Source organism: Salvelinus alpinus, chromosome 16 (assembly GCF_045679555.1).
Source record: "Salvelinus alpinus chromosome 16, SLU_Salpinus.1, whole genome shotgun sequence".
Classification (NCBI taxonomy): Eukaryota; Metazoa; Chordata; class Actinopteri; order Salmoniformes; family Salmonidae; genus Salvelinus; species Salvelinus alpinus.
In genome coordinates, this window is record NC_092101.1 from 49326904 (window position 1) to 49398992 (window position 72089).

Consider the following 72089-nt stretch of genomic DNA (forward strand, 5'->3'; position numbering starts at 1 on the left):
AGGGAGATATGTAGATGGAATACAGGGTATGGAGGGAGAGATGTAGATGGAATACAGGGTATGGAGGGAGAAATGTAGATGGAATACAGGGTATGGAGGGAGAAATGTAGATGGAATACAGGGTATGGAGGGAGAAATGTAGATGGAATACAGGGTATGGAGGGAGATATGTAGATGGAATACAGGGTATGGAGGGAGATATGTAGATGGAATACAGGGTATGGAGGGAGATATGTAGATGGAATACAGGGTATGGAGGGAGATACAGTATGTAGATGGAATACAGGGTATGGAGGGAGAGATGTAGATGGAATACAGGGTATGGAGGGAGAGAGGTAGATGGAATACAGGGTATGGAGGGAGATATGTAGATGGAATACAGGGTATGGAGGGAGAGATGTAGATGGAATACAGGGTATGGAGGGAGATATGTAGATGGAATACAGGGTATGGAGGGAGAGAGGTAGATGGAATACAGGGTATGGAGGGAGATACAGTATGTAGATGGAATACAGGGTATGGAGGGAGATATGTAGATGGAATACAGGGTATGGAGGGAGATATGTAGATGGAATACAGGGTATGGAGGGAGATACAGTATGTAGATGGAATACAGGGTATGGAGGGAGAGATGTAGATGGAATACAGGGTATGGAGGGAGATATGTAGATGGAATACAGGGTATGGAGGGAGATACAGTATATAGATGGAATACAGGGTATGGAGGGAGATATGTAGATGGAATACAGGGTATGGAGGGAGATACAGTATGTAGATGGAATACAGGGTATGGAGGGAGAGCAATGATGTCAGAAGTATTTACAAACTGAAGGCATGATGCAACACTCTCATTTAATCCCACTGCCGCCATTTTATTTTTTCTGAAATCTCCATCGTTTTCTACTCAGGATGTCTTTCCTGAACACAAAAAAATCATCTCCTTGTCACACAATGTTCTTCTTTGGCGAGAAGAAATTCTACCCAACACGAGTACAGGCCTGACATGGACAGATGTAGATGTTGTATGAATGTTTTAATAAGAGAGCTGGCGTCCTGTTTGACAAGCTGATAGCAGCCAGCAGATCAAACCTCTCCAGGAATGTATTAACAAAACAATTCATTCTATCATTTCATTTAAAATAGGAATCACAATTCAGTGACCACTTCAAATTAATCTATTGAGATTTACTCACACACTTTTCTCACATTCTCCTCCTCTCTGTGTCGTCAAGGGAAAAAAAGGCAGACAGAGGTGGCGGCCCAAATGGCACCCTATTCCCTACATAGTGCACTACTTTAGACCCAAATGGCACCCTATTCCCTACATAGTGCACTACTTTAGACCCAAATGGTACCCTATTCCCTATATAGTGCACTACTTTAGACCCAAATGGCACCCTATTCCCTACATAGTGCACTACTTTAGACTCAAATGGCACCCTATTCCCTACATAGTGCACTACTTTAGACTCAAATGGCACCCTATGCCCTACATAGTACACTACTTAGGGAATAGTGTGCCAATTCAGACACACACAGTCTCATTTTTCACCTCGCTCTGTTTCAGGGGAGATCCTTGTCTGAGGTCGGCCTTGGATAGAACCCATAATGGGTTGGCTGTTCACACAGCTGTACTCAGACAGACTGTGGCCTATAATACCACTTTAATTGTAACTCATGGCCTTGTAAATTAGAGATAGTGAGATAGTGTATACACTGCCCAGGCAAAACTAGTACAAAACAGTGTAAGCCCTACCTACCGTTAGTAAACTCCACAGACAATACAACATTTGTGAGTCTAAGTTACAATGTTATTATTTACATTTCGAAGAAAATTGCAGCGAATGATTTATCCCCGTGAATCTTAAGGTTTTATGTGAATTTTAATGGTCAGAATTACAGGGCAGATTATGAAAGGGTGGTGGGTCAAGGAATGGTTAGTCCCTCGACTAACAGTGACTCTCTTTAAAAGAGCTTTTAGCTACCATGTAGAATAAACTACAGGCCTACTGAACAGACAGAAACATAATGCTGCATACCACCGAAAACAAACTAGTTCTTAATTTTATGATAATCTCTTAAATTGTTACATAGTGTCAATCTGAAGGAATGTATCTACCACTGCTCAGGGGAGAGCAGGTCTGGTCATCTCTTAAATTGTTACATAGTGTCAATCTGAAGGAATGTATCTACCACTGCTCAGGGGAGAGCAGGTCTGGTCATCTCTTAAATTGTTACATAGTGTCAATCTGAAGGAATGTATCTACCACTGCTCAGGGGAGAGCAGGTCTGGTCATCTCTTAAATTGTTACATAGTGTCAATCTGAGAGATTGTATCTACCACTGCTCAGGGGAGAGCAGGTCTGTTTCTCATATGTGTTACTCTTTCCTATATGGCCTCTCTGTGTCTGCCTGGGACTACCAGCTGTTCCATCTGTTGGATAGGACCCTATCTACTCGTGCACTTACTCACAGAATGAAGACATTTAGGTACCCATTAGGGAACCACTTCAAGTAAAAGATAACCTAATGTCCACGACTGAGCGATAATGTTATATTTTTTTTCACTTTTTTTTTTTTTTAGACAGTAGTGTCAAATATTTGCACAATGAGGTTGTGGATTTTCCCCTCATTATACCCCACAGTGTGACTCTACTCGTAGCATTTCTCTGGACTCCTTCCGACAGTGTTTACTCATTCAGCCAGAGACGTGGGATTATAAATACATGTGAGCGGTTGCCAGATCCACAGTCTGAAACTATTCTGAAGGTGATAACTTGTTAATGAGGAGCTCTTAGCAGGAACACCACACCACCGCATCTGCGTCACAAATGGCACTCTATTCCCTATCTACCTTTGACCAGGGCCCTGTAGTGCATTACCTTACACCAGGGCCCCGTGGTGCATTACCTTTCACCAGGGCCCTGTAGTACATTACCTTTCACCAGGGCCCCGTAGTGCATTACCTTTCACCAGGGCCCTGTAGTACATTACCTTACACCAGGGCCCCGTGGTGCATTACCTTTCACCAGGGCCCCGTAGTGCATTACCTTTCACCAGGGCCCCGTAGTGCATTACCTTTCACCAGGGCCCTGTAGTGCATTACCTTTGACCAGGGCCCTGTAGTGCATTACCTTTGACCAGGGCCATGTAGGGCATTACCTTTGACCAGGGCCCTGTAGGGCATTACCTTTGACAAGGGCCCAGTAGGGCATTACCCTTGACCAGGGCCATGTGGGGCATTACCTTTGACCAGGGTCATGTAGTGCATTACCTTTGACTAGGGCCCTGTAGTGCATTACCTTTGACCAGGGCCCTGTAGTGCATTACCTTTGACCAGGGCCCTGTAGTGCATTACCATTGACTAGGGCCCTGTAGGGCATTACCTTTGACCAGGGCCCAGTAGTGCATTACCTTTGACCAGGGCCCTGTAGTGCATTACCTTTGACCAGGGCCCTGTAGGGCATTACCTTTGATCAGGGCCATGTAGTGCATTACCTTTGATCAGGGCCATGTAGTGCATTACCTTTGACCAGGGCCCTGTAGGGCATTACCTTTGACCAGGGCCCAGTAGTGCATTACCTTTGACCAGGGCCCTGTAGGGCATTACCTTTGACCAGGGCCCAGTAGGTCATTACCTTTGACCAGGGCCCAGTAGGGCATTACCTTTGACCAGGGCCCAGTAGGTCATTACCTTTGACCAGGGCCCTGTAGGGCACTATATAGGGAATACAGTGCCACTTGGGAGCATAGACCTCATCCACAGAAGGAAACCAATGTTGGTGTGGTGTTGTCACTGAATGTTCCCAGAACGATTCCTTCCCTCTCCACTCTGCTCTGCTCTGCACAGAAGGAAACCAATGTTGGTGTGGTGTTGTCACTGAATGTTCCCAGAACGATTCCTTCCCTCTCCACTCTGCTCTGCTCTGCACAGAAGGAAACCAATGTTGGTGTGGTGTTGTCACTGAATGTTCCCAGAACGATTCCTTCCCTCTCCACTCTGCTCTGCTCTGCACAGAAGGAAACCAATGTTGGTGTGGTGTTGTCACTGAATGTTCCCAGAACGATTCCTTCCCTCTCCACTCTGCTCTGCTCTGCACAGAAGGAAACCAATGTTGGTGTGGTGTTGTCACAATGTTCCCAGAACGATTCCTTCCCTCTCCACTCTGCTCTGCTCTGCTAGCCACACCCCTCCAACACTTGAAAGATGTCCCTATTAACACAGGGAAACCAGACACCTGTTTTTCTTTCTCAGGGCAAGAGGCCTCTATTCTGACCAATTAAGTCTGTGAAGTCATTAGATTAAGATAAGAACTTATCTTCTACTTTGAGATAGACCGTTATGTGTTGTATTTTTCTTCTCTCATTCCCTCTCCTCTCATTCCCTCTCCTGTCCTATCTCTCCTTTCGTCTCACAACTCTTAGCTAGCAGTAATTGGTAGGTGCTCTAACCAGAAAGGCAAGATAGGATTTTAACCCTGTCAATGTTTAACCTTTTGTGCCTTGGATAGGTCAGCAAAGGTGCAAATGGAGACATGTTAAAGGCCCAGTGCAGTAAAAAACATGATTTGCCTGTGATTTATATACACTACAAAAGTATGTGGGCACCTGCTTGTTGATCATCTCATTCCAAAATCATGGGCATTAATATGGAGTTGGTCCCCCCCTATACTGCTATAACAGCCTCCGCTCTTCTGGGAAGGCTTTCCACTAGATGTTGGAACATTGCTGCGGGGACTTACTTCCATTCAGCCACAAGATCATTAGTGAGGTTGAGCACTGATGTTGGATGATAAGGCCTGGCTCACAGTCTGCATTCCAATTCATCCCAAAGGTGTCCAATGGAGTTGAGGTCAGGGCTCTGTGCAGGCCAGTCAAGTTCTTCCACACCGATCTCGACAAACCATTTCTGTACGGACCTCGCTTTGTGCACGGGGGGCATTATCATGCTGAAACAGGAAAGGGCCTTCCCCAAACTGTTGCCACAAAGTTGGCAGCACAGAATTGTCTACAATGGCATTGAACTGTATGCTGAAGCGCTAAGAAGGGGTCGAGCCCGAACCACGAAAAACAGCCCCAGAACCATTATTCCTCCCCCAACAAATTTTACAGTTGTTACTATGCATTGGGGGCAGGTAGCGTTTTCCTGGCCCAACTCAGATCTGTCCGTCGGATTGCCAGATGGTGAAGTGTGATTCATCACTCCAAAGAACGCATTTCAAGCTCAAGAGTCCAATGGCGGCCAGCTTTACACCACTCCAGCCGACGCTTGGCATTGCGCATGGTTATTTACTAAAATAAACTGAAGTAAAAAAATATATATAAATATAAAAAAATAAGAAAAATTTAAAAATAACTTATAATTAAGCAGCAACAGTAAAATAACAGCAGCGAGGCTATATACAGGGGCTACCGGTACAGAGTCAATCTGCGGGGGTACCGGTTAGTCGAGGTAATTAAGGTAATATGTATATGTAGGTAGAGGTGAAGTGACTATGCATAGATAATAAACAGAGAGTAGCAGCAGCGCAGAAATGGGGGTGGGGCGACAATGCAAATAGTCTGGGTTGCCATTTGACTAGCTGTTCAGGAGTCTTATGGCTTGGTGGTAGAAGCTTTTAAGAAGTCTTTTGGACTTAGACTTGGAGCACCGGTACCGCTTACCATGTGGTAGCAGAGAGAACAGTCTATGACTAGGGTGGCTGGAGTCTATGGCAATTTGTAGGGCTTTCCTCTGACACCGCCTGGTATAGAGGTTGTGGATGGCAGGAAGCTTGGCCCCAGTAATGTACTAGGCCGTACGCACTACCCTCTGTAGTGCCTTGCAGTCAGAGGTCAAGCAATTGCCATACCAGGCAGTGATGCAACCAGTCAGGATGCTCTCGATGGTGCAGTTGTAGAACTTTTTGAGGATCTGAGGACCCATGCCAAATCTTTTCAGTCTCCTGAGGGGGAATAGGCATTGTAGTGCCCTCTTCACGACTGTCTTGGTGTGTTTGGACCGTGATAGCTTGTTGGTGATGTGGACACCAAGGAACTTGAAGCTCTCAACCTGCTCCACTACAGCCCCGTCGATGACAATGGGGGCGTGCTCGGTCCTCCTTTTCCTGTAGTCCACAATCATTTCCTTTGTCTTGATCACATTGAGGGAGAGGATGTTATCCTGGCACCACTCTGTCAGATCTCTGACCTCCTCTCTATAGGTTGCCTCATCGTTGTCGGTGATCAGGCCTACCACTATGGTGTCGTCGGCAAACTTAATGATCTTGGAGTCGTGCTTGGCCATGCAGTCATGGGTGGACAGGGAGTACGGGAGGGGACTAAGTACACACCCCTGAGGGGCCCCCCGTGTTGAGGATCAGCGTGGTGGATGTGGTGTTACCTACCCTTACCACCTGGGGGTGGCCCGTCAGGAAGTCCAGGATCCAGTTGCAGAGAGAGGTGTTTAGTCCCAGGATCCATAGCTTAGTGATGTGCTTTGAGGGCACTATGGTGTTTAACGCTGAGCTGTAGTCAATGAACCGCATTCACAGATAGGTGTTCCTTTTGTCCAGGTGGGTGAGGGCAGTGTGGAGTGCAATAGAGATTGCATCATCTGTGGATCTGTTGGGGCGGTATGCAAATTGGAATGTATCTAGGGTTTCTGGGATGATGGTGTTGATGTGAGCCATGACCAGCCTTTCAAAGCACTTCATGGCTACAGACGTGAGTGCTACAGGTCGGCAAGTTACCTTAGTGTTCTTGGGCACAGGGACTATGGTGGTCTGCTTGAAACACGTTGGTATTACAGACTTGGTCAGGGACAGGTTGAAAATGTCAGTGAAGACACTTGCCAGTTGGTTAGCGCATGATCGGAGTACACGTCCTGGTAATCCGTCTGGTCCTGCGGCCTTGTGAATGTTGACCTGTTTAAAGGTCTTACTCACATCGGCTACCCAGAGCGTGATCACACAGTCGTCCGGATTAGCTGGTGCTCTCATGCATGCTTCAGTGTTGCTTGCCTCGAAGCGAGCATAGAAGTTATTTAGCTCATCTGGTAGGATTGTGTCACTGGGCAGCTCGTGGCTGTGCTTCCCTTTGTAGTCCGCAATAGTTTGCAAGCCCTGCCACATCCGACGAGCATCGGAGCCGGTGTAGTACGATTCAATCTTAGTCCTATATTGATGCTTTGCCTGTTTGATGGTTTGTCGGAGGGCATAGCAGGATTTCTTATAAGCGTCCGGGTTAGACTCGCACTAATCCATGGCATCTGGTGGTGTATTTACGTACAATCACTGTGGGGATGACGTTATCGATGCACTTATTGTTGAAGCCAGTGACTGATGTGTTGTATTCCATCAGAAGAATCCCGGAACATATTCCAGTATGTGCTTACAAAACAGTCCTGTAGCTTAGCATCTGCGTCATCTGACCACTTCTTTATTGAGCGAGTCAATGGTACTTCCTGCTTTAGTTTTTTCTTGTCAGATTTGCTTGTCAGATTTGCCAAATGGAGGGCGAGGGAGAGCTTTGTACGCGTCTCTGTGTGTGGAGTAAAGGTGGTCTAGAGTTTATTTTGCTATGGTTGCACATTTAACATGCTGGTAGAAATGAGGTAAAATGGATTTAAGTTTCCCTGCATTAAAGTCCCCGGCCACTAGGAGCACCGCCTCTAGATTAGCATTTTCTTGTTTGCTTACGGCCCTATACAGCTCGTTGAGTGTGGTCATAGTGCCAGCATCGGTTTCTGGTGGTAAATAGACCGCTATGAAAAATATAGATTGGTAGATAGTGTGGTCTACAGCTTATCATGAGATACTCTACCTCAGGCGAGCAAAACCTTGAAACTTCCTTAATATTAGATTTCATGCACCAGCTGTTATTGACCAATACACACAGACCTCCACCCGTTGTCTTACCGGAGGCAGCTGTTCTATCTTACCGATGCCAGCATCCGAACAGTGCACTGTGCACCCGCCAACTTTCCTTTCTAATTTTCAAGTGGCTGAAACCAGAGATCTGTATATAATGCCTTTACAACAAGTTTAGGTCTGCATATTGTGCCCATAGAAACGCATTGGGCTTATTCCTCACTGCAGAAACTAGCGGGCGAAACAGCGCCACTCTTTCTTACTGTATGTTAGCCCATGTATCTGATGCTGTCTGGACAGAAAAAAGTATAACATACCATACTCCTTTTGTCCAGACAGCGTTAGATACATGGTGTACACGTACAGAGACAGAGGGGTGCTGTTTTGCTCACCCAGCCCGCTATATGTTATCCATGTTGTCGTTCAGCCACGACTCTGTGAAACATAAGATATAACAGTTTTTAATGTCCTGTTGGTAGGATAGTCTTGATCGGAGCTCATCCATTTTGTTATCCAATGATTGCACGTTGGCTAATAGGACTGATGGTAGAGGGGGATTACTCACTTGCCGTTGGATCCTTATAAGGCACCCCGCCCTACGTCCTTGATATATCCGTCTCTTCTTCATGTGAATGATGGGGATTTGGGCCTTGTCGGGTGTCTGAAGTGAATCCTTTGCGTTCGACTCGTTAAAGAAAAAACCTTTGTCCAGTACGAGGTGAGTAATCGCTGTTCTGGTATCCAGAAGCTCTTTTCGGTCATAAGAGATGGTGGCAGAAACATTATGTACAAAATAAGTTACAAATAACGCAAAAAAAACACACACAATATCAGAATTGGTTAGGAGCCCATGAAACGGCAGCCATCGTAAGAAGGGGAGTTCCAAACATTTCAGCCAATAGCAGCTAGTTTTCATTTTTGCCCTCTCCACTCAGACCACTCCCAGAAAGTCCTAGCAAGATTCTTGCTTGGGAAATTGCTCTTTGCTGAGAAGTTTTTAATTAAAAACAATAGCAGTAAAGTACTTAATTGTTTCTCAGAAATTATTTGATATTGAGATAAAAACCTCTGCATCGGACCTTTAATACTACTCATTTAGGGAAGCCAGAGAGAGCATGGTTGGCAAACTGTTTCTTTCTTTTTCAGGTACATTTGCAGAGGGCCTAGAAAATGACTGCTTTGTGGCGTGCAGGCCTTATTAAAGAACAGAATGGATTACTGGGGTCAGTGAGCAAGGCTGATTTAATTCCTCCATCTCTGAGAGAAAGAAAGAGCGAGAGAAAGCGAGCGAGAGAGAGAGAGAGAGAGAGAGAGAGAGAGAGAGAGAGAGAGAGAGAGAGAGAGGGAAGGGGGGAGGAGAGAGAGAGAGAGAGAGAGAGAGAGAGAGAGAGAGAGAGAGAGAGAGAGAGAGAGAGAGAGAGAGAGAGAGAGAGAGAGAGAGAGAGAGAGAGAGAGAAAGCGAGAGAGAGAGAGAGAGAGAGAGAGAGAGAGAGAGAGAGAGAGAGAGGGGGGGAGATAAAAGAGAGAGAGAGGGAGAGAGAGAGAGAGAGAGAGAGAGAGAGAGAGAGAGAGAGAGAGAGAGAGAGAGAGAGAGAGAGAGAGAGAGAGAGAGAGTGAGAGAGAGAGAGAGAGAGAGAGAGAGAGAGAGATCACATCACTTAGAAATATTCAACAAGGCTTCACCACAGGAGAGCTGAAAGCCATTTTAAATGCCCTTTTAGAGTTCAACACAATCATGCTCTGTTGAACTGGTGTGAAAAGACTCCTTGACAGAACCACAGAGAATCGCCTGTCTACCTGATCTTTCCCATGTATGTTTCTATGTCTGGGCAATGAGGGAATATAATGAAATCACCCCATAAACATGATCATCTCTTCAATCTACCTCATTTTATGAACATGGCGCTAAACTGAAGCCTTGAATCACATGCAGATTAATTAATCACGCTTTTTAATTCATCAGATGTAATTCCATAATCTGTTTCTAACCCGTTAAAAAAAATCTATATATGAATATTTGATTGAATGAGCTAAACTTTGATAATGCCTACTCTATATTTCTATTTCCCATATGATATTACTGGCATGTGGGATGTATGTGGGATATATGGCTGGACCTCTGTCACAGAGGGATGTATGGCTGGATCTCTGTCACAGAGGGATGTATGGCTGGATCTCTGTCACAGAGGGATGTATGGCTGGATCTCTGTCACAGAGGGATGTATGGCTGGATCTCTGTCACAGAGGGATGTATGGCTGGATCTCTGTCACAGAAGGATGTATGGCTGGATCTCTGTCACAGAGGGATGTATGGCTGGACCTCTGCCACAGAGGGATGTATGGCTGGACCTCTGCCACAGAGGGATGTATGGCTGGATCTCTGTCACAGAGGGATGTATGGCTGGACCTCTGCCACAGAGGGATGTATGGCTGGACCTCTGCCACAGAGGGATGTATGGCTGGATCTCTGTCACAGAGGGATGTATGGCTGGACCTCTGTCACAGAGGGATGTATGGCTGGACCTCTGTCACAGAGGGATGTATGGCTGGATCTCTGCCACAGAGGGATGTATGGCTGGATCTCTGTCACAGAAGGATGTATGGCTGGATCTCTGTCACAGAGGGATTTATGGCTGGATCTCTGCCACAGAGGGATGTATGGTTGGATCTCTGTCACAGAAGGATGTATGGCTGGATCTCTGTCACAGAGGAATTTATGGCTGGATCTCTGCCACAGAGGGATGTATGGCTGGATCTCTGTCACAGAGAGATGTATGGCTGGATCTCTGTCACAAAGGGATGTATGGCTGGATCTCTGTCACAGAAGGATGTATAGCTGGATCTCTGCCACAGAGGGATGTATGGCTGGATCTCTGTCACAGAGGGATGTATGGCCGGATCTCTGCCACAGAAGGATGTATGGCTGGACCTCTGTCACAGAGGGATGTATGGCTGGATCTCTGTCACAGAGGGATGTATGGCTGGATCTCTGTCACAGAGGGATGTATGGCTGGATCTCTGTCACAGAGGGATGTATGGCTGGATCTCTGTCACAGAGGGATGTATGGCTGGACCTCTGTCACAGAAGGATGTATGGCTGGACCTCTGCCACAGAAGGACGTATGGCTGGATCTCTGTCACAGAGGGATGTATGGCCAGATCTCTGCCACAGAGGGATGTATGGCCGGATCTCTGTCACAGAAGGATGTATGGCTGGACCTCTGTCACAGAAGGATGTATGGCTGGACCTCTGCCACAGAAGGACGTATGGCTGGATCTCTGTCACAGAGGGATGTATGGCCAGATCTCTGCCACAGAGGGATGTATGGCCGGATCTCTGTCACAGAAGGATGTATGGCTGGACCTCTGTCACAGAGGGATATATGGCTGGATCTCTGTCACAGAAGGATGTATGGCCAGATCTCTGTCACAGAGGGATGTATGGCCAGATCTCTGCCACAGAGGGATGTATGGCTGGATCTCTGTCACAGAAGGATGTATGGCCAGATATCTGCCACAGAAGGATGTATGGCCAGATCTCTGCCACAGAAGGATGTATGCGTTCTGATCATCCTGCCATGCATAGAGATCGCTGTGTTAGGGGTGGAACGTTCATCCTATAGCCATGGCTTAGAGATCACTAAGTTAGAAGACACTGAATATTCAGAGCATTCATCATTCTGTATTCTATATCTTGTCTATGTTCTGAACCCTTTGTCTCTAAGGTCATTGCACCAACTTGTTGGTATCTAGACATGGCCTAGTTCGACTAATTGTGCCTATGTTTTTGACCACACGTCTCAGACAATGACGCTGGAAGAAACCTAGGATATAGCCTAGTTGCTAGTTGTTTACTCAGATCCAAGATAACAAAACTGTCCCCTTTTAGGAGAGCAAGTCTCCTAAATAATGAAGCTAAGGCCTCGACTGAAGGGGGAAAACACAGCATATTTTCTATTTTAATGGTCTCTAAGTGAAGGAAGCTACATGAGAGAGAGAGAGAGAGAGAGAGAGAGAGAGAGAGAGAGAGAGAGAGAGAAAGAGAGAGAGAGAGAGAGAGACAGAGAGAGAGAGAGAGGGGGGGGGAGCTTGAAAAATGTAAAAGGGATATGCTTCAGTGGGACCTAAATGGCTTGTGTAGCTGTTGGGCATGTTGACGGCTCTTTGATGTGATGCCTAACTAGCTTTAAGCAGCTCCGTGTGTAGATGGAGCATCATGCTGCATTGCTATCACTGCCTGACTGATGAGAGAGTTCCATTTATGAGGGCCACTCGGTCTGCCCACTATACCTTTCATTTGAAATTCTCTAATGTCTTAGATGGGGTGACATTAAAGGGATACAGACCCATTAATGATATTCTAGAATGTTCTAGAATTGGAATTCAAACCATTTGGAATTCGTTTGACTGTCAAACTCTTGGAATGTTGTCATATTTATCAATACAGTCCATAATGGGATCAGAAATTATTTACATATTGGATCAAAATTGCCAGAGGAGAGCATTAAATATTGAATACCACGCAAAAATCAAAATGCCAGCTTCATGGTTTGATGTGTGGTGTTGACTGAAAAACCCTCCATGCCAAGTAAACATAATTATCCCAATTTTGAAGACATTGTGACTTTTTGGGGTGGGGGAAAGGTCCACAAAAGCTTGGCCAATGCCATCTAATGTCACAATGGAAGACATAAATGAACACATGCCCTGTGCAGCACATCAACAGCTGTAGCACATCCATTAGTTAGTAAGGAGTCAGCCTCCAGGGTTAGAAGTGGTATTTACAGTAACAGGCCTGAGGTATAGTCACTTCCTGCTGTTTGTAACCTGCCACTGGTGTAGCCGACTCCGTTTGGTACACTATGCTCTACAAGGTCATCTGATCACAGCTACCCGGGACGGGTTTTCTCTTGAGACAGCAGTTCTACCTAATATGAGTTGTTGTTTAAAAAAAAATTATTGAACCTTTATTTAACTAGGCAAGTCAGTTAAGAACCAATCAATCAATCAATCAAATGTATTTATAAAGCCCTTCTAACATCAGCTGATGTCACAAAGTGCTGTACAGAAACCCAGCCTAAAACCCCCAAACAGCAAGCAATGCAGGTGTAGAAGCACGGTGGCTAGGAAAAACTCCCTAGAAAGGCCAAAACCTAGGAAGAAACCTAGAGAGGAACCAGGCTATGAGGGGTGGCCAGTCCTCTTCTGGCTGTGCTGGGTGGAGATTATAACAGAACATGGCCAAAATGTTCAAATGTACATAGATGACCAGCATGGTCAGATAATAATAATCACAGTGGTCGTAATAATCACTTTCAGAGAAATAAGAACATATTCTTATTTTACAATGACAGCCTACCCCGGGGCGAACCCTCCACTAACCCGGACGACGCTGGGCCAATTGTGCACCGCCCTATGGGACTCCCGAACACGGCCGGTTGTGATACAGCCTCTAGCACTGAGATGCAGTGCCTTAGACCTCTGTGATACAGCCCGGGATCAAACCGATGTCTGTAGTGACGCCTCTAGCAGTGCCTTAGACCGCTGCGCCACTCGGGAGCAACATTGTTCATACATGTAATTTTTTACAGTTGGTAAGGAATGTTGTCACAGTGTCAGTCCAGTACATCATCTGTGTGATAAAGTATATAAATATATATATATATAATAATATAATAAAATAGCCTATTCAAACAAATCCGTAGTGACATCTTGTTTGTCCTCGTTATCGAGATAAGAAATGTGAGACATGGTTTATCATATTTAGTATCTTGAGATGTTATCTGTGCAAGTCTAAATCTGTGGTCTATTCCCAATGCAATAAACTGCACTTGTTTATTTCCTAAACGTTTTATCGATTTTCAGAAACGTTAGTAAATTAGCTTTTACTGTTTTAACAACTTATGAAAGAGATTGGTATGCTTTTTCACCATCTAATCATGGCATGGTGTTGTTCAATGGAAAACATGCATTTGTTTTAAATCTATCACTTGATAGTTTCGTTTCAGAGAGACAAATAATCCTGTTTTTTTGCGAAACACTACACAGTTGAAGTCGGAAGTTTACATACAGTTAAGTTGGAGTCATTAAAACTCGTTTTTCAACCACTCCACAAATTTCTTGTTAACAAAATATAGTTTTGGCAAGTCGGTTAGGACATCTACTTTGTGCATAACACAAGTAATTTTTCCAACAATTGTTAACAGATTATTTCACTTATAATTCACTGTATCACAATTCCAGTGGGTCAGAAGTTTAAATACACTAAGTTGACTGTGCCTTTAAACAGCTTGGAAAATTCCAGAAAATGACGTCATGGCTTTATTTTATTAATTTTTTATTTCACCTTTATTTAGGTAGTTGAGAACAAGTTCTCATTTGCAACTGCGACCTGGCCAAGATAAAGCAAAGCAGTTCGACACATACAACAACACAGAGTTACACATGGAATAAACAAACATACAATTAATAATACAGTAGGAAAATCTATATACAGTGTGTGCAAATGAGGTAGGAATAGGCAATAAATAGGCCATGGTGGCAAAGTAATTACAATATAGCAATTAAACACTGGAATGGTAGGATGTGCAGAGGATAAATGTGCAAGTTGAGATACTGGGGTGCAAAGGAGCAAGATAAATAAATACAGTAGGTTGATGAGGTAGATAGATGGGCTGTTTACAGATGGGCTATGTACAGGTGCAGTGATCTGTGAGCTGCTCTGACAACTGGTGCTTAAAGCTAGTGAGGGAGGTAAGAGTCTCCAGCTTCAGAGATTTTTGCAGTTCGTTCCAGTCACTGGCAGCAGAGAACTGGAAGGAGAGGCGGCCGAAGTAAGAATCGGCAATGGGGGTGACCAGTGAGATATACCTGCTGGAGCGCGTGCTACGGGTGGGTGCTGCTATGGTGACCAGTGAGCTGAGATAAGGTGGTGCTTTACCTAGCAGAGACTTGTAGATGACCTGGAGCCAGTGGGTTTGGCGACGAGTATGAAGCAAGGGCCAGCCAACGAGAGCATACAGGTCGCAATGGTGGGTAGTATATGGGGCTTTGGTGACAAAACGGATGGCATTGTAATAGACTGCATCCAATTTGCTGAGTAGAGTGTTGGAGGCTATTTTGTAAATGACATCGCCGAAGTCGAGGATCGGTAGGATGGTCAGTTTTACGAGGGTATGTTTGGCAGCATGAGTGAAGGATGCTTTGTTGTGAAATAGGAAGCCAATTGTAGATTTAATTTTGGATTGGAGATGTTTGATGTGAGTCTGGAAGGAGAGTTTATGGTCTAAACAGACACCTAGGTATTTGTAGTTGTCCACATATTCTAAGTCAGAACCGTCCAGAGTAGTGATGCTGGACGGGCGGGCGGGTGCAGGCAGCGATCTGTTGAAGAGCATGTATTTAGTTTTATTTGCATTTAAGAGCAGTTGGAGGCCACGGAAGGAGAGATGTATGGCATTGAAGCTCATCTGGAGGTTAGATAACACAGTGTCCAAAGAAGTGCCAGAGGCATACAGAATGGTGTCGTCTGCGTAGAGGTGGATCAAAGAATCACCAGCAGCGAGAGCAACATCATTGATGTATAAAGAGAAGAGAGTCGGCCCGAGAATTGAACCCTGTGGCACCCCCATAGAGACTGCCAGAGGTCCGGACAACAGGCCCTCCGATTTGACATACTGAACTTTATCGGAGAAGTAGTTGATGAACCAAGCGAGGCAATCATTTGAGAAACCAAGGCTGTTGAGTCTGCCAATAAGAATGTTGTGATTGACAGAGTCGAAAGCCTTAACTAGGTCGATGAATACGGCTGCACAGTAATGTCTCTTATTGATGATATCATTTAGGACCTGATATCGTTTAGGACCATGACCAGCTCTGAAACCAGATTGCATAGCAGAGAAGGTACGGTGAGATTCGAAATGGTTGGTAATCTGTTTGTTAACTTGGCTTTCAAAGTCCTTAGAAAGGCAGGGTAGAATAGATATAGGTCTGTAGCAGTTTGGGTCTAGAATGTCTCCCCCTTTGAAGAGGAGGATGACTGCGGCAGCTTCCCAATCTAATCACAGACGATACAAAAGAGAGGTGGAACAGGCTAGTAATAGGGGTTGCAACAATTTCGACAGATAATTTTAGAAAGATAGGGTCCAGATTGTCTAGCCCAGCTGATTTGTGGGGGTCCAGATTTTGCAGCTCTTTCAGAACATCAGCTATCTGGATTTGGGTGAAGGAGAAGTAGGGGAGCTTTGGGCGAGTTGCTGTGGTGAGCGCATGGCCGTTGACCGGGGTAGGGGTAGCCAGGTGGAAAGCATGGCCAGCCGTAGAAAAATGCTTATTGAAATGCTCAATTATTGTGGATTTATTGGTAGTGACAGGGTTTCCTAGCCTCAGTGCAGTAGGCAGCTGGGAGGAGGTGCTCTTATTCTCCATGGACTTCAGTGTCCCAGAACTTTTTTGAGTTTGTACTACAGGATGCAAATTTCTGTTTGAAAAAGCTAGCCTTAGCTTTCCTAACTGCCTGTGTATATTGGTTTCTAACTTCCCTGAAAAGTTGCATATCATGGTGGCTATTCGATGCTAATGCAGTCCGCGACAGGATGTTTTTGTTCTGGTCAAGGGCAGACAGGTCTGGAGTGAACCAAGGGCTATATCTATTCCTGGTTCTACATTTTTGGAATGTAGCATGCTTATTTAAGATGGTGAGGAAGGCACTTTTAAAGAATGGCCAGGCATCCTCTACTGACGGGATGAGTTCAATGTCATTCCAGGATACCCCGGCCAGGTCGATTAGAAAAGCCTGTTCGCTGAAGTGTTTTAGGGAGCGTTTGACAGTGATGAGGAGTGGTCGTTTGACCGCAGACCCATTACGGATGCAGGCAATGAGGCAGTGATCGCTGAGATCTTGGTTGAAAACAGCAGAAGTGTATTTGGAGGGCAAGTTAGTTAGGATGATATCTATGAGGGTGCCCGTGTTTACGGATTTGGGGTTATACCTGGTAGGTTCATTGATAATTTGTGTGAGATTGAGGGCATCAAGCTTAGATTGTAGGATGGCCGGGGTGTTAAGCATGTCCCAGTTTAGGTCACCTAGCAGCACGAGCTCAGAAGATAGATGGAGGGCATCAATTCACATATGGTATCGAGGGCACAGCTGGGGGCAGAGGGAGGTCTATAGCAAGCGGCAACGGTGAGAGACTTGTTTCTGGAAAGGTGAATTTTTAGAAGTAGAAGCTCAAATTGTTTTGGTACAGACCTGGATAGTAAGATAGAACTCTGCAGGCTATATCTGCAGTAGATTGCAACACCGCCCCCTTTGGCAGTTCTATTTTGGCGGAAAATGTTATAGTTTGGGATGGAAATTTCAGGGTTTTTGGTGGTTTTCCTAAGTCGGGATTCAGACACGGCTAAGACATCCGGGTTGGCAGAATGGGCTAAAGCAGTGAATAAAGCAAACTTAGGGAGTAGGCTTCTAATGTTAACATACATGAAACCAAAGCTTTTACGGTTACAGAAGTCAACAAATGAGAGCACCTGGTGAGTGGGAGTGGAGCTAGGCACTGCAGGACCTGGATTAACCTCTACATCACCAGAGGAACAGAGGAGAAGTAGGATAAGGATACGGCTAAAGGCTATACGAACTGGCCGTCTAGCACGTTCGGAACAGAGAGTAAAGGGAGCAGGTTTCTGTGCACGATAGCATAGATTCAATGCATAATGTACAGACAAAGGTATGGTAGGAAGAGAGTACATTGGGGGTAAACCTAGGCATTGAGTAATGATGAGAGAGATATAGTCTCTAGAGACGTTTAAACCAGGTGATGTCATCGCGTATGTGGGAGGTGGAACAACATGGTTGGTTAAGGCATATTGAGCAGGGCTTGAGGCTCTACAGTGAAATAAGACAGTAATCACTAACCAGGACAGTAATGGACAAGGCATATCGATATTAGGGAGAGGCATGCGTAGCCAAGTGATCGTATGGGTCCAGTGAGTGGTTGGGCTGGCTGGGGACACGGCAATTCAGACAGTTAGCAGGCCGATGCTAACAGTTAGTCCAGTGAGTGGTTGGGCTATACCCAAAATGGGTCCAAGTGGTCCAAGAAACTGGCCGATGAATCAGCTAACAGTCTAATATGCTATAGATAGCTAGCAAGCCGCGATTAGCAGAATGGGCCTTCAGGGGACGTCGCACCTGAGGGGCCTGTTGGGATCCTCGGGCAGATTATGTCGGTATTCCAGTCGTGAAGGATCAGCGGGGTTCCGTGCCCCGTACCGGCAGGAGAAGGGGTCCGGATATTGTAGCCGAGAGGAGTGGGCTTCAGGAGTATCCCAGGAGCCCTAGCCGGGAGATTGGCCTAGCTTGGGCTAGCTCCAGCCTAGTTGGTGCTTGCTCCGGGACGGAAACGTTAGCCAGGAGTAGTCATGCCGGGTTGTGGTTTAGCTAGCTGCGATGATCCAGATGAAAAGGTTCAGAGTTTGCGGTAGGAATCCGGGGATATGGAGAGAAAAATAGGTCCGGTATGCTCTGGTTTGAAACGCGTTATACGAACTGGCGAGAGCTTTCCAAGCTAAAGGTTAGCTGATGACCGCTAGCAGTGGTTAGCTGACTGATAACTGACAGCTGGTAGCTAGTTAGCTAGCTAGCTTCAGTTGAGGTATTCCATTTCGGAGGTAAATAGAAATACTTTAGAAAAATAACAGATCCACGCCACATTGGGTGAGGCGGGATGCAGGAGAGTATTTTGAAGTTGAGGTTTAGGAAAAATATTAAAAAGAATGCGAAGAAAAAGTTATATATACATGGGACGAGACAAGACAAAGACAAAGACGTCTGACTGCTACGCTATCTTGGATTCTCACTAGAATCTTTAGAAGCTTCTGATAGACTCATTTATATAATTTGAGTCAATTGGAGGTGTACCTGTGGATGTATTTCAAGGCCTACCTTCAAACTCAGTGCCTCTTTGCTTGACATCATTGGAAAATCAAAAGAAATCCGCCAAGACATCAGAAAAAGAATTGTAGACCTCCAAAAGTCTAGTTCACCCTTGGGAGCAATTTCCAAATGCCTGAAGGTACCACGTTCATCTGTACAAACAATAGTACGCAGGTATAAACACCATGGGACCACGCAGCTGTCATACCGCTCAGGGAGGAGACACGTTCTGTCTCCTAGAGATGAACGTACTTTGGCACGAAAGTGCAAATCAATCCCAGAACAACAGCAAAGGACCTTGTGAAGATGCTGGAGGAAACAGGTACAAAAGTATCTATATCCACAGTAAAACGAGTCCTATATCGACATAACCTGAAAGGCCGCTCAGAAAGGAAGAAGCCACTGCTACAAAACCGCCATAAAAAAGCCAGACTACGGTTTGCAACTGCACATGGGGACAAAGATTGTACTTTTTGGAGAAATGTCCTCTTGTCTGATGAAACAAAAATAGAATTGTTTGGCCATAATGACCATCGTTATGTTTGGAGGAAAAAGGGGGAGGCTTGCAAGCCGAAGTAAACCATCCCAACCGTGAAGCACGGGGGTGGCAGCATCATGTTGTGGGGGAGCTTTGCTGCAGGAGGGACTGGTGCACTTCACAAAATAGATGGCATCATGAGGAAAGGAAAATTATGTGGATATATTGAAACAACATCTCAAGACATCAGTCAGGAAGTTAAAGCTTGGTCGCAAATGGGTCTTCCAAATGGACAATGACCCCAAGCACACTTCCAAAGTTGTGGCAAAATGGCTTAAGGACAACAAAGTCAAGGTATTGGAGTGGCCATCACAAAGCCCTGACCTCAATCCTATAGAACATTTGTGGGCAGAACTGAAAAAGCGTGTGCGAGCAAGGAGGCCTACAAACCTGACTCAGTTACACCAGCTCTGTCAGGAGGAATGGGCCAAAATTCACCCAATTTATTGTGGGAAGCTTGTGGAAGGCTACCCGAAACGTTTGACCCAAGTTAAACAATTTAAAGGCAATGCTACCAAATACTAATTGAGTGTATGTAAAGTTCTGACACACTGGGAATGTGATGAAAGAAATAAAAGCTGAAATAAATCATTCTCTCTACTATTTTTCTGACATTTCACATTTTAAAAATAAAGTGGTAATCCCAATTGACCTAAAACAGGGAATTTTTACTAGGATTAAATGGCAGAAATTGTGAAAACCTGAGTTTAAATGTATTTTGCTAAGGTGTATGTAAACTTCCGACTTCAACTGTATAAATACTGTATTTTTTTTAAATTTATTAATCAATACACTAATAGGAGATCTGTATGTAAAACATTGGACTTTTTAGTCATTTAGCAGATTATCTTGTACAGAACAATTTACAGTAAGTGCATTCATCTTAATCTACTTCCTGATGGCCTTCTTCTTCATTGCACAAATGAATAACCTCAACCTATTTCCTAAGACTGGTGACATCCAGTGGAAGCAGTAGGAACTGAGAACAGAGTGATTAGAAATCTGGCTTCCCAATGAAACCTCATTGAACAGACAGTGACTTATGGTTAGTCCTCGGGGTTTTGCCTGCTACATAAGTTCTGTTATACTTACAGATATGATTCAAACAGTTTTAGAAACTTCAGAGTGTTTTCTATCCAAATCTACTAATAATATACATATCTTATATTCTGGGGATGAGTAGAAGGAAGTTGAAATTGGGCACGCTATTTTTACAAAAGTGAAAACTCTGCCCCCTATCCTAGAGATAGGGGGCACCACATATTCCAGTCAAATGTACAGTATACAAACATTACATTCCAGCAAAACAATGGATATATATAGCATTTTACACATACTTGAAATCTATGAATAAAAAAAATCTGTTAACTGTAATATTTTACACACACACATGAACGTACCCATAAACAATCATTTCTGACGGAAAAAAATATAACACGTGGAAAAATTGGTATATATAGCGTTTTGGAAATGAACTTTTTTAAAGGTAGTTGTAGTAAAGATAGATCTTCATAAAGTTTCCCTTCAACACCAGGTACATCAAGGACTTCCATTTGATGATGTCGTAATACACAGTACCTGTGTGTTTCAGCCCAGAGAACCAGCCTGCTAAATTAACAGAGATGAGGAAATAGGGTTTTCCAGGACTGCCCCAGTATATCAATTACATATGCACATACCAAATTAGGACAATAAAGACAGAGTTTGAAAACAACAAACAGAAATGATTTTACTGCATCGTTTTTTTTAATAGGAGAAGACACACACACACACACACACACACACACACACACACACACACACACACACACACACACACACACACACACACACACACACACACACACACACACACACACACACACACACACACACACACACACACACACACACACACACACACACACACACACACACACACACACCAGACAGACAGACAGACCCACACCATTGAACCTTCATACACACACTGGTGATTCTAGTGTTAACAAATATCTCCACATCCACACCGTTAACATGATCCACACACTCTATTTAAATAAGAAGCTGCTCTTATACTACTGTTGAAATGAGGAAGCCCTTTGGCGTAAATAGATCTACATGTTCATTTGGTATATTAAGAGAGGCAGACAGTTAAAGAGTGTTGATTACAATTGTAAATTCGTGCCCTGGGGGCCCCTGCACCCGGGCGTTGGATTACATGAGGTCCGTGCTCCCAGACAGCATGCGCCATCTGATTGAAGGTCCAGTGCGGGCTAATTAATTTCATTATAAAGTGAAGTCATCTTCAAGCAGGAATTAATATTTGGAGCGTCATGTTGCTAATGCATTTCCCTCTTTTAATTAGCTCAGAGAAAGAAATGCTGCTTTGGCAAGAGAGGACTTTTTAATTATCGGCTTGGATACATTGGAAAAAAATGTTGATGCCTAAGGGTTGAGTTAATTAAAACCTGCATTATTTTAACTTTAATTAGCTAGCTCCCATCTTTGTTTTGCCTCACCATATGGCCATGTCCTGTAGTCAAATTTAGTTAATTAAGCTAATTAGGCTAATCATTTTAATTACTCAAGACAATGTGATTGGATAGAGGATGACTACAAGTTCATAGCCAAGTGGTTGTTTTTCATTAAGTTGAAGGAACATAGTTATTTCTGATTGCAGTTGGCAGAGAGAGAGAGAGAGGGAGAGGGGGGAGAGAGAGAGTGGGGGGGTGGAGAGAGAGAGGGGGGCAGAGAGAAATGGGGGAGAGTGGGGCGAGAGAGAGCAAGAGAGAGAGGGGATAGAAAGGGGGAGAGAGAGAGATAGAGAGCGAGAGATGGGGGGGAGTGTAGAGAGAGGGAGAGAGTGAGAGAGGGGGGAGAGAGAGAGGGGGGAGAGAGAGAGGGGGGTGGAGAGAGAGAGAGAGAGGGGGGAGTGTAGAGAGAGAGAGAGAGAGAGAGAGAGAGAGAGAGAGAGAGAGAGAGAGAGAGAGAGAGAGAGAGGGGGAGAGAGAGAGAGGGGGAGAGCGAGAGATAAAAGAGAGAGAGTAGCATGGTAGAATAGAGGGAGAGGGTTGGAGGGGATGTGACAGCCTCTGAGATATTAAGGCTGAAGCCTAATTGCATTCCTTGATAAAGGAGGAAAAGAAGCGAGAGAGAAAACACCCAACAACATGTGCCTAGTCGAGCACCACAACTCTTTCAGAGGAGAAATCATTTACTGCTTTTAGCATTCTGTGTTATCTTGTGTGTTGATCTAAGGTAAACTTTTTGAATTCCATCATATTCAATTATGTTAACTCTTATTACCCACGTCCCCTCTCTGGCCTGTTAATCTATTGGACAGTTATTAATAACAGTCTGTTATTGTATCACCTGTAACCTATTGGACATTTAAACAGTCTGTTATTGCATCACCTGTAACCTATTGGACATTTAAACAGTCTGTTATTGTATCACCTGTAATCTATTGGACATTTAAACCGTCTGTTATTGTATCACCTGTAATCTATTGGACATTTAAACCGTCTGTTATTGTATCACCTGTAACCTATTGGACATTTAAACAGTCTGTTGTTGCATCACCTGTAATCTATTGGACAGTTATTAACCTCTCTAGGGTATGTGGGACGGTAGCGTCTCACCTCGTCAACAGCCAGTGAAACTGCAGGGCGCCAAATTCAAAACAACAGAAATCACATAAATAAAATTCCTCAAACATACATGTATTTTACACCATTTTAAAGATACACTTGTTGTAAATCCAGCAACAGTGTCCGATTTCAAATAGGCTTTACGACGAAAGCAAACCAAACGATTATGTTAGGTGAGTGCCTATTCACAGAAAAACACAGCCATTTTTACAGCCAAAGAGAGGAGTCACAAAAAGCAGAAATAGAGATTAAATTAATCACTAACCTTTGATGATCTTCATCAGATGACACTCATAGGACTTCATGTTAAACAATACATGTATGTTTTGTTCGGTAAAGTTCATATTTATATCCAAAAATCTGAGTTTACATTGGCGCGTTATGTTCAGTAGTTCCAAAACATCCGGTGATTTTGCAGAGAGCCACATCAATTTACAGAAATAGTCAACATAAATGTTGATGAAAATACAAGTGTTATACATGGAATTGTAGATCCACTTCTCCCTAATAACAGTCTGTTATTGCATCACCTGTACTCTATTGGACAGTTATTAAAAACAGTCTGTTATTGCTTCGGTGTTATTTCATTAATTTCCCTCTTTGTTCAATGTCATTCATGTTTACCATGACCCATATTAAAGAGCCTGAGCCCAGTTAACTGAATGCAGGTCATGTGATTCATGTAACGGAATGCAGATCATGTGATTCATGCAACTGAATGCAGATCATGTGATTCATGTAACTGAATGCAGGTCATGTGATTCATGGAATTGCTACGTGGTGCATAATGATAGAGACTATACTATGTAAACAGTTTGCAAAATATATGCTGAACAAAATCATGAACGCAACATGCAACAGTTATAAAGATTTTGCTGAGTTACCATTCATATAAAGGAAATCAGTCATTTTAAATAAATGCATTAGGACCTAATCTATGTATTTCACATGACTGGGAATACAGATATGCATCTGTTGGTCACAGATACCTTAAAGAACAATGGGCCTCACAATGGGCCTCAGGATCTCGTCACGGTATCTCAGTGCATTCTAATTGCCATTGATAAAATGCAATTGTGTTCGTTGTCCGTAACAACGTTGACATCAGCAAACCGCTAGCCCACACGATGTCATACACGTGGTCTGCAGTTGTCTCAAAAACGAAGTTGGGGGCGGCTTATGGTAGAGAAATTAACATTAAATTCTCTGGCAACAGCGCTGGTAGACATTCCTGCAGTCAGCATGCCAATTGCACGCTCCCTCAAACCTTGAGACATCTGTGGCATTGTGTTGTGTGACAAAACTGCACATTTTAGAGTGGCCTTTTATTGTCCCCAGCACAAGGTGCACCTGTGTAATGATCATGTTGGTTAATCAGCTTTTTGTGCGTATGGAACATGTCTGGGGTCTTTTATTTCAGGTCATGAAACACCGGACCGACACTTTACATGTTGTGTTGATATGTTCTGTTCAGTACTGAAGGTGGCTGTTAGGTTCTCTAATGGTTGTTTGGTTGGAAACGGCATGCTGCCACTCCCCCCACTTGACCCCGGTGTGTTTGGGTGAGGATGGGTGAGGATGTACCATGGGTGTGGGTGGAGAGCAGCTGTACGTCAGTTGATCTGGACACAGACTGGGCTCTTCACCAGGAGCCACGCAGACCTAGCAGACAGATGCCGGGGCAAAGCGCAATAATGAAATAATACTGGGAGACATGATGTCCGTGGTTTCCATCATTGTTAAAAGATTTTGGTATCAGAGTACCCCCACTTAGGTAATTTGTTTGGGTGTATAATCCTATTGGCCACTATTAAATTAAACCAACTGGTCATTTCAGTTCTGAGCCTATAAATAACTGTGGTTGCCATGTGTGTAGGGTGTGTGTATGTGTGTGTGTGCGTGCGTGCGTGCGTGCGTGCGTGTGTGTGTGTGCGTGCGTGTGTGTGTGTGTGTGTCGGTGTGTCGGTGTGTGTGTGTGTGTGTGCCGGTGTGTGTGTGTGTGTGCAGTGCCTGTGTGCAGTGTGTGTGTGTGTGCGTGTGTGTGTGTGTGTGTGTGTGTGTGTGTGTGTGTGTGTGTGTGTGTGTGTGTGTGTGTGTGTGTGTGTGTGTGTGTGTGTGTGTGTGTGTGTGTGTGTGTGTGTGTGCATGTGTGCGTGTGTGTGTGTGTGTGCATGTGTGCATGTGTGTATGTGTGTATGTGTGTGCAGTGCCTGTGCAGTTCCTGAACATGTGTGCGTGTCCACGCACCAGTGTGTGTCTCATCTGATTAAAGACGAAGCACTAATAATTGTAACAGCAAAAAAAAGTGACCTTGCTAGTCAGGTGACCTTGCTAGTCAGGTGACCTCAGTAGTCTGACACACATAAGACCTGGCTGCCGACCGCAGGATAACGAATGTCTGTCCCTGATGTATTTCCTATCCGGAGGCCACTCTCTGCAAATTGTTTTGGACAAATGTTGACCAAAATGTCCAACTTGTGGTGAACCAACAACCACACTTTGTTTACATGGTCAGGTGTTGTGACCATGGCTGGAGTCATGGTTACTGTGGTCACGGTTACTTCTCTGTTGTCGTGAGATCTTGGGTTGCTTCCCAAATGGAACACCGTTCCCTAAATAGTGCACTACTTTTGACTAGGGACCCATATGTAGTGCACTACGTTTGACTAGGGACCCATATGTAGTGCACTACTTTTGACTAGGGACCCATATGTAGTGCACTACATAGAGAATAAGGTGCTCTTTTGTGACGCGTCCCCGGGCCTCGTTAGTTAGTGAGTTAGTCACTGAGTGTCTGATCCAGGGTCACGGCCAACAGCCTGAGGGAGACGGCTCCCAGCCTTCTCACAGCTGTACTGCAGGCTCAGTGCAATGTGACACTGGTATTAGTCACCCTGCTCTACTATTCTGGTCAAAAGTAGTGCACTTTAAATAGGGAATAGGATGCCATTTGGATGGTAGGCAAAAACACTGGCCGTCTGGGTTAAGTGATATCTGTATTGCTTGAAAGTCGGCCTTTGTACAGCGCCACCTAAATAAACATGTAGGGATATAACGAACACTGTGTGGAAATGACTAAATTTGCTATATTTAGTGATACCGTGTATTCCATCTATTTTGGGGTGAACTATCTGTCATTTTAAAGTAGACACACATTCCATTTAACCATGCCAATACCGTGTATTTTAGCACAGCTGAAAGGCTCAGTTTATTATCTTGGCAGATAAACCTCCTAGAACGGCATGTTGTGATGAATATCCCTTTGTGATCTGTTGTGTGAGAAGAGAGATTTGACAAACTGATACATGTTGTATATGAAACAACGCCCTCTGATCTGTTACCATGGTATATATGAAACAGCGTCCCCTCATCTGTTACCATGGTATATCTGAAACATCATCCTCTGATCTGTTACCATGTTATATCTGAAACAGTATCCTCTGATCTGTTACCATGTTATATCTGAAACAGTATCCTCTGATCTGTTACCATGTTATATCTGAAACAGTATCCTCTGATCTGTTACCATGTTATATCTGAAACACCATCCTCTCATCTGTTACCATGTTATATCTGAAACACCATCCTCTCATCTGTTACCATGGTATATCTGAAACAGTATCCCCTCATCTGTTACCATGGTATATCTGAAACATCATCCCCTCATCTGTTACCATGGTATATCTGAAACAGCATCCCCTCATCTGTTACCATGGTATATCTGAAACAGCATCCCCTCATCTGTTACCATGGTATATCTGAAACATCATCCCCTCATCTGTTACCATGGTATATCTGAAACATCATCCCCTCATCTGTTACCATGTTATATCTGAAACAGCATCCCCTCATCTGTTACCATGTTATATCTGAAACAATATCCCCTCATCTGTTACCATGGTATATCTGAAACAGCATCCCCTCATCTGTTACCATGTTATATCTGAAACAGTATCCCCTCATCTGTTACCATGTTATATCTGAAACATCATCCCCTCATCTGTTACCATGTTATATCTGAAACAATATCCCCTCATCTGTTACCATGGTATATCTGAAACAGCATCCCCTCATCTGTTACCATGTTATATCTGAAACAGTATCCCCTCATCTGTTACCATGGTATATCTGAAACAGCATCCCCTCATCTGTTACCATGGTATATCTGAAACAGTATCCCCTCATCTGTTACCATGATATATCTGAAACAGCATCCCCTCATCTGTTACCATGGTATATCTGAAACATCATCCCCTCATCTGTTACCATGGTATATCTGAAACAGCATCCCCTCATCTGTTACCATGTTATATCTGAAACAGCATCCCCTCATCTGTTACCATGGTATATCTGAAACAGCATCCCCTCATCTGTTACCATGTTGTATCTCCCGAGTGGCGCAGCGGTCTACGGCACTGCATGTCAGTGCTGGAGGCGTCACTACAGACACCCTGGTTCGAATCCAACCAGCTGTGATTGGGAGTCCCGTAGGGCGGAGCACAATTGGCCCAGCGTCGTCCGGGTTTGGCCGGTGTAGCCCGTCATTGTAAATAAGAATTAGCTGTTAACTGACTTAACTAGTGAAATTAAGGTTAAATATAACATTTTATAAAACTCCTCACTCCGTATCCAAGACCAGTCAGACCTCCCCCTAACCTCCTCACCCCTCACTTCGTATCCCAGATCAGTCAGACCTCCCCCCTAACCTCCTCACCTCTCACTCCGTATCCCAGACCAGTCAGACCTCCCCCCTAACCTCCTCACCTCTCACTCCGTATCCCAGATCAGTCAGACCTCCCCACTAACCTCCTCACCCCTCACTTCGTATCCCAGACCAGTCAGACCTCCCCACTAACCTCCTCACCCCTCACTCCCTATCCCAGACCAGTCAGACCTCCCCCTAACCTCCTCACCCCTCACTTCGTATCCCAGATCAGTCAGACCTCCCCACTAACCTCCTCACCCCTCACTTCGTATCCCAGACCAGTCAGACCTCCCCACTAACCTCCTCACCCCTCACTCCCTATCCCAGACCAGTCAGACCTCCCCCTAACCTCCTCACCCCTCACTGCGTATCCCAGATCAGTCAGACCTCCCCTTAATCTCCTCACCCCTCACTTCGTATCCCAGACCAGTCAGACCTCCCCCCTAACCTCCTCACCCCTCACTCCGTATCCCAGATCAGTCAGACCTCCCCCCTAACCTCCTCACCTCTCACTCCGTATCCCAGACCAGTCAGACCTCCCCCCTAACCTCCTCACCCCTCACTCCGTATCCCAGACCAGTCAGACCTCCCCCCTAACCTCCTCACCTCTCACTCCGTATCCCAGATCAGTCAGACCTCCCCCCTAACCTCCTCACCTCTCACTCCGTATCCCAGACCAGTCAGACCTCCCCCCTAACCTCCTCACCTCTCACTCCGTATCCCAGACCAGTCAGACCTCCCCCCTAACCTCCTCACCCCTCACTCCGTATCCCAGACCAGTCAGACCTCCCCCCTAACCTCCTCACCTCTCACTCCGTATCCCAGATCAGTCAGACCTCCCCCCTAACCTCCTCACCCCTCACTGCGTATCCCAGATCAGTCAGACCTCCCCTTAATCTCCTCACCCCTCACTTCGTATCCCAGACCAGTCAGACCTCCCCCCTAACCTCCTCACCCCTCACTTCGTATCCCAGACCAGTCAGACCTCCCCCCTAATCTCCTCACCCCTCACTCCCTATCCCAGACCAGTCAGACCTCCCCTTAATCTCCTCACCCCTCACTTCGTATCCCAGACCAGTCAGACCTCCCCCCTAATCTCCTCACCCCTCACTCCCTATCCCAGACCAGTCAGACCTCCCCCTAACCTCCTCACCCCTCACTGCGTATCCCAGATCAGTCAGACCTCCCCTTAATCTCCTCACCCCTCACTCCGTATCCCAGATCAGTCAGACCTCCCCCCTAACCTCCTCACCTCTCACTCCGTATCCCAGACCAGTCAGACCTCCCCCCTAACCTCCTCACCCCTCACTCCGTATCCCAGACCAGTCAGACCTCCCCCCTAATCTCCTCACCCCTCACTCCCTATCCCAGACCAGTCAGACCTCCCCTTAATCTCCTCACCCCTCACTCCCTATCCCAGACCAGTCAGACCTCCCCCCTAACCTCCTCACCTCTCACTCCGTATCCCAGACCAGTCAGACCTCCCCACTAACCTCCTCACCTCTCACTTCGTATCCAAGACCAGTCAGACCTCCCCCTAACCTCCTCACCCCTCACTCCGTATCCCAGACCAGTCAGACCTCCCCCCTAACCTCCTCACCTCTCACTCCGTATCCCAGATCAGTCAGACCTCCCCCTAACCTCCTCACCCCTCACTTCGTATCCCAGATCAGTCAGACCTCCCCACTAACCTCCTCACCCCTCACTTCGTATCCCAGACCAGTCAGACCTCCCCACTAACCTCCTCACCCCTCACTCCCTATCCCAGACCAGTCAGACCTCCCCCTAACCTCCTCACCCCTCACTGCGTATCCCAGATCAGTCAGACCTCCCCTTAATCTCCTCACCCCTCACTTCGTATCCCAGACCAGTCAGACCTCCCCCCTAACCTCCTCACCCCTCACTCCGTATCCCAGATCAGTCAGACCTCCCCCAATACCTCCTCACCTCTCACTCCGTATCCCAGACCAGTCAGACCTCCCCCCTAACCTCCTCACCCCTCACTCCGTATCCCAGACCAGTCAGACCTCCCCCCTAACCTCCTCACCTCTCACTCCGTATCCCAGATCAGTCAGACCTCCCCCCTAACCTCCTCACCTCTCACTCCGTATCCCAGACCAGTCAGACCTCCCCCCTAACCTCCTCACCTCTCACTCCGTATCCCAGACCAGTCAGACCTCCCCCCTAACCTCCTCACCCCTCACTCCGTATCCCAGACCAGTCAGACCTCCCCCCTAACCTCCTCACCTCTCACTCCGTATCCCAGATCAGTCAGACCTCCCCCCTAACCTCCTCACCCCTCACTGCGTATCCCAGATCAGTCAGACCTCCCCTTAATCTCCTCACCCCTCACTTCGTATCCCAGACCAGTCAGACCTCCCCCCTAACCTCCTCACCCCTCACTTCGTATCCCAGACCAGTCAGACCTCCCCCCTAATCTCCTCACCCCTCACTCCCTATCCCAGACCAGTCAGACCTCCCCTTAATCTCCTCACCCCTCACTTCGTATCCCAGACCAGTCAGACCTCCCCCCTAATCTCCTCACCCCTCACTCCCTATCCCAGACCAGTCAGACCTCCCCCTAACCTCCTCACCCCTCACTGCGTATCCCAGATCAGTCAGACCTCCCCTTAATCTCCTCACCCCTCACTCCGTATCCCAGATCAGTCAGACCTCCCCCCTAACCTCCTCACCTCTCACTCCGTATCCCAGACCAGTCAGACCTCCCCCCTAACCTCCTCACCCCTCACTCCGTATCCCAGACCAGTCAGACCTCCCCCCTAATCTCCTCACCCCTCACTCCCTATCCCAGACCAGTCAGACCTCCCCTTAATCTCCTCACCCCTCACTCCCTATCCCAGACCAGTCAGACCTCCCCCCTAACCTCCTCACCTCTCACTCCGTATCCCAGACCAGTCAGACCTCCCCACTAACCTCCTCACCTCTCACTTCGTATCCAAGACCAGTCAGACCTCCCCCTAACCTCCTCACCCCTCACTCCGTATCCCAGACCAGTCAGACCTCCCCCCTAACCTCCTCACCTCTCACTCCGTATCCCAGATCAGTCAGACCTCCCCCTAACCTCCTCACCTCTCACTCCGTATCCCAGATCAGTCAGACCTCCCCCCTAACCTCCTCACCTCTCACTCCGTATCCCAGATCAGTCAGACCTCCCCCCTAACCTCCTCACCTCTCACTCCGTATCCCAGATCAGTCAGACCTCCCCCCTAACCGCCTCACGCCTCGCTCCCTATCCCGGACCAGTCAGATCTCCCTTTCTTACCTCCTCACCCCTCACTCCCTATCCCAGACCAGTCAGACCTCCCCACTAACCTGCTCACCCCTCACTCCGTATCCCATACCAGTCAGACCTCCCCCTAACCTCCTCACCCCTCACTCCCTATCCCGGGCCAGTCAGACCTTCCCCCTAACCTCGTGACCCCTCACTCCATATCCCAGACCAGTCAGACCTCCCCCTAACCTCGTCACACCTCACTCCGTATCCCGGGCCAGTCAGACCTCCTCCCTAACCTTGTCACCCCTCACTCTATATCCCGAGCCAGTCAGACCTCCCAGTCAGAATAAAGCAGAGAAGAAGAGAGGAGGCCCCAGCCATCAGAGAGCAGAGAAGAAGAGCGGAGCATCTGCTCAAAGGCCATCTCCACACATCTCTCTCTCCCCCTCTCTCCACCATGTCTCTCTCCCCCCTCTCATCATCTCTCTCTCCCCCTCTCTCCACAATCCCTCTCTCCCCCTCTCTCCACCATCTCTCTCTCCCCCTCTCTCCACCATCTCTTTCTCCCCCTCTCTCCACAATCTCTCTCTCCCCCTCCTCTCTCTCCCCCTCTCTCCACCATCTCTCTCCCCCTCTCTCCACCATCTCTTTCTCCCCCTCTCTCCACAATCTCTCTCTCCCCCTCCTCTCTCTCCCCCTCTCTCCACCATCTCTCTCTCCCCCTCTTTCCACCATCTCTCTCCCCCTCTTTCCACCATCTCTCTCTCCCTCTCTCTCCACCATCTCTCTCTCCCCCTCTCTCCACCATCTCTCTCTCCCCCTCTCTCCACCATCTCTCTCTCCCCCTCTCTCCACCATCTCTCTCCCCCTCTCTCCACCATCTCTCTCCCCCTCTCTCCACCATCTCTCTCTCCCCCTCTCTCCACCATCTCTCTCCCCCTCTCTCCATCATCTCTCTCTCCCCCTCTCTCCACAATCCCTCTCTCCCCCTCTCTCCACCATCTCTCTCCCCCTCTCTCCACCATCTCTCTCTCCCCCTCTCTCCACCATCTCTCTCCCCCTCTCTCCATCATCTCTCTCTCCCCCTCTCTCCACAATCCCTCTCTCCCCCTCTCTCCACCATCTCTCTCTCCCCCTCTCTCCACCATCTCTCTCTCCCTCTCTCTCCACCATCTCTCTCTCCCTCTCTCCACCATCTCTCTCTCCCTCTCTCCACCATCTCTCTCTCCCCCTCTCTCCACCATCTCTCTCCCCCTCTCTCCATCATCTCTCTCTCCCCCTCTCTCCACAATCCCTCTCTCCCCCTCTCTCCACCATCTCTCTCCCCCTCTCTCCACCATCTCTCTCTCCCCCTCTCTCCACCATCTCTCTCTCCCTCTCTCTCCACCATCTCTCTCTCCCTCTCTCCACCATCTCTCTCTCCCTCTCTCTCCACCATCTCATCTCTCCCCCCTGGACCGAGACAACATCTTCAGAAGAAAGGCATGGTGATTCCTCTCTCTTAACCAGGCTCTTCTCTAATTCCATCACACAAGCACACACACACACACACACGCACACACAGCAACACACACACACTCACGCACACAACCACACACACATGCATGGACACACACGCAAACACACGAGCACACACACACACATGCACACACACACACACACGCACCACACGTCGGCCGTCTAATTAGGGCCATGCATTTATTTATGACTGGGCTCATTAAACAGGGAGGAGCAGATGAGATGTCGCTCCAACAACCCAGCAGCAGCTCTACCCGGAGGAAACACCCTCCCTGTGAGGTCACCAGTCCTCCTCAGGCTGTCGCTCCAACAACCCAGCAGCAGCTCTACCCGGAGGAAACACCCTCCCTGTGAGGTCACCAGTCCTCCTCAGGCTGTCGCTCCAACAACCCAGCAGCAGCTCTACCCGGAGGAAACACCCTCCCTGTGAGGTCACCAGTCCTCCTCAGGCTGTCGCTCCAACAACCCAGCAGCAGCTCTACCCGGAGGAAACACCCTCCCTGTGAGGTCACCAGTCCTCCTCAGGCTGTCGCTCCAACAACCCAGCAGCAGCTCTACCCGGAGGAAACACCCTCCCTGTGAGGTCACCAGTCCTCCTCAGGCTGTCTCAGGTCACAGACTCTGAAGTCATAGTGACACACAAATATAAAGCCTACGTCCCAATTGACACCCTAATTCCCTACATAGAGCGCGGTACTTTAGACCAGAGCCCTATTCTCTATGGGTCTCTGGTCAAAAGTAGTGTACTGCATAGGGAATTATGGTGCTATTTTGTGACGTAAACAGAGAGCTGTGGCAACCAACCCACCCAATAAAGATCTGTTCTGGAGGGGATGGAGGGACGAGGGAAGGAGCAGAAAGATCCTCAGGGTCCATTTGAAGCTGCCTGAACTGCTCCTGTAATTACAATAAAGGACAATTGATGCCGGCGGCATGTAACATCAGGTAAGGTTCTTCTTATGGTTAAGAGGCTCTGTCTGTTCTCAGTGTGCGCCATCCAAAATGGCTGCCCTATGACCCCCATAGGGTCAAAGGTAGTGGATCATATTAGAGAAATGGGGTTCCATTTTGGGATGTAACCTGTGTCTGTTGTCCGTGTGACGCTGCGGTCTACTCCAACTATCAGAGACACTCAACATCATTGATCAACATGGAAACTGGATCTCAAGGAATTCAATGAAAGGGCACTTTGTCATTTGGACTGAAGAACAGCCCCCCCGCCCCCCCCTCCCTCCATGACAGCCAGTCTCAAAACAACATCAAATCAAATGTTATTTGTCACATGCGCCGAATACAACAGGTGTAGAGAGCTTACTGTGAAATGCTTACTTTACAAGCCCTTAACCAACAATGCATTTCAAGAAATAGAGTTATGAAAATATTTAATGAATAAACTATAGTTAAAAAAAAAGTCATAAAAAAATAACAATACTGAGGCTATATACAGAGGGTACCGGTACCGGGTCAATGTGCGGAAGTGCAGGTTTGTCGAGGTAATTTGTGCATGTAGGTAAGGGTAGAGTGACTATGCATAGATAATAAACAGTGAGTAGCAGCAGTGTAAAATCATAAGGAGGCAGGTCAATGAAAATAGTCCAGGTGGCCATTTAATTAATTGCTCAGCAGTCTTATGGTGTCTTATGTCAACTCATTCCTGTAATATGTCTCACAACACACATTCAGGGTTGAGTAGGTTACTTTCTGAATGTAATCCCTTACATCCCTTACAACCTGTCCAAAATTGTAATCAGTAACATAACTTTTGGATTACCCAAACTCAGTAACGTAATCTGATTACTTTTGGATTACTTTGTCCTTAAAGAGGCATTAGAAGAGGTCAAAAAGGATCCATCAAACACATTTGATGTGTCATCATAGAGGTCTCTGATTGGTGGTCATCATTAGGTGGTCCATCATAGAGGTCTATGATTGGTGGAAATCATTTGGTGTGTCATCATGGAGGTCTCTGATTGGTGGAAATCATTTGGTGTGTCATCATGGAGGTCTCTGATTGGTGGTCATCATTTGGTGTGTCATCATAGAGGTCTCTGATTGGTGGTCATCATTAGGTGTCAACGTAGAGTTCTCTGATTGGACCCACTCAGGTGGAACAAACTTAAATGTACGCCTTTTTTCAATTTTGAAATGAAAGTCATTGAGAAAACATAGTGTCATAATGTACTTTTTCACAAACATCCTTTCTGAATTTAAAAGTAATCCAATAAGTCATTATATATATTTTTTTTAAGTATCTGTAATCTGATTACCCTATTTGGTATAAATGTACTTTGACTACATATGCATAACGATATTTTTTACACAACTATTAGTATTTCATGAATGTGTTATAACAGGTCCCAACCGCATTATTAATCCTTAAGAGTCTATTGATGAACCTGTGCGTCAATCTAAGTAACATAATAAAAAATAATCCCCATCAACATCAGTCAGTTTTTTGTTGTTGCATGTGTTGTGTCTCAATCCACCACATCCTCCTGACCTCCTCCTCATGTCGGCCTTCCGCATCTGAGGTGGAAGGTGGCCGAGCTACAGGGGTGTATGTCAGACTATGAGACATCTGAGGTGGAAGGTGGCCGAGCTACAGGGGTGTATGTCAGACTATGAGACATCTGAGGTGGAAGGTGGCCGAGCTACAGCGGTGTATGTCAGACTATGAGACATCTGAGGTGGAAGGTGGCCGAGCTACAGCGGTGTATGTCAGACTATGAGACATCTGAGGTGGAAGGTGGCCGAGCTACAGCGGTGTATGTCAGACTATGAGACATCTGAGGTGGAAGGTGGCCGAGCTACAGGGGTGTATGTCAGACTATGAGACATCTGAGGTGGAAGGTGGCCGAGCTACAGCGGTGTATGTCAGACTATGAGACATCTGAGGTGGAAGGTGGCCGAGCTACAGCGGTGTATGTCAGACCAAGAGACATCCCCAAAATGGATCTTCTCACCAAAAAAGGTCTATAGCACCCAAACATTTTAGCCTGTATTATGACTACTCTATGGAAAGTGGGACTCTCTGTTTGGCTCTATGACCCCCCCCCCCACATACACACACACACACGAGTGTCACGGGACTCGTCTGAAGTCAGTAACGCTGATGTGCCAACTTCCGTCTGTAGTGTCCGAACTGTTTGAGCTACAAAACTAATAAGACCCCACTATGCAAAGAGGAGACTCTCATGAACACGATGGTGTTCTCTGTTTTCCCACAAGTATCATTGGTCTCGTCTGAAACCCAAACAAACGAATGGAAGTATGGAGGTAGTTTTGTTTCCCCAAAAATTAAGGGGTTAAATACGTGTCCAAAAATACTAAAATATTTCCTGAGCTTTATTATATCTCCTAGATATAGGACAGACACTTCAGAACCTTATTCCTTATGATTGATTCTTTGCCATTTATGACAGTTATTGGATGCATTTCAGTTTTTCCATATGTAGTTAGCACAGAAAACAATGGCTGAGGACATTGCCAATGAATCCTACTATTGACATTTTTCAGTTTTACTTTTCTTGAATAGAAAACAAAGATTCCAATTACTATAATTTTTTTACTCAGCCAATAAATGTTAAAAAATTACCATAAAACCAATGGCGTGTATTCCTGGGTGCCAAGTTTCCCCACAAAATGTACAAAAAATAAACAAATAACAAAATATGTCTCTGTAACCAGGTTTTCATCAAACCTTTTGATGCGAGGATTTTATTTTATATTTATTTATTTCACCTTTATTTAACCAGGTAGGCCAGTTGAGAACAAGTTCTCATTTACAACTGCGACCTGGCCAAGATAAAGCAAAGCAGTGCGACAAAAACAACAACACAGAGTTACACATAGGATAAACAAACGTACGGTCAATAACACAATAGAAAAAGCTGTATACAGTCCGTGCAAATGAAGTGAGAAGGTAATGCAATAAATAGGCCAAAAGTGGCAAAATAATTACAATTTAGCAATTTACCCTGGAGTGATATACAGTGGGAATCTGAAACAAAAGTCCAGAAAATCACATTGTATGATTTTTAAGTAATTAATTTTGCATTTTATTTCAAAATAAAATAATAGCCAATCAGCATTGAGCTAAACTGAGTGGACTCAACTGTAAATGGTCCTTGTGCACCAAAACAATGTGTCAAGGGAAGCCAGTTTGGATTTGGCTTCACACCAATCACATCACATCAAAAGCCAAACATCATTGACAGAAAAAACTTGAATTGTTGCATCTTGTTGTGTTGTTGTCCTCTGGTGGCTAGTTATCTCAGGAAAATTGGCCCTTTCCTTAATTAGCTTAATTAGCCATGGATGGAGATGGAGATTTGGACTTTTACTTAATTCTCCGTACTAGCCAACGATAACGACGATTCTAATCCAACCATAAATTCATACATTGTGCCCCTAGCCTGAGATGATGGAAGTTCAATATGTAGCTAGATGTAATAGGCTAATGTTCGTTGCCCACGAAAGGAATTTAGGCTAGCGAGCTAGCATTTTAGCCAAGTAGCCTAGGACAACAAAACTAAAAGTGTGTACTGTATGACAAAGTCATATACCTTTTCGGTAACATGAAAGAGAGGAGGATAGCATTGGCGTTTCTCTACAAGTAGGGTGAGTCAACATGTTTTTCTGCTTGCAAGCACGCATGCACACAAACACAGAAATCAGTCCCATTAGATCATGTAATTATTTTTAACATGCAATATTCTTTGTGGACTTCATCGGACAGAGGTTGCTCTCCAGTTTTGTGATGAAACAAAGGTGTTGTTGAATTTATTTTTGAATTTATGTCTTCTTATTGTCTCGACCTTAGGCCTATATATTACAGTGGCAAGGCATATGAACTAACAGGTTATAGAGCAAACAATGCAATTAATCACTGGCTTGGTTAACCCAGTGATTTTACCCACGCACCACTGCAGCATAAAACTCATAAAACACCAAGTTAGCTATCTCACTATTCTAAGACTTACATTGTACTTTTGCACATTACAAACCTTTACTAACAGGATAAATTAGGAGACATCATGACGTTCTTTCCGTTTTGTCTACACAGAGAGGAAGAGGTGGAAGCGAGAGGGTCCACTCCTGTCAGAATCTGTCCACGGGGAATACAGCAATAAGCTGACCCGATAAACAGACCACCTGCCTTCCCACCTTTGTGACAATGACTCCCATTGTTAAGGCGGAGATAAGACCATCTCATCATTATATACTGTGTTTCTGCTACATAGGAGGAGAATGTGAGAGGTGAGAGGTCAGCGAAATATCACTTCCTAGTTACCTCTCTCTTCTACAAAAAATCGCCCCAAAAAACGACATCAACATTTACTTAACCTTTATGTTCACTATTTCATGACTGATATTGTACGTTTGCACGTTTAAAATAACAAAAATAGCTAATAAGAAGCCAGAAGAATGCTTGGCGGTTGCCGGAAGTGATGTCACACTGACGTCCCATCTCTCCTCTGTATTCAAAACGAAAGCAACTCGTTTCGGTCTCTTAATTTGTCCTGTTTTAAAAAGGTTTGTAATGTGCCAAAGTATTGTTAACTAAATATTTCATGGGTATTATGACAGTTAACAGTTAGGACCCAACCGCATTACATACATTTTCATACTTTTTTCGTGCTGGTGCCCGTGGGAATCGAACCCACAACCCTGGCGTTGAAGTGCCATGCTCTACCAACTAACATGTTGACATTGTGCCAGGGGCTTAGCTAGCTTTACCACCCTGTGTTAGTATGTTTTACTCACTAAATAGTTATTTCTATGAGTCTGAAATGGGGAATTAAATGTGAAAGCTTCAAATATGAGTCTTGGTAAATAAAATTTAAAAAAGGAAAACTGAAAAATGTCAATCGTAGGATTCTTCGGCGACGTCCTCAGCCATTGTCCTCAGCCGGCGACATCCTCAGCCATCTGATACTGTGCTACATCAGATTTAAAAAAAATAATAATGTTCATCATTTCCTTTAACATTCTTTGTTGTGTCTGTCTTCATTTTGAATAAGTGAGGCCTGTTTATAAATGCTTTGTGAATGCTTTATGACAATAGAAATGACAGCACATTGACTGCATAGACGTCATAGTTACATTGAACCCGTCACGGGTACGTTATAGACCAGTAGGACCAACTTAAGCCTAATTGTGATGTGGGGAAAAAAAGGGCTAATGAGTTACGAAATAGTTATGATATGACACTCAACTACACGATTTGATCCGTAAAATTGACCCTGAGGGTTCAACCCTTTGGGGGGGGGGGGGGGGGGGGGGATCTTCATGCTCTGTTGATCTCAGTGAGAAGAAGAAGAATGTAAGTCACGGGCCTGTACCGGTCGCCGGGGGAAATGGGGTTGGTACAGGTTACATGTCAGCGTCGTCTTCCAAACGTGGCATATTCACTAACACTGTAATGGCAAAAGCACACTTTTGAGAACAGCCATAATGATGACACCACACACCACACATTGTAATGATGCATCTGTTACGATACCTATACGTGAGCTCTTGCTTAGCATGAGATGAATACGCAATAGACCTGCTATATGGATATAGTTCGTTAACCTTTAATAATGCGGTTGGGACCTGTTATAATACGTCCATGAAATGCTTACAGATGTGTAACGAATGCATTATGGATCTGTAGTCCCAAAGTAAATCGTTAACAACTGGGGTACATGTAATCAGCAACTCTCCAATCCTGCACACGTCTACACACCCAGACAGGAAATAGCCTGTGAATTTTTTGTTTTGGAGGGGGGACAAAATTGTGATTTTGACATTTTGTAACATAGAGCATACCTCCCCACCACATGGAATCTCTAAAGAACTATAATGAAATGATTAGAACAACGTTTAGCGGGCAGGGCCAGGAATTTAGACAGGGTCAAGTTGTGGAATACTAAGAGAGATACATGCTTCTCTTGGGTACGAGGCTCAAAAGTGCAGGATAGTGTGTGTGTGTGTGTGTGTGTGTGTGTGTGTGTGTGTGTGTGTGTGTGTGTGTGTGTGTGTGTGTGTGTGTGTGTGTGTGTGTGTGTGTGTGTGTGTGTGTGTGTGTGTGTGTGTGTGTGTGCGTGCGTGCGTGCGTGCGTGCGTGTGTGATGGAATAGAGAAGAGACAGATAGATCCTAAACAGATCCCACTCCCTTCCATGTAATTGTAGAGATAACACTACCTGATGCAGCCAATTCTGGAGACAGCTGGCAACGTCCTGATTTACTTCCCTTTAATGTCCACGGGACTCGTCAGAAGTTTGTACCGCCAATGTACCAACTTCTGTCTGTAGCGTCTGAACCGTTTCGGGCTACAAAACTAATATGACCCCGCTATGGAAAGGGGAGATTCACGAACACCTTTGTGTTCTTTGTTCTCTGACCCCCACAAGTGTGACGGGACTCGTCTGAAGGTAACCGGTACCGGTTTAAACAAATTAATGGAAGAATGAAGGTAGTTTTGTGCCCACCAAAAATAGGGGTTAAATATGTGTCCAAAAAACACAAATATTTCCAGATTTTTCTAATACAGTGTGTCGTAGATATAGGACAGACACTTTACAAAAACCTTACTCCTCATGATGTCTGTTTGTATAAATGTTTTATTCAATGAATTTCTATTGGCTAGTATATGTATATGTTTGTTTTTTTTACTCATTATAAAACCAATGGGGTGTATTCATGGAAAAACAGCCCCCCCCCCAAAAAAATAACAAAAAATAAAATAAGTCTCTGTAACCAGGTTTCCATCAAACCTTTTTATGCGAGTAAAGTACATGTCGGATAAAAAAAAAAAAATCCGCCCTGATGGTAAACTTTCCAAATGTCAACAAAATACTCTAGACAAGCTGGGATATTTTTATGTCCGTAAAATGAACTATTCGAGAACTTTTATGCACAAATATTGAATTGATAAACACCATATCAAAGTAAACTTGGAGTCGCAATAATAGTTTGGTCTATGAAACTATTATGACCCCTCTATGGAAAGATGAGACTCGTACGAAAACTATGGTGTTCTTCATTTTGCTCTTTGACCCCATAGGCCTCACAATACTCATCCCCCGGTACCAGTTGAATGTTTTTGAGAAGTACAGTGCATTCAGAAAGTATTCAGACCCCTTGACTCGTTCCACATTTTGTTACGTTACAGCCTTATTCTAAAATTGATTAAATAAATACAAATACTCATCAATCTACACATAACACCCCATACTGACAAAGCGAAAACTGTTTTACAAAATAAATGACCTTATTTACATCAGTATTCAGACCCTTTGCTATGAGACTCGAAATTGAGCTCCGGTGCATCCTGTTTCCACGGATCATCCTTGAGATGTTTCTACACTTGATTGGAGTCCACCTGTGGTAAATTCAATTGACTGGACATGATTTGGAAAGGCACACACCTGCCTATATAAGGCCCCACAGTTGACAGTGCATGTCAAAAACCAAGCCATGAGGTCGAAGGAATTGTCCGTAGAGCTCCGAGACAGGATAGTGTCGAGGCACAGATCTGGGGAAGGGTACCAAAAACTTTCTGCAGCATTGATGAACACGTTGGCCTCCATCATTCTTAAATGGAAGACGTTTGGAACCTCCATGAATCCCCTGGGTACCCGATGGTCACTGTGACAAAACTCCGGAGTTCCTCTGTGGAGATGGGAGAAACTTCCAGAAGGACAACCATCTCTGCAGCTCTCCACCAATCAGGCCTTTATGGTAGAGTGGCCAGACAGAAGCCACTCCTCAGTAAAAGGCACATGACCGCCCACTTGGAGTTTGCTAAAAGGCACCTAAAGACTCTCAGACCATGAGAAACAAGATTCTCTGGTCTGATGAAACCAAGATTGAACTCTTTGGCCTGAATGCCAAGCATCACGTCTGGAGGAAACCTGGCACCATCCCTATGGTGAAGCATGGTGGAGGCAGCATCATGCTGTGGGGATGTTTTCAGCGGCAGGGACTGGGAGACTAGTCAGAATTGAGGAAAAGATGAACAGAGCAAAGTACATAGATATTATTGATGAAAACCTGCTCTAGAGCGCTCAGGACCTCAGACTGGGGCGAAGATTCACCTTCCTATAGGGCAACGACACTAAGCACACAGCCAAGACAACGCAGGAGTGGCTTCAGGACAAGTCTCTGAATGTCCTTGAGTGGCCCAGCCAGAGCCCGGACTTGAACCCGATCAAACATCTCTGGAGAGACATGAAAATAGCTGTGCAGCGAGGCTCCCTATCCAACCTGACAGAGCTTGAGAGGCTCTGCAGAGAATAATGGGAGAAACTCCCCAAATACAGGTGTGCCAAGCTTGTAGCGTCATACCCAAGACGACTCAAGGCTGTAATTGCTGCCCAAGGTGCTTCAACATAGTACTGAGTAAAGGGTCTGAATACTTATGAAATTGTGATACTTATGGCTTTTATTTTTAATGTATTTGCATACATTTTCTAAAAACCTGCTTTTGCTTTGTCATCATGGGGTATTGTGTGCAGATTGAAGAGATTTTGTTATTTAATCCATTTTAGAATAAGGCTGTAACGTAACAAAATGTAGAAAAAGTCAAGGGGTCTGAAAACTTTCCGAATGCACTGTATATATGGAGACTATTTAGTGCTAAAAATAAGGGGTAATGTCCACCCCTGGAGACAGCTGGCAACTTCCTGATTTACTTCCCTTTAATGTCCACCCCTGGAGACAGCTGGCAACTTCCTGATTTACTGCCCTTTAATGTCCACCCCTGGAGACAGCTGACAACTTCCTGAATTACTGTCCTTTAATGTCCACCCCTGGAGACAGCTGACAACTTCCTGATTTACTGCCCTTTAATATCCACCCCTGGAGACAGCTGGCAACTTCCTGATTTACTGCCCTTTAATGTCCACCCCTGGAGACAGCTGACAACTTCCTGATTTACTGCCCTTTAATGTCCACCCCTGGAGACAGCTGGCAACTTCCTGATTTACTGCCCTTTAATGTCCACCCCTGGAGACAGCTGGCAACTTCCTGATTTACTTCCCTTTAATGTCCACCCCTGGAGACAGCTGGCAACTTCCTGATTTACTGCCCTTTAATGTCCACCCCTGGAGACAGCTGACAACTTCCTGAATTACTGTCCTTTAATGTCCACCCCTGGAGACAGCTGACAACTTCCTGATTTACTGCCCTTTAATATCCACCCCTGGAGACAGCTGGCAACTTCCTGATTTACTGCCCTTTAATGTCCACCCCTGGAGACAGCTGACAACTTCCTGATTTACTTCCCTTTAATGTCCACCCCTGGAGACAGCTGACAACTTCCTGATTTACTTCCCTTTAATGTCCACCCCTGGAGACAGCTGGCAACTTCCTGATTTACTTCCCTTTAATGTCCACCCCTGGAGACAGCTGACAACTTCCTGATTTACTTCCCTTTAATGTCCACCCCTGGAGACAGCTGGCAACTTCCTGATTTACTGCCCTTTAATGTCCACCCCTGGAGACAGCTGGCAACTTCCTGATTTACTGCCCATTAATGTCCACCCCTGGAGACAGCTGGCAACTTCCTGATTTACTGCCCTTTAATGTCCACCCCTGGAGACAGCTGGCAACTTCCTGATTTACTGCCCTTTATGGTTCCAACTTCAAAGAGTTTTCCAGAAATCATACATTTCTGGTATACAGTGATCCCTCGCCACTTCGCGGTTCACTTATCGCGGATTCGCTATTTCGCGGATTTTCATAATGCATTTTTTTTTTTTTTTTGGTGCATTGTGCTCTGCATTCTGATTCGCTAAAAACTCACTCCCGCTTCTTGTATCAAAACATGCTACGAATTGTGCTATCATTTTGTCGTCTCGTGCAGTTATGTGTACGTACATAAAACAGCTTGGCAAATTTACATTAAGTTGGCCAAATTATCTTGTAATTTCGAACATCTCCTAAACCCATAATGTCGACGAAACGGCCTACACGTGAGTCACTGTATTTGTATACATGTAATAGTTGCTAATTGTAAAAAAAAAAAAAGTTTTCTATTTCGCGGATTTCACTTATCGCGGGTCATTTTCGGAACGTAACCCCCGCGATAAACGAGGGATTACTGTATACTCAACTATGTGATATATTATACATTGGCAACACATTCCCACAGCAATACTAGCTGAAAAGAGAGAGTAAGGTGCTAAGATTCTTATTAGATAATGAGCTTCTTTTCGCTCCTTTATATTTTATTCCCGTTCAGGGAAACTGAAATTGTAATATATTGTAAGACAAACCAAGCTATGAATGGGAAAAGTTTGAATGCACAAAATACTAAGAACCACAAAAGAACAAGTTGAGGGAATATTCAAATTAATCCTCATCTGTACATTTCACATCATACAGTATGGCTGGTTAAGTAGCAGTTGGTGACCTTTTGGTGTTCTTATGGAGGGGTTAGCCCTCTGCTCAGAGGTGGCAGGCAGGCCCACACTAGAGACAAAGACAGGGTTAGGGTTGGCAGTAGGAGTCACTGGCTGTCAGATGACGCCAAGGACAAAGTTAGCCTGGTGGTCCAAAATCTGTTTGTGCTGTATAGCCAAATCCTACGATCGTTATCTAGCCAAACAGACAACCATATGAGTTTGCTGCAGCACAAACAAATCTAGGACCGCTAGTCTAGGACAGTGTACCATGTGGTGAGGTCAGCTGATTCATTGGTCAGTATGAGCATGTGGTGTTTGAGTTGGCCTGGGCAGTATTGGACAGAACAGTAGTGGAGTCCCTTTTCTGAGAAGAGTTTCAGAGTTAGATGAAGTTCTCCCAAGATAAATCTGTGCGTTGCCAGGGCGGCTGGTTGGCTATTTTCCTCTGTGCAACTCTGGCTGTCCCCTCTCTGATAGGCCACCAGGCAAGGATGCCTTTATGGCCCCTTAGAATTCAGGGCTGGAGAAGATCTGCACAGCTTCAGAAGCACACAGGAATTACCGTAGGTAGTTATCTTCATGAATAATGTTCTAATCCTAACATGACTTCACACAGTACTAGCAACATGACCTGTTTCCTCTTTTTGAGATAAAAATCAAATCCTCTGAGTTATAATTCTGATTTGTGTGTCTGTGTGTGTGTGAGTGCGGTTCTGTGCGTGCGTGTGTGTGTGTGTGTGTGTGTGTGTGTGCGTGTGTGTGTGTGTGTGTGTGTGTGTTCGCTTGCTTGCGTACCTACGTGTGTGTGTGTGTGTGTGTGTGTGTGTGTGTGTGTGTGTGTTCGCTTGCTTGCGTACCTACGTGTGTGTGTGTGTGTGTGTGTGTGTGTGTGTGTGTGTGTGTGTGTGTGTGTGTGTGTGTGTGTGTGTGTGTGTGTGTGTGTGTGTGTGTGTGTGTGTGTGTGTGTGTGTGTGTGTGTGTGTGTGTGTGTGTGTGTGGTTTCTCCATAGGAGTCTGCAGCAGAGTAGACAATGCTTTCAGCGGCTGTCAGTCCGACTGGTTCAGCACTTAAGAAGAGGCTCTGAGTGTTGAAGCATGGCACAGGACACTTAATGCATTGTTATTGTTACCACAGTCTTACACAAGAAGGGGTCCAATGCTTTTCAATGGTCCAATCAGAGAAAATGTAAAGCTAAATATAGATTGCTTTAGGAACATTCTGTATGAGGACACTTCTATGGTTTGCTAAATCAACGTAGCACTTTATAAAAGTCCACACTAAGCCCGAGCTAGTGACAGTATTGTCCGCGTCGCCATGCTGTAAAGTTTGATAGCTTATACAGTATATAATTTATATGTCTACCCTTGGTCCAAAATGGTCTAAATTCTACAATAATCATATACTTTTCCCTCTCATAACATATGGTTTTGTTTTAAATCACAATTTACATGTGCAGTACCAGTCAAAAGTTGACACACCTACTTGTTCCAAGGGGTTTTTCTTTATTTTTACTATTTTCTATATTGTAGAATAGTGACGACATGAAAACTATGAAATAACACACATGGAATCATGTACTAACCAAAAAAGTGTTAAACAAATCAAAATGTATTACATATTTGAGATTGTTCAAAGCAGCCACCCTTTGCCTTGATGACAGCTTTGTACACGCTTGGCATTATCTCAACCAGCTTCACCCTGAATGCTTTTCCAACAGTCTTGAATGAGTTCCCACATTTGCTGAGCACTTCTTGGCTGCTTTTCCGTCACTCTTTATTCTAACTCATCCCAAACCACCTGGTCGGGTGTTTGTAGAGGCCAGGTCATCTGATGCAGCACTCCATCACTCTCCTTCTTGGTCAAGTAGCCCTTACACAGCCTGGAGGTGTGTTGGGTCATTGTCCTGTTGAAAAACAAATGATAGTCCAACTAAGCCAAACCAGATGGGATGGCGTATCGCTGCAAAATGCTGTGGTATCCATGATGATGGTTAAGTGTGCCTTGAATTCCAAATAAATCACTGACAGTGTCGCCAGTAAAGCACCCCCACTCCATCACACCTCCTTCTCCATGCTTCACGGTGGGAACCACACATGCGGAGATCATCCGTTCACCTACTCTGCATCTCACAAAGACACAGCGGTTAAAACCAAAAATCGCAAATTTGGACTCATCAGACCAATGGACAGATTTCCACCGGTTTAATTTCCGTTGTTCGTGTTTCTTGGCCCAAGCAAGTCTCTTCTTATTATTGGTGTCCTTTGGTAGTGGTTTCTTTGCAGCAATTCGACCATGAAGGCTTGATTCACGCAGTCTCCTCTGAACAGTTGATGTTGAGATGTGTCTGTTACTTGAACTCTGCAATTTCTGAGACTGGTAACTCTAATGAACTTGTCCTCTGCAGCAGAGGTAACTCTGGGTCTTCTATTCCTGTGTCGTTCCTCAAGAGATTCACTTTTATCATAGCACTGCATTGTTTTTGCGCCAGCGTTGAGGCAACTTGAAAGTTCATGACATTTTCTGGATTGACTGACCTTCATGTCTTAATGTAATGATGGAGCTTCGTTTCTCTTACCTTAATTGATTTGTTCTTGCCATAATATGGACTTGGTCTTTTACCAAATAGGGCCATCTTCTGTATACCACCCCTACCTTGTCACAACACATCCGATTGGCTCAAATGCATTAAGAAGGAAAGACATTCCACAAATTAACTTTTAACAAGGCACACCTGTTAATTGAAATTCATTCCAGGTGACTACCTCATGAAACTGGGTGAGAGAATGGCAAGGGTGTGCAAAGCTGTCAAGGCAAAGGGTGGCAATTTTGAAGAATCTCAAATATAAAATATATTTTGGTTACTACATGATTCCATATGTGTTATTTCATAGTGTTGATATCTTCACTATTATTCTACAATGTAGAAAATAGTTTAAAAATAAAGAAAGAAAAACCCTTGAATGACTAGGTGTGTCCAAACTGTTGACTGGTACTGTACATGCATAAACTACACATACTTTATATACTAAATAATTTGCTAACAATATCTTTCATATTTGATACTGCTGTCCCCAGGATGAGAGACCCACAATAGGTTGTTGGAATGTTGTCTTTTCTGTAAAGAGGGTAAGCATAGTATAGGAGAGTATTGGGTTTCACATGTAGAGGGAAGGTGGCAGTTTTTTTTTGTGTGTTATTGTTAAGGTAATGCAGTATCCTCTAAAATGTCTCCCAATTTGAGTCCATGGGGACCCCAAGGGAAAGAAAGAGCAAGAGAGACAGGATGGGGGAGTGGAGGAGGAGGAGGAGGAAGAGGAGGAGGAGGGGGTGCTTTCTATCTCCTCGCATTACGAATGCATTTACACGACGAAGGAAGGACGAGCTATGAGGAAAGTGAGCCTCTCTCTCGTCATTGTTAGAAGGTACTAGGCCTAAACCTTTTAACGGCTGAAACCCCCCCCCTCTTCCCCTTCTTCTCAGTGCCTGGCAGGCAGGCAGCACCGGAGTTTACAGGCCTCATAATGGAAGAGATAGTGTTACCCTTCTACTTTAGGGCAAACAGGATTGGCCTTAATTGCCATACCAATATTTGCATGTCCCTCTCCGTGTGATTGAACACCATGCTAAGTAACTGAGTACCAGCCCTGAGCAGAGGTACTATTTTAAGTTGTTTGCAGATGCCTTGGAGGGCTGTTGAAACAGGACATTGCTAAGCAGGTTTCACCCTGTAATGGACACCTAAAGGGGCTGAAACGGAGTGAAAAAGGAGGAGGGAGGGTGGTGTCATTCGGAGGCTACGGTGTACTGTATACTACCACACCAACACTACAGCCACGCTACAGCCACGCTACAGTCACGCTACAGTCACTCTACAGTCACACTACAGTCACGCTACAGTCACTCTACAGTCACTCTACAGTCACTCTACAGTCACACTACAGTCACTCTACAGTCACGCTACAGTTACTCTACAGTCACACTACAGTCACTCTACAGTCACGCTACAGTCACACTACAGTCACACTACAGTTACTCTACAGTCACGCTACAGTCACTCTACAGTCACACTACAGTCACGCTACAGTCACTCTACAGTCACACTACAGTCACGCTACAGTCCCTCTACAGTTACACTACAGTCACACTACAGTCACTCTACAGTCACACTACAGTCACGCTACAGTCACTCTACAGTTACACTACAGTCACACTACAGCCACTCTACAGTCACGCTACAGTCACACTACAGTCACTCTACAGTCACGCTACAGTCACTCTACAGTTACACTACAGTCACACTACAGTCACTCTACAGTCACACTACAGTCACGCTACAGTCACTCTACAGTTACACTACAGTCACACTACAGCCACTCTACAGTCACGCTACAGTCACACTACAGTCACTCTACAGTCACGCTACAGTCACACTACAGTCACTCTACAGTCACTCTACAGTCACACTACAGTCACGCTACAGTCACTCTACAGTTACACTACAGTCACGCTACAGTTACTCTACAGTCTAAGCAGTATGGACCAAGTCCATACTGCTTAGCAATGTCCTGTTTCAACAGCCCTCCTACAGTCACACTACAGTCACTCTACAGTCACTCTACAGTCACTCTACAGTCACAATACAGTCACACAACAGTTACTCTACAGTAAACACTACAGTTACAGGCATCCCAAGGCAGAAAACACATAGAAACGAATGAGATGGGAGACGGGCAAAAAGGGAGATGGGCGGTGGTGTCACTAGGCTCTGGTGTAGACCACCACCAAAGACATCGAGACGGGTCTGGTGTGGTCTGGTGTGGTCTGGTCAAATCAAATCAAATGTTATTTGTCACATACACATGGTTAGCAGATGTTAATCCGAGCATAGCGAAATACTTTTGCTTCTAGTTCTGACAGCGCAGTAATATCTAACAAGTAATCTAACAATTTCACAACAACTACCTTATACACACAAATCTAAAGGGGTGAATGAGAATATGTACATGTAAGTATATGGATGAGCGATGGCCGAGCGGCATAGGCAAGGTGCAAAAGATGGTACAAAATACAATATATACAGTTGAAGTCGGAAGTTTACAAACACTTAGGTTGGAATCATTAAAACTAGTTTTTCAACCACTCCACAAATTTCTTGCTAACAAACTATAGTTTGGTAAGTCGGTTAGGACATCTACTTTGTGCATGACACAAGTAAATTTTCCAACAATTTTTTACAGACAGAAGTTTACATTCACTCAGTTGACTGTGCCTTTAAACAGCTTGGAAAATTCCAGAAAATTATGTCATGGCTTTAGAAGCTTCTGATAGGCTAATTGACATAATTTGAGTCAATTGGAGGTGGACCTGTGGATGTATTTCAAGGCCTACCTTCAAACTCAATGCCTCTTTGCTTGACATCATGGGAAAATCAAAAGAAATCAGCCAAGACCTCAGAAACAAAATTGTAGACCTCACAAGTCTGTTTCATCCTTGGGAGCAATTTCCAAACGCCTGAAGGTACCGCGTTCATCTGTACAAACAATAGTACGCAAGTATTAACACCATGGGACCACGCAGCCGTCATACCGCTCCGGAAACGCGTTCGTTGGAGACGAGTTCTGTCTCCTGGAGATGAACGTACTTTGGTGCGAAAAGTGCAAATCAATCCCAGAACAACAGCAAAGGACCTTGTGAAGATGCTGGAGGAAACACGTACAAAAGTATCTATATCTGTCACGTTCTGACCTTAGTTCCTTTTTTATGTCTTTATTTTTGTTTGGTCAGGGTGTGAGTTGGGGTGGGCATTCTGTTGTTTTGCTATGTTTTGTTCTGTATGTTATATTTCTATGTGTTTGGCCTAGTATGGTTCTCAATCAGAGGCAGGTGTCAGTCGTTATCTCTGATTGGGAGACATATTTAGGTAGCCTGTTTTCTATTGTGTTTTGTGGGTGATTGTTTCCTGTTTCTCAAATTCTCAAATTATTTCAATTAGCCTATCAGAAGCTTCTAAAGCCATGCCATCATTTTCTGGAATTTTCCAAGCTGTTTAAAGGCACAGTCAACTTAGTGTATGTGATCTTCTGACCCAATAGAATTGTGATGCAGTGAATTATAAGTGAAATAATCCGTCTGTAAACAATTGTTGGAAAATGTACTTGTGTCATGCACAAAGTAGATGTCCTAACCGACTTGCCAAAACTATAGTTTGTTAACAAGACATTTGTGGAGTGGTTGAAAAACGAATTTTAATGACTCCAACCTAGGTGTATGTAAACTTCCGACTTCAACTGTATATCCGATAGTTCTTCCCGGCTGTATGTAATAAGACTTAAGATTTCCTGGGGTAACAATGTAAGAAATAAAACATAAAAACGAAATACTGTATAGCTTCCTAAGAACTCGAAGTGAGGTGACAATGGTATGTCTGGTGTGGTCTGGTGTGGTGGGGTCTGGTGTGGTCTGTACTAGTCTGGTCTGGTGTGGTCTGTACTAGTCTGGTCTGGTGTGGAGTGGTCTGGTGGGGTGTAGTTTGGTGTGGTCTGGTCTGGACTGGTGTGGTTTGGTGTGATCTGTACTGGTGTGGTCTGGTGTGGTCTGGTCTACTGTGATGTGGTCTGGTGTGGTATGTTGTGGTTTGGTGTGATCTGGTGTGGTCTGGTGTGGTCTGGTGTGGTCGGGTCTGGTGTGATCTGGTCTGGTGTGATCTGGTCTGGTGTGGTCTGGTGTGGTCTGGTGTGGTCTGGTGTGTTCTGGTGTGGTCTGGTCTGCTGTGATGTGGTTTGGTTTGGTGTGGTCTGGTGTGGACTGGTATGGTCTTGTGTGGTTTGGTCTGGTGTTGTGTGGTGTGATTGGGTCTGGTGTGGTATGGTGTGGTGTGTTCTGGTCTGGTGTGGTCTGGTGTGTTCTGGTGTGGTGTGGTCTGGACTAGTCTGGTGTGGAGTGGTCTGGTGGGTTGTAGTTTGGTGTGGTATGGTCTGGTCTGGACTGGTGTGGTCTGGTCTGGACTGGTGTGGTATGGTGTGATCTGGTCTGGTGTGGACTGGTGTGGTCTGGTCTGGACTGGTGTGGTATGGTGTGATCTGGTCTGGTGTGGACTGGTGTGGTCTGGTCTACTGTGGTTTGGTGTGGTTTGGTGTGATCTGGTGTGATCTGGTCTGGTGTGATCTGGTCTGGTGTGATCTGGTCTGGTGTGGTGTGGTTTGGTCTGGTGTGGTGTGTTCTGGTGTGTTCTGGTCTGCTGTGATGTGGTTTGGTGTGGTTTGGTGTGGACTGGTATGGTCTGGTGTGGTGTGATTGGGTCTGGTGTGGTGTGTTCTGGTGTGTTCTGGTGTGGTGTGATCGGGTCTGGTGTGGTATGTTCTGGTGTGGTCTGGTGTGGTGTGGTCTGGTGTGGTCTGATGTGGTTTGGTGTGGTCTGGTCTGGTATGGTCTGATGTGGTCTGGTGTGGACTGATGTGATGTGGTGTGGTGTGGTCTGGTGTGGTTTGGTGTGATCTGGTCTGGTGTGGACTGGTGTGGTCTGGTCTGCTGTGATGTGGTGTGGTCTGGTGTGTTCTGGTGGGGTCTGGTGTGGTATGGTGTGGTATGGTGTGGTCTGGTGTGGCGTGGTCTGGTTTGGTCTGATATGGTTTGGTGTGGTCTGGTCTGGTGTGGACTGATGTGATGTGGTGTGGACTGATGTGATGTGGTCTGGTCTGGTGTGGTGTGGTTTGGTGTGATCTGGTCTGGTGTGGACTGGTGTGGTCTGGTGTGGTCTGGTCTGCTGTGGTGTGGTTTGGTGTGATCTGGTGTGGTGTGATCTGGTGTGGTGTGGTCTGGTGTGGTGTGGTTTGGTATGGACTGGTGTGGTTTGGTGTGGTCTGGTGTGGTGTGATCTGGTGTGGTGTGGTGTGGTCTGGTGTGGTCTGGTGTGGTTTGGTGTGGTGTGGTCTGGTCTGCTGTGATGTGGTCTGGTGTGGTCTGGTGTGGTGTGGTCTGGTTTGGTGTGGTGTGGTCTGGTCTGGTCTTGTGTGGTGTGGTCTCGTGTGGTGTGGTGTGGTCTGGTGTGGTCTGGTGTGGTCTGGTCTGCTGTGATGTGGTGTGGTTTGGTGTGATTTGGTTTGGTGTGTTCTGGTGTGGACTGGTCTGGTCTGCTGTGGTGTGGTCTGGTGTGATCTGGTCTGGTGTGGTGTGATCTGGTGTGGTCTGGTGTGGTCTGGTGTGGTGTGGTCTGGTGTGGTGTGGTTTGGTGTGGTCTGGTGTGGTGTGGTTTGGTGTGGTCTGGTGTGGTCTCGTGTGGTATGGTGTGGTGTGGTCTCGTGTGGTCTGGTGTGGTGTGTTGTGGTCTGGTGTGGTCTGGTGTTGTGTGGTGTGGTCTGATGTGGTGTGGTCTGGTGTGGTGTGTTCTGGTGTGGTCTGGTGTGGTTTAGTCTGGTCTGGTGTGGTGTGGTCTGGTGTGATCTGATGTGGTGTGGTCTGGTGTGGTGTGTTCTGGTGTGGTGTGGTCTGGTGTTCTGTGGTGTGGTGTAGTCTGGTCTGGTGTGGTCTGGTGTGGTGTGGTGTGGTCTGGTGTGGTCTGGTGTGGTCTGGTGTGGTGTGGTGTGGTGTGGTTTGGTCTGGTGTGGTCTGGTGTGGTGTGTTCTGGTCTGGTGTGGTGTGTTCTGGTGTGGTGTGGTCTGGTGTGGTGTGGTCTGGTGTGGTGTGTTGTGGTCTGGTGTGGTCTGGTGTTGTGTGGTGTGGTCTGATGTGGTGTGGTCTGGTGTGGTGTGTTCTGGTGTGGTCTGGTGTGGTTTAGTCTGGTCTGGTGTGGTGTGGTCTGGTGTGATCTGATGTGGTGTGGTCTGGTGTGGTGTGTTCTGGTGTGGTGTGGTCTGGTGTTCTGTGGTGTGGTGTAGTCTGGTCTGGTGTGGTCTGGTGTGGTCTGGTGTGGTGTGGTCTGGTGTGGTGTGGTGTGGTTTGGTCTGGTGTGGTCTGATGTGGTGTGGTCTGGTGTGGTGTGGTCTGGTGTGGTGTGGTCTGGTGTGGTCTGGTGTGGTCTGGTGTGGTGTGTTGTGGTCTGGTGTGGTCTGGTGTTGTGTGGTGTGGTCTGATGTGATGTGGTCTTGTGTGGTGTGTTCTGGTGTGGTCTGGTGTGGTTTAGTCTGGTCTGGTGTGGTGTGGTCTGGTGTGATCTGATGTGGTGTGGTCTGGTGTGGTGTGTTCTGGTGTGGTGTGGTCTGGTGTTCTGTGGTGTGGTGTAGTCTGGTCTGGTGTGGTGTGGTGTGGTCTGGTGTGGTGTGGTCTGGTGTGGTCTGGTGTGGTGTGGTGTGGTGTGGTCTGGTCTGGTGTGGTCTGGTGTGGTGTGGTTTGGTGTGGTGTGTTCTGGTGTGGTCTGGTGTGGTTTAGTCTGGTCTGGTGTGGTGTGGTCTGGTGTGGTCTGGTGTGATCTGATGTGGTGTGTTCTGTGGTGTGGTGTAGTCTGGTGTGGTCTGGTGTGGTGTGGTGTGGTTTGGTCTGGTGTGGTCTGGTGTGGTCTGGTGTGGTGTGGTGTGGTGTAGTCTGGTCTCGTGTGGTGTGGTGTGGTCTGGTGTGGTCTGGTGTGGTGTGGTGTGGTGTGGTCTGGTGTGGACTGGTGTGGTCTGGTGTGGACTGGTGTGGTGTGGTGTGGTCTGGTGTGGTGTGGTGTGGTGTGGTGTGGTCTGGTGTGGACTGGTGTGGTCTGGTGTGGTGTGGTCTGGTGTGGTGTGGTGTGGTGTGGTCTGGTGTGGTGTGGTCTGATGTGGTGTGGTGTGGTGTGTTCTGGTGTGGTCTGGTGTGGTTTAGTCTGGTCTGGTGTGGTGTGGTCTGGTGTGGTCTGGTGTGATCTGATGTGGTGTGTTCTGTGGTGTGGTGTAGTCTGGTGTGGTCTGGTGTGGTGTGGTGTGGTTTGGTCTGGTGTGGTGTGGTCTGGTGTGGTCTGGTGTGGTCTGGTGTGATCTGATGTGGTGTGGTCTGGTGTGGTCTGGTGTGGTGTGGTCTGGTGTGGTCTGGTGTGGTGTGGTCTGGTCTGGTGTGGTGTGGTCTGGTGTGATCTGGTGTGGTGTGGTCTGGTCTGGTGTGGTGTGGTCTGGTGTGATCTGGTGTGGTGTGGTCTGGTCTGGTGTGGTGTGGTCTGGTGTGATCTGATGTGGTGTGGTCTGGTGTGGTCTGGTGTGGTGTGGTCTGGTCTGGTGTGGTGTGGTCTGGTGTGATCTGATGTGGTGTGGTCTGGTGTGGTCTGGTGTGGTGTGGTCTGGTCTGGTGTGGTGTGGTCTGGTGTGATCTGATGTGGTGTGTTCTGTGGTGTGGTCTGGTCTGGTGTGGTGTGGTCTGGTGTGATCTGATGTGGTGTGTTCTGTGGTGTGGTGTAGTCTGGTGTGGTGTGGTGTGGTGTGGTGTGGTCTGCAGACAGACTTATGTGTTAAACATGGTTTAAGGAGGTGGAATAAAAGTCAATCTTCAACCAGTTGAATTATTGATTGTTGTGTAAATAATAGATGGGTATTTTACGGGCAGCGGTGCCTAAAGTAAGTGGAGGAAGTAATACTTTGCAGAGGCCTTTTGTTTTTTTTACTTCAGTAGGCTCAGTTAACGTACCATAGACCATTCTAGCCAGCTGGCTTTCAGCGTATTGATGGCAGCGCACGGTTTATTTGCTCTGTACTTGTGGTAATGGTACTCTGTACTAGCCGTAATGGTAAATGCATGTCACGTTGGGAAGTTGCAGAGCCTGGGGAGCGACTGGGGAAAACGGCTTCGTGGGGACTGCTCTATCTATTGTCTCTCCATTTGATGCTCTTTGTTGAATTGACTTGTAGATCTATCAGTTTACCTACGATGTTATTTTACACAGTTTAATAAAAGTACAGTATCTTTTGGACTCGAATTTATGTCATTAACACTCTAAAGAACTATAATAACAGAGGCTCCTTCTGAAATGTCAAGGAAACTGTGACTTGAGCAAATATTACAAGCAGGTAGGTGTAAACATGCGGTGAAAACAATGAAGACAAACTAACCTACACCGTCACCCTGGTTAGACCTTTTCAACACACCATCCTTTATCCCTTTCCCTTTAATCACCTTATTGTCACCTGCGTGAAATTGTCAACTTGTCAAATTAGACCCAACGAGATGCTTTCTTTCATACCAACCTATGTCGAGATGTTTGTAACCCACAACCAGTGGTGTAAAGAACTTAAGTACAAAATATTTGAAAGAACTACTTAAGTTGTTTTTTTAGGTGGTATCATTAGTTTATTTTACTTTTTAATTTACTTAACTACATTCCTAAAGAAATGGAATGCACTTTTTACTCCGTTACATTTTCCCTGACACCCAAAAGTACTTGTTACATTTTGACAGGAAAATGGTCCAAGTCACACATCCCTGGTCATCTCTACTGCCTCTAATCCGGCGGACTCACTAAACACAAATGCTTCGTTTGTAAATTATGTCTGAGTGTTGGAGTGTGCCCCTGGCTATCCGTAAATTTTTTTATATATATATATATATATATATATATATATATATATGGTGCGGTCTAATTTGCTTAATATAAAGGAACTTGAAATGGTTTATACTTTTGCTTTTACTTTTGATACTTAAGTACATTTGAGCAATTACATTTACTTTTGATAATTAAGAATATTTTAAACAAAATACTTTTGGACTTTTACTCAAGTAATATTTTACTGGGTGACTTTCACTTTTACTTGAGTCATTTTCTATTAAGGTATCTTTACTTTTACTCAAGTATTACAATTTAATACTTTTTCCACCACCGTCCACATATGTAAAACACAAAATACTTTTTTTTACATCAATTTACAAAGCTTTATCTCGCTCAAATGACTTAGAATTAACGTATTTTACCTTCTTGGCACTAATAAAGCTTTGTATAAATTAAAAGACCTAAATTAAGACGTCACAATATAACACATAGAGAAATTGCCTTTGTCTATAAACCTACAGTTCTACAGTTCTACAGTGTACCAGTGTGCCTCCATTATCAGTGACCCCACTGGCAACAGAGAGAAGAGTTCAAGTTTGAGCAAATTTCCCAGCGGTAAGACATGCCATTAAAGTGTATTCTATTGTTGTGGGTGAGATGCATTAGGCTTCTCCCCGGTACATCAGAGCTCTGTCCCGGCGTATGGATTACGTGCACATGAATGACTCTGAAAAAACCTCACATTGGAGAGAGGGTTGAAATTTAACACATGGTCCAGAGTGCCATTGTTAAATGTGTTTAGATGAATGACTTTTTGTGAACAGTGATTCATTAGGTCAGAATATTACAGTACAGTAGACCTCCACACAGGGATAGCCTACATTCCAACGCAGACGGACTGACTGTCTGTATCGTACCATCATTTGATTGTTGTTATGACTAGAGAAAATTATTTATTTGAAATGCATTAAACTATCATTTAAAACAACAATTAAAACGCTGAGAAGATAAATACAGCAATTTAAATGGTTGATAACGTGCCACTGAATCACCCTTGTGTACATACAATAGGTTGTTTTGGAGTAAACTGAGGAATAACCCTGCAGTTTTAATTGGGGAGCCATAACCGGTTCATGACCTTTCCGTCTAGGTTCACATGGCCAGTGCATAACTGCTCCGTCTGCTCAGCCAGTATATGAGAGACTCCATTCAGACCATACTTAAAGGGTTGTGTTCATTTCTGCCTGACGTCCAACAACTCCCCGGCAACTCCCCGGCAACTCCCCGGCAACTCCCCGGCAACTCCCCGACAACTCCCCGACAACTCTCCGGCAACTCCCCGGCAACTCCCCGGCAACTCCCCGACAACTCCCCGACAACTCTCCGACAACTCCCCGACAACTCTCCGACAACTCTCCGACAACTCCCCGACAACTCCCCAACAACTCTCCGACAACTCCCCAACAACTCCCCGGCTCGGGTCAAAGACTGGCGTTCCTTTAAAAAAAAAATATCATACAATTGAATGTCCAGGCTTTCTGTTGCAATACATTTGTCTGCGAGAGCTTGAAACAAGGGGATGATTTAGATTCCCGATTGCTTTGAGAACATTGCTACACCTGTTCCGACAGCATACTTTATCCAGTCTTAACGATGACAAGAGAAGGCAAAGAAAGATTGTCGTAGCGTTTGGCTGTAAGAGGGTAGATCGTTCTGTGTGCTATAGGTGAGTTCCTTTTCACTCTCATTTTTGTCTTTCAAGACTTCATTTTGATTTTTGCAACATAGAGAGAACGGAACAGAGAGATACCCCCACCCCAAAAAATAAAAAAAAATAAAGAGTTGAATCTCCAAACGTAGGACATTTATTTACATCATAATATGTTCTAATTCAATCGAAGGCCATAACAAACATGTTGTTAAATTAATATAGTACTAAGGCATTGTTGATATTCCTATTTATACTGAGGCGGCTGTCCCAACACTGACTCCTAAACCTCATGTTAGAAAATAAATAAATTAGGGATTTTTTTGTAACACTATTATTTAAACAGAACATCTTGAGTTGTCCTATGATTATATTGAAAGCTACTGATCTAATTAGTAGTTTTGTTTATTTTAAAATATATTTCTATAATCCTCCAAGAGCCCTCTATTTGACATCTATTTGGCCAAAACATAGATGTCCATACTGTACTCTACTGTACTGTACTATACTGTACTGTACTATACTGTACTCTACTGTACTATACTGTACTGTACTGTACTCTACTGTACTGTACCCTACTGTAATGTACTATACTGTACTGTACTCTACTGTACTCTACTGTACTATACTCTACTGTACTCTACTGTACTCTACTGTACTGTACTATACTGTACTGTACTCTACTGCACTCTACTGTACTGTACTGTACTCTACTGTACTCTACTGTACTGTACTCTACTGCACTCTACTATACTGTATTGTACTCTACTGTACTCTACTGTACTGTACTATACTGTACTGTACTCTACTGTACTCTACTGTACTGTACTCTACTGTAATGTACTATACTGTACTCTACTGCACTCTACTGTACTGTACTCTACTGCACTCTACTGTATTGTACTATACTGTACTGTACTGTACTGTACTCTACTGTAATGTACTATAATGTACTCTACTGTACGGTACTGTGCTCTACTGTACTGTACTGTGCTCTACTCTAATGTACTCTACTGTACTGTAAACTACTGCAATGTACTCTACTCTACTTTACTCTACTGTACTGTGTTCTACTGTACTGTGTTCTACTATAATGTACTCTACTCTACTTTGCTCTACTATAATGTACTCCATTGTACTTTACTCTACTGTACTGTACTCTATTGTACTTTACTCTACTGTACTGTGTTCTACTGTACTCTACTGTAATGTACTCTACTGTACTGTACTCTACTGCACTGTGTTCTACTGTACTCTAATGCAATGTATTCTACTGTTCTGTACTCTACTATACTGGGTTCTACTGTACTCTACTGTAATGTACTCCACTGTACTTTACTCTACTGTACTGTACTCTATTGTACTTTACTCTACTGTACTGTGTTCTACTGTACTCTACTGTAATGTACTCTACTGTACTGTACTCTACTGCACTGTGTTCTACTGTACTCTAATGCAATGTATTCTACTGTTCTGTACTCTACTATACTGTGTTCTACTGTACTCTAATGCAATGTACTCTACTGCACTGTGTTCTACTGTACCCTACTGTAATGTACTCTACTGTACTGTGTTCTACTGTACTCTACTGTAATGTACTCTACTGTACTTTACTCTACTGTACTGTGTTCTACTGTACTCTAATGTAATGTACTCTACCGTATTTTACTCTACTGCACTGTACTCTACTGTACTCTACTGTACTCTACTTGTTTATACTACATAGAGTTATATCCATCAAGAGTTCTCTATGTATCTCCATGACTTCACACTGAAACGCCTGTTATTTAGCCAAAAATAAAGCTAGGTAAAGTGTTCATTTAAACATCTAACAACATAATTAATTAGATACATAAGTAATTCAACATTTTACATTTTACAGAGAACAATAGAGATTATATTTATTTATTTATATAAGTCTTGAGATAATTGAGGCATGGAGTGTGTATGTGTGCCATTGAGAGGGTGAATGGACAAGACAAAAGATTTAAGTGCCTTTGAACAGGGTACGATATCAAGTAGGTGCCAGGCGCACCGGTTTGTGTCAAGAACAGCAACCCTGCTGGGTTTTTCACACTCAAAAGTTTCCCGTGTGTATCAAGAATGGTCCACCACCCAATGGACATCCAGCCAATTTGACACAACTTTGGGAAAAATTGGAGTCAACATGGGCCTGCATCCCTGTGGAACACTTTCGACACCTTGTAGAGTCCATGACCCGAAGACGTGTGCTGAAAGGATACACATTTTACCAAAGTCCTATGGGCCCTGGTCAAAAGTAGTGCACTATATATGAACAGGGTGTAATTTAGGAATCACTTAGCCATTGTGGATAAGCATGGCAGCATAGTAGCCATTACCAGTGTCCTTCCTTCCTCACACATATTAGGTCTACAACCACTTCAAACACATATGTTCTACAAATAGCCCATTCAATTTGTGCCCACTATGGAGACACCTTTCTCTCTCTCTCTCTCTCTCTCTCTCTCTCTCTCTCTCTCTCTCTCTCTCTCTCTCCACCCTCCCTGTCTGTATTCTCTCGCTCTCTACCTTCTCTCTCTCTCTTTCCACCCTCCCTGTCTGTATTCTCTCGCTCTCTACCTTCTCTCTCTCTCTCTCTCTCTCTCTCTCTCCACCCTCCCTGTCTGTATTCTCTCGCTCTCTACCTTCTCTCTCTCGCTCTCTGTCTGTCTGTCTGTCTGTCTGTCTGTCTGTCTGTCTGTCTGTCTGTCTGTCTGTCTGTCTGTCTGTCTTCTCTCTCTCTCTGTCTCTCTCTCTCTGTCTGTCTCTCTGTCTGTCTCTCTCTCTACCTTCTCTCGCTCTCTCTCTCTACCTTCTCGCTCTCTCTCTCTCTCTACCCTCTCTCTCTCTACCCGCTCTGTCGGTCTTCTCTCGCTCTCTACCTTCTCTCTCTCTCGGCGGTAATTGAATCTTCAAAGATATATGTTCCACTACTTCTACCAGCGTATTAGGATGGTGACCTAACAGAGAATTAGGGTTGATGACCTAACAGAGAATTAGGGTTGATGACCTAACAGAGAATTAGGCTTGATGACCTAACAGAGAATTAGAGTTGATGACCTAACAGAGAATTAGAGTTGATGACCTAACAGAGAATTAGAGTTGATGACCTAACAGAGAATTAGAGTTGATGACCTAACAGAGAATTAGAGTTGATGACCTAACAGAGAATTAGAGTTGATGACCTAACAGAGAATTAGAGTTGATGACCTAACAGAGAATTAGGGTTGATAAATGGAAAACGTTAATTTGATCAGGAAAGAGAGAAAAAACATGTTTATCCATTTTCAGTTGAGTTAGACGCTCCTCCTCATCAGAACTGATAACGGCTATGCATAAATCTGCTTTTTCTATATTCGTAATGTGAGTAGTTTCATAATGAAGGCCTATCATTAAAGAGAGGAGTGTCTGGACAATGAATGAGAGTAAATGCAGTTATTATCCTGTTCCATTTGGACTAAAAACAGGACTGTTGGAAATAAATTAGCTACGGAAATGTAATGAAAAACAAACCAGGATGACCATACGGTAAATTACAGTCAAATAAGAACTGAAATCCCTCAAGACCTATAGTAAATGTAGTTTAAGACACAGAACAAATAAAGTATATGATATGTAGCCTACCCAAGTTCAAGCCAACTTCTGTCATTTGAATCACTGGCAGACTGCCAAGTGTAAAATTGAATAAATTATGGAATATGTTGGGTAAAATAAAGTGTAGAACTGCCAGCAGTAAATTGAGGAAGCTTTTCTGTATCTTAATTATTTTTATTAATCAAATACACCATACTGGAGCAAATGTCTCTGAAAATATCACAAATAGATTTTTCTTTCATTCATGAATTTATAGGGTTGGTGAAAATCTCTACATTAGTGACTCTGAACATCTTTCTTTTGTTAAGCCATGGGTTCAGGTTTAGGTTCAGGTTCAGGTTCAGGTTTAGGTTCAGGTTTAGGTTCAGGTTGCAAGGAGAGGAGTAGGGGTTAAGGACAGGAAAGACCAACACCAACATTGGCTGTGTGCAGTAGATCATCTGCTAGGTGTCGATGAGCGGTGGTGATTCAACATGTAGAATCGTCGGTAAATGAACAGAAACTGACGGCCGTGGTTTGTGGTCAGAGGCGATACGACAGACACCTGCTGCACACGGCCCACATTCGTTATGGTCTGTATGGTCCTTTAGGCTGTGTCAGGAGCAGAATGTACTGTGAGCCACGTCAGGACAAAAAACATTTACATGCATACATACATGGTAGTTTTACAAATACACCAAGAGAATGCTCATCATAATGGTATTACGTTTCCACAAAAAAAGCCACGGATACTTTTTAACCTAGTCTTGTTTTATATACCACCAAAATAGAAACACAGTCTCTTCACAACACTTCAAATAAGAACAAGGGAATATCAGGTTGGAAGGAAAGTAGGATGGAAACAGAAAAGAGGGATACATTTAAAGGAGACGGTCGTTTCTTTCCCCGATACTAAAGACAAAGACAAATGTACAACTGTGTGCAGATTTGAAAAACAACCGCAACTTGATTAGCTTCATTTGATATTTTTCTCTCTTTCTTTGTCTCGTTCTGTCCATCCTCAAATCGGTTCCTCTTCCTCTCTTTCTCAGTGTCCCTCCAGTTCTGATCAAGTCTCCTTTTAGTCCAGTGTCAGAATCATGGAGTCCTCAGAATCACATCTCAGGCGCATCATAAGCAGGGGGGTTTGTCCTCCCGTAAAAGGGAGTTAGGGTGGGGACGAGGGTGGGTGTTGTACGGAGAGAAGCGGGGGTCTTGGTAGATTGAGGAGGCTGCCTGGGGGCTCAGGTAAGAGTCTGGGTGCCTGGAGAGCAGGGGGGCGGGCTGGGGGCAGGGCAGGGCAGGAGGGATGGTACAGGGATCCAGAAAGTAGTGGGTTAAGCTAGGGTTAAAATGAAGGCACGCATCCTGCTTCTTGCACACCTCCCTCCTAACACACCTGAGAGACAGGGACAAAGAGAAGAAAAGTTAGAAGTTGAAAAATGTTGAGAAATTTAGAAAAAGGGCATAATAAGTTTAACTGGAAATTCAATTGACAAAAAAAGATACATGAAAACAACAATAATTAACAATCTTCACTTCCCAGGTCTTACTGATATTTTGTATTTAGTATTTATTAGGTTCCCCAATTAGCTGTCGCCAAGGCTACGCTTCCTGGGGTCCAAACAGGAAACAAAACACAACAAATAAAATACATAATAAAGATAAATATACATAGCACTAGATTTACATTACAATTTAGTCATTCAGCAGACGTTCCCAGCGACCCACAGCTAGTGCATTCATCTAAAGATAGCCAGGCGAGACAACCACATGTCACAGTCGTATCACAACCAAGTATCACATATCACTACATAATACAATACAAAATATAATACAAAATGCATACAACTGTCTGTGTGTCTCTTCACATTCCCCGTCATACCATAAGGTATTTTTTCATCTGTTTGTATTGCTAGCTTGAGTTACCTGGGGTGGCAGAGAGTTCCATGTAGTCATGGCTCTATTATAACTGTGTGTTTCCCAGCCTCTGTTCTGGACCTGGGGACCGTGAAGAGACCTCTGGTTGCATGTCTTGTGTTCCATCCTACTTTCCTTGTGTTGTAACCGATGAGTGTCCGAACTGTGTGTCAACTACTTGAACAGACAGTTCGGTACCTTCAACACATCAATACCGCGCACAAAGACTAATAGTGATGCAGTCAATCTCTTTGAGCCAGGAGAGATTGACATGCATATCATTGACATTCGTCCTCCGTATACAACTAAGTGCAATACGTGCTGCTCTGTTATGGACCAACTGCAATTTGCCTAAGTCCTTCTTTGCTGCACCTGACCACCCAACTGGACAGTAGTCCAAACTAGGGGCTGTCTGGTTGAACGGGGATATCGTGAAACACCTTAGGATGGAAAGACCGCTTCCCACTTTAGTATCCCATTAAGTCATTATGTTTTGACCATGATAGCTTGATATCAAAGAGAACACCCAGCAGTTTAGTCTCAAGTTTCGCAATAGACACATTATTCAATAATAGATCCATATGAGGGTTAGGGTTGAGCGAGTGATTTTGTCCCAAGAAATATGCTTTTAGTTTTGAGATATTTAGCACAGGCCTATTGCTAGTTACCCATTCTAAAATTGACTGTAGCTCTATGTTAAGGGTGTCAGCTACTTATTTTACTGTCGCAGCTGACGTGTATACTGTTGAGTTATCAGCATACATGGACACACACAGGCTTGATTCAAGGTCAGTGGAAGGTCATTAGTAAACACAGAAAACAATAATGGTCCAAGCCGGCTGCCCTGCGGTACACCACACATAACCAAATTGGCATTAGAGAAAATGGAAGCCTCTATGGAACCTTGACCTGTTCACCGGACATGCTACCTGTCCCAGACCTGCTGTTTTCAACTCTCTAGAGACAGCAGGAGCGGTAGAGATACTCTGAATGATCGGCTATGAAAAGCCAACTGACATTTACTCCTGAGGTGCTGACTTGCTGCACCCTCGACAACTACTGTGATTATTATTATTTGACCATGCTGGTCATTTATGAACATTTGAACATCTTGGCCATGTTCTGTTATAATCTCCACCCGGCACAGCCAGAAGAGGACTGGCCACCCCTCATAGCCTGGTTCCTCTCTAGGTTTGTTCCTAGGTTTTGGCCTTTCTAGGGAGTTTTTCCTAGCCACCGTGCTTCTACACCTGCATTGCTTGCTGTTTGGGGTTTTAGGCTGGGTTTCTGTACAGCACTTTGAGATATCAGCTGATGTACGAAGGGCTTTATAAATACATTTGATTTGATGTTATATTTTCAAGCAATATGTTATGATCAATGATATCAATGATATCAATTGTTTTGTATGTCATTCCTAAGTTTGCTAATCATGTCTACAAAAAGTTATTAAAGTGGTTGGCAACATCAAAGGCTTTTGTTGTGAACAAGCCATCAGTCTCAATGAAGGATTTTCTAGTTAGTTTTTCTACCTAGAATTACATTTAAGGTCCTCCAGAGCTTTTTACTATCATTCTTTATATCATTTATCTTTGTTCCATAGTATAGTTTCTTCTTCTTTTTGTTTAGCTTAGTTGCGTGATTTCTCAATCCACTGTATGTTTGCCAATCTCATATGGTGCCATTCTTATTTGCCATTCCCTTGTCATTCCCTTAGCCTCCTCCTTCTCAGTCATACAGAAGCAATGTTTCAAAATGGCGTCTACATTTCTTGTGTCTGTCTTATAAAGATTCTACTCACTTTTGCCAGCTCCTTTAAAGCACCTCATTTATTGATCAGTGAGGCTTTGTGAGCCATCTGCTGCCCTATTTCTTCTGCATTAACTTTAAAGCACATTTATAAAGTGAGTATCTTTTCATATGATTCTAACAATGCTCTAACAAACACAATCCCAAGAGTATTGACAAGGTTCTTTGTGAAGTAGAAAAATACAGAGGAACAAAGACAATTAGAATGTGTCTTGTTTTTCTGTCAGAACAGTCAGAACTTTTTTTTTCTCTCCATATTTCTCTTTTTGTTTTTAAGATTCTAGGGGGCAATTTACATCCCCTGTTCTTCTATTCGCTGCAACCACTGCGAAGACTTTAGTCTATTAGTAATTGCGAAGCCCCACTTTGGGGCTAATTAGAGTGCTGTAGCTGACTGGGACGGTCTGGTTTCCCCAGAGTTCAGGCACTGGATGAGAAAGAAAGGTTATTTGTCTGTCCTGAACAAAGTGATTAGGGTGAAGCCGGGAAGCTACTTAATAAATGAGCATCAAATGTCCTGCGCTGCCGCCGCCACTGCCGTGTTGCCGTCGCCACCGACACAGACAACACCAATTATGTCACTGTGAAATCACACAATGTTTTGTGCTGTTGAGACAGCTGGAAGAGTTACAACCACTATGTGTTTACTAAAGTACTGTTCTTTAAAACTGAATAGGAGGAGGAAGGCCACACACAATTAGGGGTCCTATACTCCTGAATGCATCCTGGATCCATCCCAATACGGGAAAATAATATACTCCTGAATGCATCCTGGATCCATCCCAATACGGGAAAATAATATACTCCTGAATGCATCCTGGATCCATCCCAATACGGGAAAATAATATACTCCTGAATGCATCCTGGATCCATCCCAATACGGGAAAATAATATACTCCTGAATGCATCCTGGATCCATCCCAATACGGGAAAATAATATACTCCTGAATGCATCCTGGACCCATCCCAATACGGGAAAATAATATACTCCTGAATGCATCCTGGATTCATCCCAATACGGGAAAATAATATACTCCTGAATGCACCCTGGATTCATCCCAATACGGGAAAATAATATACTCCTGAATGCATCCTGGACCCATCCCAATACGGGAAAATAATATACATTTTATAAAGTGCCTCCTCAGCAAGATCATTTTAAGCGCGCGTGTGTGTGTGTGTGTGTGTGTGTGTGTGTTTAATAATTCTCTCTCTCGCTCCTATAATTAAAGCACCGGAGCCAATATTCAGATTGCATTTTAGCATTAATAATTCAGCTGGTTTCACTGCAATTGATGTTGAAGCATCAATAAACAATGAGTCCTCATATTTACTGCAGCCTGCGTGGTGAGAGAGACGTGGTGGTGGAGGGGTGAGCGTGAGGCTTAAACAGACATTTAAAATTAAGCCAGATAATGCAAAGGCTTTCAATTTGAATGTGAGCTGCTCTTAGTGCTGATTTGTAAAAAAAAAAGTGACGAGGCCCTAAAAGGCCTGGTGATGGAGGGTGGGAGAAGAGAGGAGGGCTTAATGGAGGGAGCGGAGGGAGAGGAGGAGGGCTTAATGGAGGGAGCGGAGGGAGAGGAGGATGGCTTAATGGAGGGAGCGGAGGGAGAGGAGGAGGGCTTAATGGAGGGAGCGGAGGGAGAGGAGAGGAGAGGAGGGAGCGGAGGGAGAGGAGAGGAGAGGAGGGAGAGGAGGAGGGCTTACGGGAGGGAGGGAGCGGAGGTAGAGGAGGAGGGCTTAAAGGAGGGAGGGAGCGGAGGGAGAAGAGGAGGCCTTACGGGAGGGAGGGAGCGGAGGAGGGAGGGAGCGGAGGGAGAAGAGGAGGGCTTAACGGAGGGAGAGGAGGAGGGAGAGGAGGAGGGCTTAATGGAGGGAGGGAGCGGAGGGAGAAGAGGAGGGCTTAACGGAGGGAGGGAGCGGAGGGAGAGGAGGAGGATGGCTTAATGGAGGGAGAGGAGGAGGGCTTAAGGGAGGGAGGGAGCGGAGGGAGAGGAGGAGGATGGCTTAATGGAGGGAGAGGAGGAGGGCTTAAGGGAGGGAGGGAGCGGAGGGAGAGGAGGAGGGTTTAACGGAGGGAGGGAGCGGAGGGAGAGGAGGAGTGCTTAATGGAGGGAGGGAGCGGAGGGAGAAGAGGAGGGCTTAATGGAGGGAGGGAGCGGAGAGAGAGGAGGAGGGCTTAACGGAGGGAGAGGAGGAGGGAGAGGAGGAGGGCTTAACGGAGGGAGAGGAGGAGGGAGAGGAGAGGAGGAGGGCTTTATAGAGGGAGGGAGCGGAGGGAGAGGAGGAGGGCTTAATGGAGGGAGGGAGCGGAGAGAGAGGAGAGGAGGAGGGCTTTATAGAGGGAGGGAGAGGAGGAGGGAGCGGAGGGAGAGGAGGGGGGCTTAATGGAGGGAGGGAGCGGAGGGAGAGGAGGAGGGCTTAACGGAGGGAGAGGAGGAGGGAGAGGAGGAGGGCTTTATAGAGGGAGGGAGCGGAGGGAGCGGAGAGGAGGAGGGCTTTATAGAGGGAGGGAGCGGAGGGAGAGGAGGAGGGCTTAACGGAGGGAGGGAGCGGAGGGAGAGGAGGAGGGCTTAACGGAGGGAGGGAGCGGAGGGAGAGGAGGAGGGCTTAACGGAGGGAGGGAGCGGAGGGAGAAGAGGAGGGCTTACGGGAGGGAGGGAGCGGAGGTAGAGGAGGAGGGCTTAACGGAGGGAGGGAGCGGAGGGAGAGGAGGAGGGCTTAACGGAGGGAGGGAGCGGAGGGAGAGGAGGAGGATGGCTTAATGGAGGGAGAGGAGGAGGGCTTAAGGGAGGGAGGGAGCGGAGGGAGAGGAGGAGGGCTTAACGGAGGGAGGGAGCGGAGGGAGAGGAGGAGGGTTTAACGGAGGGAGGGAGAGGAGGGAGAGGAGAGGAGGAGGGCTTAATGGAGGGAGGGAGCGGAGGGAGAGGAGGAGGGCTTAACGGAGGGAGGGAGCGGAGGGAGAGGAGGAGGGCTTAAGGGAGGGAGGGAGCGGAGGGAGAGGAGGAGGGTTTAACGGAGGGAAGGAGCGGAGGGAGAGGAGGAGGGCTTAATGGAGGGAGGGAGCGGAGAGAGAGGAGAGGAGGAGGGCTTTATAGAGGGAGGGAGAGGAGGGGGGCTTAATGGAGGGAGGGAGCGGAGGGAGAGGAGGAGGGCTTAATGGAGGGAGGGAGCGGAGGGAGCGGAGAGGAGGAGGGCTTAACGGAGGGAGGGAGCTCCCTCGCAGCTCCACTCAAGGTGAAATGAATGGTCCTACTCCCAACAATATCACTCCACTCTTTCAGTAAGACTCAGATGTTCTCAGAGCACAGCTCCTTCCCTTACTGAACACACACACACACACACACAGGCACTTGCCACAAGTACGAACAAAGGGACGCACACAGTCAACTCACGCAACGGGGCAGACCCACACACCCACCCACCCACCCACCCACCCACCCACCCACCCACCCACCCACCCACCCACCCACACACACACACACACACACACACACACACACACACACACACACACACACAAAATGTCCTCTGATACATCCAGATGAAGCACTAATAAAACTGTGTTATGACCCAACGATATGATCGCCTACTGGCCCGACAGACAGAAAGAGGGGAATAAACTAATGTTATACTAACGTCATTATATAACATTAAACTAATGTTATTATGTTTGTAGAGCAGTAGAGTAAATGAGTGGTCTGGCTGACATTGCTTCAGCTGGATGCGGGAGATACAACTCTAAACCAGGACAAGCGCCAGATAGCAGAACTAATAGCTGGAACTTTGGTAGCATCTCTATGACTAGCCTGTTCATAATGCATTAGAAGTTCATTTATAACGTTATGTTGTGTGTTATAGTGCATTTATGAAATGCCGATGATTCATACAGAATGTTACACAAACTTTTTACTCATCGCTATGGCATTTAATGCTCTTATAACTCATCTGATGATTTATCACTCCAGTGTTAATCTGCTAAATTGAAATTATTCAAATTATTGCCTACCTCCTCATGCCTTTTGCACACATTGTATATAGATTCTCTTTTTTTCTACTATGTTATTGACTTGTTTATTGTTTACTCCATGTGTAACTCTGTGTTGTTGTCTGTTCACACTGCTATGCTTTATCTTGGCCAGGTCGCAGTTGCAAATGAAAACTTGTTCTCAACTAGCCTACCTGGTTAAATAAAGGTAAAATAAAAATAAAATATAAAAATAAAATAAATTTAATGCTCTTATAACTTGCTATAAGCATGTGTTGAACCGTTTTATCACGTCTTTACAATAAGGGCTTTTTTCCCTCATCGACAAAACAGCGTGAGATCTGTGATGAACCCGCGGACCTGCGCCGTCACATCTCAGACCTGGTATTGGATGTAATAAATCAACGCAGGCCCCTACTGCCACTCATCATGATGGAAAAGCAAAAAAATGTACTTCAACCAACCGAATGGTGGAAAAATCTATCGCCACCCCCCCCCCCCCGCCCCATCCAAAATTAAAATGAATCTTTGGTCAATAAGATGTCATATCTATTGCAGCGCTGCTTTCAGTAAAATAGTAAATTAATCAATGTCGTCAATACATAATCAGTAAGTATGCAAAATGGTTGTGAAAAATTATGAGGTTTTTAAAGCTGCCTTGCAGCCACACCCCTTGTTTACTGGTGTCTGGCTTGCATAGAATGTCATATTCTTTAAAGGGGATGATAGTCACTGTAACAAATTCGCTCCCGATTAAATGACACTGCACTTTTCCTCGTCTGGCCCAAGACCTGACAGCTACAGGTAGCCTGTGTGGATACAGTAAGTAACTAGCAGAGCCTCGTCTGGCCCTAGACCTGACAGCTACAGGTAGCCTGTGTGGATACAGTAAGTAACTAGCAGAGCCTTGTCTGGCCCAAGACCTGACAGCTACAGGTAGCCTGTGTGGATACAGTAAGTAACTAGCAGAGCCTCGTCTGGCCCAAGACCTGACAGCTACAGGTAGCCTGTGTGGATACAGTAAGTAACTAGCAGAGCCTCGTCTGGCCTAAGACCTGACAGCTACAGGTAGCCTGTGTGGATACAGTAAGTAACTAGCAGAGCCTTGTCTGGCCCTAGACCTGACAGCTACAGGTAACCTGTGTGGATACAGTAAGTAACTAGCAGAGCCTCGTCTGGCCCTAGACCTGACAGCTACAGGTAGCCTGTGTGGATACAGTAAGTAACTAGCAGAGCCTCGTCTGGCCCTAGACCTGACAGCTACAGGTAGCCTGTGTGGATACAGTAAGTAACTAGCAGAGCCTCGTCTGGCCCTAGACCTGACAGCTACAGGTAGCCTGTGTGGATACAGTAAGTAACTAGCAGAGCCTTGTCTGGCCCAAGACCTGACAGCTACAGGTAGCCTGTGTGGATACAGTAAGTAACTAGCAGAGCCTCGTCTGGCCCTAGACCTGACAGCTACAGGTAGCCTGTGTGGATACAGTAAGTAACTAGCAGAGCAGTGGTTTTAACAACAAACAACAACAAAAAACTCCCTGATTCATGATGTTGTTGTTATTTAATTTGAAAGTTTTCTAACATTATCTTTTATTTCTTGCGAAAATAAAAGGTGCTGAGTTTTATTTTTGTTTCAGTAACACAAAACAAAGATTCTGAAAGCTACAAGCTACAAGCAGTGTTCAAGCTAGTTGTCATTCATTAGCTGACAGACAGAGGGTTATGTTAGCTAGGTTTCAAGCCTGAGAAAGACCTTTAGGTCAAAATGTTACACTCTTTCTCTCAGGCTTCAGGAGTGACAGGTGGCATCCCAGTTTGAGAACAACTGGCCAACGACCTCCAGAGCTCAAGCCTCAAACACAGTCATGTATTAGCTGAGAATTACCGGGGACATCACCATACCATATTATCACCATATTATCACCATACCATATTATCACCATATTATCACCATATTATCACCATACCATATTATCACCATATTATCACCATACCACATTATCACCATATTATCACCATATTATCACCATACCATATTATCACCATACCATATTATCACCATATTATCACCATATTATCACCATACCATATTATCACCATACTATATTATCACCATATTATCACCATATTATCACCATACCATATTATCACCATATTATCACCATATTATCACCATACCATATTATCACCATACCATATTATCACCATATTATCACCATACCACATTATCACCATATTATCACCATACCATATTATCACCATATTATCACCATATTATCACCATACCATATTATCACCATACCATATTATCACCATATTATCACCATATTAGCACCATACCATATTATCACCATACTATATTATCACCATATTATCACCATACCATATTATCACCATATTATCACCATATTGTCACCATACCATATTATCACCGTATTATCACCATACCATATTATCACCATATTATCACCATACCATATTATCACCATATTATCACCATACCATATTATCACCATATTATCACCATACCATATTATCACCATATTATCACCATACCATATTATCACCATATTATCACCATACCATATTATCACCATATTATCACCATACCATATAATCACCATATTATCACCATACCATATTATCACCATATTATCACCATACCATATTATCACCATATTATCACCATACCATATTATCACCATACCATATTATCACCATACCATATTATCACCATATTATCACCATACCATATTATCACCATATTATCACCATACCATATTATCACCATACCATATTATCACCATATTATCACCATAACATATTATCACCATACCATATTATCACCATATTATCACCATATCATATTATCACCATATTATCACCATACCATATTATCACCATATTATCACCATACCATATTATCACCATATTATCACCATACCATATTATCACCATATTATCACCATACCATATTATCACCATATTATCACCATACCATATTATCACCATATTATCACCATACCATATTATCACCATATTATCACCATACCATATTATCACCATATTATCGCCATACCATATTATCACCATATTATCACCATACCATATTATCACCATATTATCACCATACCATATTATCACCATACCATATTATCACCATACCATATTATCACCATACCATATTATCACCATAGTATCACCATACCATATTGTCACCATACCATATTATCACCATATTATCACCATACCATATTATCACCATACCATATTATCACCATACCATATTATCACCATATTATCACCATACCATATTATCACCATATTATCACCATACCATATTGTCACCATATTATCACCATACCATATTATCACATTCTACCATATTATCACCATACCATATTATCACCATACCATATTATCACCATATTATCACCATACCATATTATCACCATATTATCACCATACCATATTGTCACCATATTATCACCATACCATATTATCACCATACCATATTGTCACCATACCATATTATCATCATATTATCACCATACCATATTATCACCATATTATCACCATACCATAGTATCACCATACCATATTGTCACCATACCATATTATCACCATACCATATTATCACCATACTGAGGGACCTCACCATACCATATTATCACCATACTGAGAGACCTCACCATACCATATTATCCCCATACTGAGAGACCTCACCATACCATATTATCACCATACCATATTATCCCCATACTGAGGGACCTCACTATACCATATTATCACCATACCATATTATCCCCATACTGAGAGACCTCACCATACCATA

At 44.9% G+C, this 72089-nt stretch overlaps 2 protein-coding genes across 2 annotated transcripts in view; both read right to left on the reverse strand.

Moving 5' to 3' along the window:
• Positions 1 to 50198: 50198 nt before the first annotated feature.
• Positions 50199 to 54389, reverse strand: LOC139540634 (uncharacterized). Its single transcript, XM_071344444.1, has 2 exons — positions 54380 to 54389; positions 50199 to 51991 (listed from the first exon to the last, which is right to left on the reverse strand). Exons 1-2 carry the CDS (start codon positions 54387 to 54389, stop codon positions 50199 to 50201), a joined length of 1803 nt encoding a protein of 600 aa, XP_071200545.1.
• Positions 54390 to 60711: 6322 nt separating this feature from the next.
• The window catches only part of lmo4b (LIM domain only 4b), a 37168-nt gene continuing 25790 nt past the window's right edge, over positions 60712 to 72089 (reverse strand). Inside the window, exon 5 of the mRNA XM_071346520.1 lies at positions 60712 to 61936. Coding sequence (XP_071202621.1) covers positions 61928 to 61936 — 9 coding nt within the window. The 3' untranslated portion in view covers positions 60712 to 61927. The remainder of the gene's footprint in view (positions 61937 to 72089) is intronic.